Raw genomic sequence first — 72,089 nt, 5'->3', positions numbered from 1 at the left:
CCACCCCACTGAAGGTGGACGTCCTCGAGGGATGGTTAGCAAGGTACCCAGACTGGTCATTCCCGTACAGGGTTGAGTGGAAGGGTTTTCAACAAACCGCAATTTGAAATCGGCCTACTAGTTTCCAAATGTGGTGCAGGAAAAGCTTGGAAAGGAAGTGGGTTTGGGGGAAAAGGCCGGACCGTTTGCACACCCACCAATACACGGGCTCGTGTTGTTGGTGCCGAAGAAGGAGAAAGGAAGGTCCGTCAATGATGCCATATCACAGAACTAAGTTCAGTTCAATATAAGTCATTTGAGGCAGCGGTTGATATTGTTAGGCGTGCGGGCGTTGGGGCTCTGGTGGCCAAGCTCAAGATAGAATTGGCATTCAGACTTCTTCCAATTAATCAAGCATCTTTTTGGTTGATGGGTTGCTATTTCAAGGAAAAATATTACGTATACATGTGCCTCCCTATGGGATGCTCCATTTCATGCGCCTACTTCGAGTCATTCAGTTCATTCCTTCACTGGGCAGTTGCACAGTATATGGGGATAGAATGGATCACCCACTACTTGGACGATTTCCTGCTGGTAGGGGCCCCAAGTTCCACGCAGTGCACGGACCTGATGAAGGGCATGACTGACCTCATGGAAACATTTGGGGTGCCCCTCGCTAGTGACAAAACAGAGGGACCATGCAAACATCTGACTTTTTTGGGGATCGAGATAGACTCTGTCGCTAAACTTTGCCGGTTGCCGTAGGGTTGGATAGATTTCTGGCTAATATTAAAAGGGCGTTAGCAGCGTTAGTGTAGCAGTTTAGTTAATGATAGTTAATTGGTTTAGGTTAGTGGCAAGAATCAACCAATGCAGGGTGATCTTGTGGCAGGCGGTATCGGCCCAGGCTGCAGATAGAAAGCGAGGAGGAGTGATGGCCATTGCGGAGGGAGTGATGTCCACAGTTGCATGCCTGAGAAGTCTCCCCCTGATTTGTGGAGGGCCGAACAGCTCAAGTTAATCCTTCTGTCTGGTACCGGGTTGTAGCTGGGCTCCGCTTTGTCTCAGTTTGCCTGGGCCTGCTACCCGCTTTAAATGGGTTAGTTAGTTAGTTAGTTAGTTAGTTAGGATTTCATTGCCGCCTATTGTTGATAAGTCAAATATATGCAAAGTTATTTACATGTAAACATATAAATAAGTTAAATGTTTAAAGTTATAAAGAAAGGCCTTGATGTTTTATAATAAAGCCATACAAGGAGAGCCTCTTGTTAATAAACAACCTAGCCGGCCTTACCTCCAACTGTAGTAGTGTCTTTATTCATATAGTTTAAGATTATTACGTTTGGTTTTTATTATACTCACATGACATTGGTCCTTTAATCACCTATATTTTGTTGAGAGGACTAGATTGCTAAAAAAAAAATATATATAATATGTAAAAATATTTTTTTTCTGATTTATTTTGATTGTATATAAAAAAGTACAATGTAGCTATGTGACAGTGGGTCTGCAGGGCTATAAGGTATGATCGGAAGTCTCTTGTCTAAGAACTAGTCTCATGTGGTTTTGGGATGTCAGTGGGATCATAGTGACAGGGGGTCTTTATGTGGAGATATGACACTCAGAGAGGCTCCCGGGCATAGGAATATTGCACTTTTTGTTGCTATAGGGCTTTAAAAAACTGCATGGTCATTTGAGTGTGATATGAGGTTTATTAGAAAGTGCCAAAATCATACAAGTTCAGTTAGAGAATATCACCACTGAAATGTATAAAAATGGAAAATTAGATGATGTTGAGCTGTTTGGCAGTTATAGGGTTACTTGAGGAAATGATGTGTGTGACTTACTTGATTGCCAGGAATCAATGGTACACAGAGGAGGGAAAAGGAAGCTTTAGAATCAGTGTGAGCAGAACCACAGAATGGAACAGTGCTAGTAACTGAGTAACTGAAGTCCACCATTTTAGGTGTGCTGAGGGAGGGGTGGAGTTTGGTGCACAGCTTAACAGGAAGTAGCTGAGTGAGAGACTGCAGAGTTATGTACTGGAGGAGAGTGTGTGTGTAGAGGGTAAATCTGGGTGGCAGAAGACAGGAGATGTCACTGATGATGTGATGCAGGGTTAATAAATACTGCTGTGGTAAAATGCACTTGTTTTATGATGAACCTATGCAATATGAAAAATAAAAATGGAGGTGAAACTAGTTTGTGGCAATATGGAATGTGAAATAATCAGAACAGCACCACCTACTGGTCAACCTGAATAACACATGTATTGCAATACTAAGAATTAAAGGGATATGGAACCCAAACTGTCATTATCAGATAGAGGAAGCAATTTTAAATCACTTTCTAATTTATTTCTATTTTCAATGTTTCTTTGGGGGCGTATGCTTAGGAGCACTATATGGCAACAGTTTTGCAAGAATTGTATGCATTTGCAAAAGCACTAAATGGCAGCGCTATTTCCATCCATGTAATGCTCCAGATGCCTATCTAGGTATCTCTTAAACACAGAACACAATGGGAACGCAGCAAATTTGATAATAGAAGTAAATTGGAATCTTTTTAAAAATGGTGTGCTCTGTCTGAATCATAAAAGAACATTTTTGGGTTTCATATCCCTTTAAGCTAGTGCTCAGGCAATTGTGTGTGGGCTGGGAAAACTATGAAATCAACATGGCAGCAATCAATTTCATTACCTCATGTGTTTAAATAAAAAATACATAAAGGGCTTTTTGAAAACAAACAGTGAGCCCCCCTCCCTAAAAAAAATCCCATATAATTAATTTAGCAATAGGAAAAATATGTATTTGCAATAGGATGGTTCCCTAACGTCATACAGACGTAATTACTAGCTGAAAAATAAAGTAAATATAAAAGATATAGATATTAAACTGATTTTTAATAATTGAAAATCAGAAAAAGCAACTTTATCTTCTTATGTTAGAGAATCTAAAATTAGATTATTACACAGGAGTTACTTTACTCTAAAAGTAGTTTCTAAATGGAACTTATATTGCGATCTCGCAATATTATGAAAATATGAATATTACAAATGCGAAATCACAGTCACAATATTGTGAAATATAAAAACGCAGAACTGTGATCGCAACATGTGAAATCTGAATACGAAAAATCTTTATCTCATTGTAAAAGTACACGCCTATGGAAACACATACATATTGTAACATTATAAAATACAATCCCCAGATCTTATATTTTTAATAGGAAGTATTTTTGTCTTTATTAAAAAAAGTCGATCGCAGACAAATCTAGTGAATGTATAGTAAAACTGAATTGTCATATGCATGATTTGAAGTGTTACTACACACAGAATTGTTTTTATTTTCGCGAACGCACAGTCTATTTTGTGTAAACACACTTTAAAGATAGCCCCCCGCTGCCTACATTACAGCTCAGTGGCGATGTCGGTGGACTTTTGCAGAAGATGCGATCCCCATTATATCCTATGGGAGACACATTGCCACTCATCAACACAATGAGGTTCATCCCACTTTTTTAGACTATATCAACAGATGTTGATGTTTTGAATATCGGGGCCTCATTCTCAAGCAATTTTTCGGAAAGATACAATATTGGCTATCACAAGTCTTAAAGTAAGAGGTAGAAATTGAAGTTTGCAGGATTGTCTGCAGTTTGCAAACTCCTGACACCTGTCCTTCTGCACCAATACAAAACCTAGTCCCGGAATAACAAAGGACAAAAATAACTATTTGTAGCTACCTTGAAGTTCCTAGATTTCATTGGTTATATTGTGAACACACACAAAAGCCACATTATAGACTAAAGAGTATCACTATAAAGATCCCTTTATGTGGCTAGATTGTGATTTGGGCCTATATTGATCTGAAGGAAGAAAGTCATATCAAATTCACTTTATTTAGAAGAAATTAATTTCCTTCAAACTGCACCCAAAGTAGTGTAAGTTAGGTTTATGGACCAGATGATCAAAAGCATGAAGTCTCTTTAGTAATGATTATTAGGATGGCAAACACTCTTTAACCCTTTGAGTGCTAAGCACTTTCCCACCTGGATGCTAAGATTTTTAAGTTTTTTTTTTTATTTTTTATTTTTTTAACAACATTTTTTTAACTTTTTTTTCAGACCCCCAAGACTTATAGTGTTGGAAAGGCGATTACCTTTCCAACAGTTGGTCTTGGGGGTCTGTAGCTACTTAGATGCCTGAGATACAGGCTTCTAAGCAGCATGCCCCCTGCTCCTATACTTAAAATTGTTAAGTTTAATTAAAGATGTGTGGTGACATCATCACGTTATTGCGCGTGATGTCACCACGCAAAACGGGAACCCCCGGCAATGCCTGTAACTCAACAGGCATGATCGCTGGGGTAGGAGTGGGTGCGAGCCCCCAGATCTCCCTCAAGATGGGAGAGTGCTAGTGACGGTTCTGAGCCGTCATTAGCACCAGAGTGGGAAACTCTGTGATGGCTCAGAGCCGTCATTAGCACTCAAAGGGTTAAAGTCTATTATTTTTGGCTATTGGGAGTGCAGCTTTTTACTTGTTACATATTCATTTGGGGTGATGGGAAAGCCCTGAATACGAGCACACCTCTGGATATACCTATGTAAGAAACATTAAGACCTAGATTACAAGTAGAGTGCAAAATATTAGGACTTCAAGGCGGCAGCCATTATTGGTCGCAATATTTTGAGCTGCTACAGCTTTATATTTTGCTTTATCGCTGTTAGCTCTAGTCATCTAACCTTACATTTTACAGAATATACCACTTACCTCATTGTGCTGCCATCATAACTCTGGAGCAGACCAGTCAGCTTCTGAGGAGGTTGTGCTGGTGCCTCAAACAGTCCGGTAGAGCAAAATAGTCATGAATCAGCTGGTGAGGCGAATGCTATTGAAAGCAGGAAGAGTTACATGGTCCTGGACACTACAGATGTAACCACAATGTCTACAATGGACGACTACTGTCACAAGACTGGGCTACTCTAATTTATATCCAGATTCTACAAAGATCCATGATGACAGTCTACCCCTTAAATGGTGGTGTTGCAGCGGCCTCACATCAAGTGAATTTGAAGGCAACACAAGGTATGGGATATACCATGGACATTTTATCATTAGGACAAACTGCCTTCTCCTTGAATTTGTGTACAGGGGATTCTAATGGAGTCTTGTGAATGCTCCCCATTATCTGTGGCTGCTACATTTGGATAACCTTATACCCCCATTAAAGATGAGGTCACCATCTATTAATTTAGCAGTTTGGGGTTGGGATTATGTACCTACATCTTATACCAATTCCCTAGCTCAGCACCTGGAGTCTAGAGGAAACCTCTCATATGCAATTAAAAAGCGGTAGGTTAAACTGTGATACACATCAAGAGAGGTGGATGGCTTCTTTCCTGGACCTCTGATATATATTTGGTTTAATTTTTTTCAGTCCAACTTTGCTTTCTGTCTTGAATTTTACTCTATCATCCTGTTTGATGGCATGTGTGCCTGAGTATTGGGATATTAAGAGCCTAGACAACGGTTGCAAGCTCCCAATTGTGAATGATACCACCTAGCATGGAGTGATGCTTTTAAGGTTCAAAGAGTTCCATCTGTTTTGTAAAATGATTTACTAATATTTTGTTATCTACAGTATATGAAAATATTTTTATTAGAGTATATTCCAGTTGTTATGCACTAGTTGTTTTACTATGTATTTTGGAATCATAGGATTTTATAGTTATATTACCCTCTATATAACCTAAGACCTTCTTCATATTGGTTATAATTTAAGTCTATAGGAGGCATTTAGTTGTTATGGTATTTAATACTACCCACAGCCTATACTATTCTTTGTACTTTGCACATGGATTTTGGCTTTGATTGTTACCCAACCCATAATAACCGATATCTAGCTTATTAGCTGTTGAAGTCAGTACATGGCTCATATAACTAGCTGCCAATTAATTTCCCCCATTCTATTTATCCTACTAGCAGGTGATAGAGTTCCATACCTAGTTCTAAATTCCTTTTGTCTATACAGTACTTACAGTATATGTTTTAATTCTCTATGTCTCTACTCCTATAAGTGGTCTTTTGTTTTAACTTTTATTCTTTAATTCTAGACTAGGTGGTCCAAAAGTGACCACTAATTTCTATTAGAGGTGTTACTTAATTTTATTTATTTGTTTTGTATATTTTAGGGGTTACTGAATATTTTCTCACATAAAATTTGATGTTAACATTTTATAGTAAATCAATGTCATTTACAACATTTTTTGTGAACGTAATATGTGATATTTATTTTAATGCCACTTGTTTGCTAAATACATGTGAAAGGTTGTTTTATTTTGCACATATCTGTATTGTAACCTAAATAAAAAATATATATATATATAATAGTTCTACTTAGCACTATTTGCACTCAAGTGAAATCAAAAGTGCTCATATTCTTGCACTTGTATTACAAATTGGAAGTAAAATTTTTTGTGTGAGCGTAAGACTCAGGCATGCTAACATATGGAGGTTGGATAGCACGACCACACTAACTCCCTTTTCTCATAGGCTTCTATGGGAAATTCCACAATAGCCTCTTTTGGCTTTTGATTGTGGACTAACTCAAAGGTAAATTAGGAAAACTGCAGATATTGTGTTTTTTACAAATTGAAGGTTTGTGGAACCCTGCAACGAGCAAATCTATCAGTGCCATTATTGCAACATATATACACATATAAACACATAAATACACATGCATACACATAACTATGGTTAACTGTTAGGTTCGACTAAAAAGTTGCACAAAACACATCAAAATGACATTTAAAAGTACAGTTACACTCATAATATCACTGTCTAATAAAAAATAAAAATTGCAATAAATAGTTAGAAGGGCTTAAAAATATGAGGTTTTAGGTGTCAGAAAACAAAGGCTGCAAAGGACTTTGACATAGAGAAATAAAAAGAGAGAAGCGCTCAACTTGGGAACAAACAATAGCATAATAGCTTGTTCTATGGCTAGTTACTACTAAGAAGCAGCCTCTTTTTGCTCAACATGTGCCTTTCACAGAGAAGAACTTTCCTGAAGCATATCAGTCTGATCCTGACTTCACAGTACAGTCCAGCCCCAAAATACCAGGCAGTCCCTCTCTGAACGATAGAAACAGCAAAGCCCCAGACGTACGTTTCGGCCTATTGTGGGCCTCGTCAGTGAGGTGCAGCCATATCCCTCTAGGCACACTAAGCAACGGGTCCACGTCTGCATCCCCGCATCACACTTAGGGAGACTTACCTAAGTGTCATAATTTGCATAAATAAAAAGAGAGAAGCGCTCAACCTGGGAATGAACAATAGCATAATTAGCTTGTTCTATGGCTAGTTACAACCCAAGAAGGAAGCTGTGCTGTCCCCAGAGTCACAGGCAGCTAACCCCAGACAGGCCTGGGTGCAAGGCCCATTTGGCCAAATGCGGTAACTAACCCTTCCATTTTGGCTTTTAATCTTAGCTGAGAGCTTGTAAGTGAGTGCTGGACTTTCTCTGTGTGTTGTATTAATTTGTTTTGTAATATTCCCTATGGGCCTTGCACCCTGGCCTGTCTGGGGTTAACTGCCTGTGACTCTGCAGACAGCACAGCTTCCAGTAAGTGCCAGAGAGCACCGAGGGCTGAACATGTTGTAGGGTCATGGGATGTGTACCCAGTTCAGTCTGAGAGGGCAGTCCCATTCCATGTTTTATATATGTCTAGGGTGATTACATAAGCCTGTTCACCCTTCACTTGTTCCCAGTTTGTTGGATTGAGAGCTTGCATTGTGTGGCTGTTTTAGGGACCCAGGTTTTTGGAAGGGACCTTGACGAGGTACCTGGGCTCGTCAAATTTGGCCAAATGCGGTAACTAACCCTTCAATTTTTGCTTTTAATCTTAGCTGAGAGCTTGTAAGTGAGTGCTGGACTTTCTCTGTGTGTTTTATTAATTTGTTTTGTAATTCTCCCTATGGGCTTTGCACCCAGGCCTGTCTGGGGTTAACTGCCTGTGAATGTGGGGACAGCACAGCTTCCTGTGAGTGCCAGTGAGCACCCAGGACTGTGCATGTTGCAGGGTCATGGGATGTGTACCCAGTCCAGTCTGAGAGTGCAGTCCCCTTCCGTGTTTTGTATGGATATATATATATATATATATATATATATATATAAAGATACAAAAGTAACTCAGGCACCTCCAGTAGAATTAGATAAAACGAAAGCTTTATTGAAATCCAAGTGGTAAAAACAGACGTAAAGCTTAGTCTTTGCTGACACAGCCTTAATTTTTAACATACAGTGAATAAGGACTGTTGGGTTCCTGCTGCAGACATGTTTCGTGACATGCAGTGAACAAGTGCTATCCTAGCACGAAACATGTCTGCAGCAGGAACCCAACAGTCCTTATTCACTGTATGTTAAAAATTAAGGCTGTGTCAGCAAAGACTAAGCTTTACGTCTGTTTTTACCACTTGGATTTCAATAAAGCTTTCGTTTTATCTAATTCTACTGGAGGTGCCTGAGTTACTTTTGTATCTTCCTACATACCTATACTGTGGGACAAGCAGTAACTACTCGGCAGCATATCCAGCAGATTTGGTGACGTCATTCCTCCCCCCCCTTGGAGCTCCGAGAAGTGCCGTGAGAGAGCGTGCAGCGTGTAAGGAGGAGGTGATAGAGCGCGACGCTGCAATTGTTGTGGAATATATATATATATATATATATATATACAGGGAGTGCAGAATTATTAGGCAAATTAGTATTTTGACCACATCATCCTCTTTATGGATGTTGTCTTACTCCAAGCTGTATAGGCTCGAAAGCCTACTACCAATTAAGCATATTAGGTGATGTGCATCTCTGTAATGAGAAGGGGTGTGGTCTAATGACATCAACACCCTATATCAGGTGTGCATAATTATTAGGCAACTTCCTTTCCTTTGGCAAAATGGGTCAAAAGAAGGACTTGACAGGCTCAGAAAAGTCAAAAATAGTGAGATATCTTGCAGAGGGATGCAGCACTTTTAAAAAGCGTGCAGCTGCCAAGATGCCACTTGCCACCAGTTTGGCCATATTTCAGAGCTGCAACATCACTGGAGTGCCCAAAAGCAAAAAGTGTGCAATACTCAGAGACATGGCCAAGGTAAGAAAGGCTGAAAGACGACCACCAAAGAAGAAGACACACAAGCTGAAACGTCAAGACTGGGCCAAGAAATATCTCAAGACTGATTTTTCTAAGGTTTTATGGACTGATGAAATGAGAGTGAGTCTTGATGGGCCAGATGGATGGGCCCGTGGCTGGATTGGTAAAGGGCAGAGAGCTCCAGTCCGACTCAGACGCCAGCAAGGTGGAGGTGGAGTACTGGTTTGGGCTGGTATCATCAAAGATGAGCTTGTGGGGCCTTTTTGGGTTGAGGATGGAGTCAAGCTCAACTCCCAGTCCTACTGCCAGTTTCTGGAAGACACCTTCTTCAAGCAGTGGTACAGGAAGAAGTCTGCATCCTTCAAGAAAAACATGATTTTCATGCAGGACAATGCTCCATCACACGCGTCCAAGTACTCCACAGCGTGGCTGGCAAGAAAGGGTATAAAAGAAGAAAATCTAATGACATGGCCTCCTTGTTCACCTGATCTGAACCCCATTGAGAACCTGTGGTCCATCATCAAATGTGAGATTTACAAGGAGGGAAAACAGTACACCTCTCTGAACAGTGTCTGGGAGGCTGTGGTTGCTGCTGCACGCAATGTTGATGGTGAACAGATCAAAACACTGACAGAATCCATGGATGGCAGGCTTTTGAGTGTCCTTGCAAAGAAAGGTGGCTATTGTTATGAGCTGCTTATTCTATTTTCATTATTTTATATGTTTAACCAAACTTTTCCTTTTCTTTTACTGAACTCTTCTCTGAAACTGCAGATATATTACTTCTGTATTTTCCAGCAATTCACTCCTGCCCTAATAAATGATGTATCTTTAACAACTTGCTTTTAGCCTAAAAAGTATATATCAGTACATCTTAAAGTTATGGCTTCTCCCATACAAAGTTTTCTAAATATCTGAAACTCAAGGTAAAATCCAAGGCTTCTCTGTGCAGTATCAACTTCTCAATCCAATTAGCCAGCTAGCCTCTGGTCACATTCCAAGAAAACATATCTCCCAAATTTTAACATAGAGGACCTGTTTTTTTTTTTCCTTTCCTAGTAACCACTAATCATGTGAGATTTATTGGCCAATCATTATCAGCCAATTAGCTCTCTGCTTTGTAAGGAACTGTAATAGTATAAAAATGCATGTATATGAAAATGTGTTAGTCTTGCGTTGCTGTTTTTTGTGCTGGGACACTGTTGCAACAGTGTAATAAAGATTACCTCTTCTGAGGTGAGCCCTTGTTTGATAAATATCTGGTCTGGACCTCTTTATTACTGCACCTGAGACGAGCTCACTCACGACATTAACTTGGCGACTCTGGTGGGACGTGCTTCAGGTCGACCTTTCCGTGCCTCCCTGGCTGGGAACCAACATCTGCGCGCACCCATCTGATTCAGGTCTATAGCTTACCTGTGGGAGGTTTTGTCTTGTTGGCCAGGGAGTCCCGGGGGGGCGATAAGGGAGTACGTCCTGAGGAACAGACCACAAACAACGGACACAATCTACCCCTTGGACAAGTCTGTGAGTGTCTTCTTGTCTTTTGTGTTCATGTACGTGTAATATATGTTGTGGGTCTTTTACCCTGTTTTTGTTTTATATACTGGATCACTATTAAATTCAGTGGGACATCTGTCTGGCAGTTAAACACCATTAGGGTGCCAGCCCACTATAAAGTAAAGTTTCAGGTGGTAGGGATTTTACAGAGGCAGAAATAGTGATCCAAGACATATTGTGATTTGAGACTATAGTGCTAATCTCTCCCGCTAAGCAGGGACGTTGAGGTAGTGTCCGTCCAGTAACTGCAGGGACTTGATTGACTATAGTGCTAATCTCTCCCGCTAGGCAGGGACGTTGAGGAAGTGTCCGTCCGGTAACTGCAGGGACTTGATTAGGGATTAAAGTGAGGTGTGGATTTTAAGGAGTTAAAGTGCCCCTGTTTTTGGTCTAATTTTTGTAGACTGGGCACTTTGTCATCAAAATTTACATTCACTTTAAGGAACAGTGATATAATAATGGGATCCCGGTTGTCTAAAGTAGACAAAGACTCTCCCCTTGTTAAAGTATATGCAAATTAGGGAAAACTCAGTACTGCTTGGTTATAAAAAAAATAGAATTTATACTTTGTGCACAGAGCTCTGCGTTTCCTATACTCTCAGCCTTGATCCTGAATTAAGGTGGCCGAGATTTGGGTCCTTTGAGCTCCCTAAATTAATTGCCCTCCGCAATCTTCTGGTTGATATATGCCCTGACCAGATGGACTACTATTATCTGTATGAGAATAGTAGGGTTGCTGACGTCAAAACACAAATGAAAATGTGTTTTCTGTATTACTAAAAGTTTCATGTATGTTAACATTGCTTTAGAATAAATGCTGGGAGTGAAATATTTGAGGTATGCGAGTTGATAAGAATTTTCGTGTACAATCGCTGCAAAAGAAAGCTGGCCTTGATGTTTGTTGCAGGCTGGAGCTGTGTGTGTATCAGGGATTCTTAGCTAAGAAATTTGATGACGTAAGGATTTGCTTGTAATTGCTGTAACTTGGTTTTAAAGTCATATGTATGTTCTTAATTTTGTGCGCCAATAATAGCATTTTTTTTTAGTTTTAAGTGATATTTGTTTTATGTATGGGCTGATAAGAGATTTAATGTGTTTCCATCTGTTTGAGGCATATAAAATATGCAAGTGAAGTAACTAAAGACTTTGAAAGTGCGATGGTGTGTGTCATTTTTGTCACGCTCTAGTAAATATGAGAGTTTTTCTTGTATATGATTAATGGGTTAAGTATGTTTGTGGAAAAGAAAATAAGGTAAAAAAAAACTTGTCTTGTTTGCCATTGGAGTTCTGCTTCTTTGCTGTATTATGGACTGTGTGTCATTAGATGTATGTATTTGGGTCTGTTTCTTTTGCAATAAATATTTAAGTATGTGCAGGTTGTGATGCAGTTTTGAGGTGGAGTTTTAATGGTAAATAGGACAATAAGGTTGAATATGTAATATACATGATAAATGGTCAGCCCTTATGGGGACAGTACACTGTAAAATTGTTTTTATATTAATGTATTTTCAATGACTTGTTATACAAGCTGCATAGTATAAAATATAGGAGAAATTGCATTTGCAAGTGTATTTGTATATATATGAAGTAGCTGGTTTTATGCTTCCAAAACACAGTTGATTGCAATGGGTTGAATTTTAGATAATAAGCATATCTCATTGTGTTCGTTATCTTATATTTGTCTGTAAAACCGGAGCTCAGTGCTTAGACAGAGCAATGGAAAATTGTCATTTTGTTACTTAAAGGGCCAGTTCATGAGTTCATGAACAGCAATAACACTGGATTAACAAGTAAAGGAGATAATACATAAAATGTAGTAGTTTGTAAAATATATATATTGTTTTTACATTTTTTTATCTTCTTATTTGCAGTTCAGCTAAATGTCCCTGGAATGCCCTGATAAAAGGGCAGTGCTGCAATGCTCTATTACCCCGCCCCATGGCCAATCAAAGTGCTTTAGTAAATGATATGCTAAAGACAGTAAACCTCCAATGTGCACACACAATCGGCAGCTAACAAAATAAATTAAAATATCACTCCCCACACTTTCTCCGGGAGCATAATAATTGCATAAGACCTGGATGATTTTCTCTATTTTTTTTTCTTTAGTTTGTTTTACAATAGTTTGCGTACATAATCACCTTGTGCAGACCTTTCCTTGTATATATAGATAATATAAAATCTGTGAGACTAGAAGTGAAAAAAAAAAAAAAAAGAGTTACATTTGCTTTCCAGCTGATTGAGGCTTCATGCCGATGTGGATTTGACTTCTGAGCTGAATACATACAGGTCGTGTAAAAGTCTGTTCTAATACAGGAGTGGAATTGCATGTTGCAAACATTTTCTTTTTCTCTTCAAATAAGTTGCAAACTGAGAGATATCACTGACCTGAATGTATTCAAGCTCTAAAAAAAAACTGCTCACTGCTCAACACCGAGTCAGGGGGTGGAGCAAGTGCTATGCACAGAAGGCAGGAAAAAAAATATTTAAAGGGGTATAGGCAAACTGATATAAAATCTGAGATTTCAAAAAAAAAACATTTACAGCGAAAGAAAATAAGGTTTATTGTATGCTCAGCACTAGTATATTTAACTATGTCAAGCAGTTTCAATTAGGACAGGAGCTTGTACAGGGACATTCTTTACACTTTTATGTGCCACACGCAGTACACCTCTTACTCAGTCAGACAAATACACAACATTTTTTTTTAAAGCCAACGTCTCACTGGGTATGAGACATTGCTTCTTGTACCTTCTAATATCACTAGCATCCACTGTACCTCTCTCAACCTAGCAACTTTGTTACCTCTGCCTGATGATAGTACCCCACACTATGACTGTTTATCTGTATCTCTCTTTTCCTCCAAACTAAGGGATAGCCTCTCTGATGTGCCTCTGCCTAGCCTGGATTGGACACTGTTCTGTGATGGAAGTTTGAGGATGGTGAATGTTTCTGCTGTAGTCATGACAGATTCTGTTATATAGGCCGAGCCCCTCCCATCTCACTACAGTGCCCAAGCGGCTGAGCTACATGCACTCACACTTGCTTGTCAGCTCTCAAAGGACAGGTCAGTAAACATTTACACTGATAGTAAATATGCTTTAGGGATTGTATATGCCACTGGTCAATTATGGAAATTAAGGGGTTTTCTAACTTCTGCTGGTACCCAAATTTCCAATGCACCACAAGTTTCTGCATTCCTTGACTCAATCCATTTACCCACTTCCATCTCTGTCATGCATTGCAAAGCACACACCCACTCACAGGAACCCATTTCACTTTGTAATAGTTATGCTGATCAAATTGCTTAGCATGCAGCTTCTCTGCCATTTACACTACATTGTCTCTCTTTACACTTCTCTTCCTGAACAAACTGTTCACCTCTGGACTATTCTTGGTGTTACCTGTGACTTTTGGTATCTGGTCCACTCCAGATGGATGCCCTGCTCTACCTCAACCACACCTCTCTCTTATGCTATCCTTTCTGCATAACCAAACACACTGAGGTACCGCACAACTTGCTGAAACCCTTAACAGACAGTGGTTTGCCCCCCCCCCCATCAAGCTGCAAAATGGGTTGTATTGAATTGTGAGACGTGCTCAATTCAATCCAAGGGGGGAACCTAAAGGCCCACCAGGCGGATGCCCATGGGCATTTGATACTTTTGAATGTTTACAAATTGACTTTTCTGACATACCTCCCTGTAGGGGTTTCAAACATTTACTTGTGATAGTGGACCAACTTACTGGATGGGTCGAGGCCTTTCCTACAAGAACTGTGAAAGTCCAAGAAGCTGCCAAGTGAATGCTAAAAGAACTCATACCCAGGTTTGGCCTCCCAGAGTAATTGAATCTAACAGAGGAACACATTTCACAAGTAATATTATTCAGCAACTGGCATTAGCCTTAGGCTTTACTTGGCATCGTCATACCCCTTGGCATCCAGAAAGATCAGGCCAAGTGGAAAGAAAGAACCAGACCCTAAAACAGACTATTGCAAAAATTTGTTCTCAAGTAAGCCTTAAATGGGTAGATGCTTTGCCCCTAGCACTGTTTGGTACTCACACAAACCATAGGGGGACCCTCAAGCTCACACCATATGAACTATTGTTTGGTAGGCCACCTCCTTTGTATAGTGCCAACACCTTACACCTGCCTGACCTTGCAGTAGGTGATGTATAACTAACTGCTTATCTTTTGCAACTGCAGACATTCTCTCCACAGACATGTCTCTCTCTCTCAGTCTTTGCCATTGGACATGACTGCACATCCCTTCCAGTCAGGTGACTTCATTTTAGTCCAGACCTATCAAAAAAAAACACTGCAGCCTCTCTGGAAAGGTCCCTTCCTGGTTTTGCCGACTACTCCAAAAGCTATCAAAGTTGCTGAGATCGACTCTTGGATCCACTACTCCAGGTGTAAAAGATACAGCCCAGACAAAGAAGCAGCCTGCAACAAGCCAAAGAAAGAAGAAGCTGGGGCAACCAAGGCCTCTGAAGAAGGGGTAACCAAGACCCCTGACGACGATTGGTTAATTCAGACCCTTCTGGGTTTGAAACTCAGACTAACCAGAAATAGTGAAATCTCACTAGCTGAATGAGTGAAACTGAAAGATCTGTCTTTCTAACTCTTATTTTCATTGTCTCACTCCTCTGTTGATATCTTGAGTAACACCCCTCAATATGTCTCCTTTGTTTTGTGTCACACTTTTGACCATGCTCTCTTACTCTATTTCCCAATATGTGTCTTCTGGTCAGTGTGCTTGTCCTAACCCCTTTACTAAATACTCTTGTTCTGGTAACCTTGTATCTGTGGCAGTTTTTCCTCCTACTACTAGCTGCCCTCAACAAGTAATTATACTCAAAGTTTGTATTTAAAGGTCCTAAGGGGTTTGTTATCCAGTCTATTTGCATAGCCCCACTAGTGAATGTGGTTTGAAAATTATGAAGTGGGTAGCTGAGAAATGAAAGTGACCCCTTCTTGCTTGACGTTCTCCTGTAACTACAATTGCCACAACCCCTATTTACCCCCATGATTCTTTCCCCCATAATGATAATTTACCTAATGCCCAATTGTCCACAGAGAACTATTCTTTAGGTGAATGGGGACTAAACTCACATGTTGTCCTACTTCAAACTATAGCCAATCACACCGAGGGCAATTGTTATATTTGTGCTCGCATTCCCACTCATCATAAGGGGGTATTCCTCTTATGGGTATTAATGTTGATTTGTTTACCTTTGATTTGTCTACTTTTATTCCTCCAGGTACACCATTGTTCAACCTATCAGGTAATTTTATCTCTTTGGGAGGCACCTCATATGGTACTATCTGCAGGGAAATTGGCCAAGGTACGGTGCGGTTGGGTGCCTCCCTATGTGAGTATGTAATCTCCAGTAATGGCACTCATTTCCGGCTGGTAAATTCCTCTGGTATGATCCTAACTGTGAATTATAATCTCACTGCACTTTTTTGTTTCCTCCAGGGCCCCAATTGTACTTTTGTTTCCCCATCCCTTGTACAATCTTTCCTCAGCAGACCACCCCCTGGGTTGTATTGATATGTGGACAGACAGCGGTGTCAGCCCTCCCTGGTAACTCTACAGCCATCTGCTTCCTGGGTGTGGTAACCCCAGCCATCTGTGTTGTCCCCACGCTGCCCTTGGGCCCAATTCGCAATAAACGTGAATCTGGAAGCTTGCTGCCGCCCTTGTCCAACAGTATGCTGGAGATTCAACTGGTCGAGCTATCCTCCCGGCCGTTGGTGTCTACCTGAATCATCAGGACATCATCATGTTATCTGTGACACTACAGACCTTCATGAATGAGAGTGCAGGAGTTGTTCAGAGTGTGGCCCAAGAGTTGAAGCAGCTTAGACAACTAGCATTGCAGAATAGGATGGCCCTTGATTACCTCCTGGCTTCCCAAGGAGGGGAGGGGAGGGGGGGTGTAGTCTTGTGAGAAAAGAATGTTGTACCTATGTTACTGATCAATCACTTAATTTGAGTCACCATCTCACAGTTATTAGGTCCCTATCCCAGGATGTCCAAGATGTGATTGATGACAAATTTGGCCTTGGAGGTATTTTTGACCATCTCTTTGATTGGCTACCTAATTTGGGATGGTTACGCTACCTTTTTCTGTATGGCATTGTTATTATAGTATGCCTTATCCTGATGTGTTGATGTATACAATGTGGACCTGGTTTAATCTCTACATGCAAGAATGTTTTCACTGTGTCTCATTCTTCTCCCAAATACTTGTTTCCCTCTATCCATTTTGAATCTCCCCACCATGTTGAGATCTCTCTTGACCCTGATTTCTTCTGAGTTCACCTACTTTTCTCCTACTCTATGTCTCTTTTGACCTCTTGATCTTACAATGTTATTGCCTACCCACCAGCTGTGCCCTAAAATTCCCTGTCTTATCCCTTTGCAGGATGCACTACGTCCCTAGGATCGTCTAGAACTTTCCTACATTGGGAAACTGGCCACGGAGAGACCATGGACCATCATCTACCTTGATGGCCACCCCGGTCGTAGCCTGTATACCCATAACCCACTCCTTTTTCCCTCCCTGGTGGTTTCTATTTCTTCATTGTCTTTCTGTATTGTTTTATTTTGCTTTCATATTGCATTACCTTATACTTACACTCTCTATATTTCCTTCACAGGTGCAGAATTCCTTCACCTCCCAAACATGCCATGATACTGCCTGACAACCCACTATTCGCCATCAACTCTGCAAGAATGATGGGGATTGTTAATTGTTGTTAATAAATATGGGAGGGGATGTTTCTGCACTATGTCATGCCACACACATATGTCATGCCACACACACATTTACAGCATAGGAATGTTTAGGTAGTTGTCTACTCCACCCGATGGCGACTAGCGTCCGGTAATAGCGGAATTGCCTACTACCTAATAACTTCACTCCTACCTTGTTTTTGCTTACCCTCTTGTAGTCCTGTGAACCATCTTGGACGCGAGCACCCATGTACTAATAGCATTGTGATTGTAATTGTCAAACCGCCATGAGTCACATTGAGTTTTTGTGATCGCAGCACTTTGACGTTTGCGATCAAAGGGGGAATGTTATGAGCTGCTTATTCTATTTTCATTATTTTATATGTTTAACCAAACTTTTCCATTTCTTTTACTGAACTCTTCTCTGAAACTGCAGATATATTACTTCTGTATTTTCCAGCAATTCACTCCTGCCCTAATAAATGATGTATCTTTAACAACTTGCTTTTAGCCTAAAAAGTATATATCAGTACATCTTAAAGTTATGGCTTCTCCCATACAAAGTTTTCTAAATATCTGAAACTCAAGGTAAAATCCAAGGCTTCTCTGTGCAGTATCAACTTCTCAATCCAATTAGCCAGCTAGCCTCTGGTCACATTCCAAGAAAACATATCTCCCAAATTTTAACATAGAGGACCTGTTTTTTTTTTTCCTTTCCTAGTAACCACTAATCATGTGTGATTTATTGGCCAATCATTATCAGCCAATTAGCTCTCTGCTTTGTAAGGAACTGTAATAGTATAAAAATGCATGTATATGAAAATGTGTTAGTCTTGCGTTGCTGTTTTTTGTGCTGGGACACTGTTGCAACAGTGTAATAAAGATTACCTCTTCTGAGGTGAGCCTTTGTTTGATAAATATCTGGTCTGGACCTCTTTATTACTGCACCTGAGACGAGCTCACTCACGACACTATATTGGTCACTGATTTGTTTTTGTTTTGTTTTTGGATGTCAGAAATGTATATTTGTGAATGTTGAGATGTTATATTGGTTTCACTGGTAAAAATAAATAATTGAAATGGGTATATATTTGTTTTTTTGTTAAGTTGCCTAATGATTATGCACAGTAATAGTCACCTGCACACACAGATATCCCCCTAAAATAGCTAAAACTAAAAACAAACTAAAAACTACTTCCAAAAATATTCAGCTTTGATATTAATGAGTTTTTTGGGTTCATTGAGAACATGGTTGCTGTTCAATAATAAAATTAATCCTCAAAAATACAACTTGCCTAATAATTCTGCACTCCCTGTATATATATATCTACAGTCTGAGAGTGCAGTCCCCTTCCGTGTTTTGTATGGATATACTGTGTATATATATATATATATATATATATATATATATATATATATATATATATAGTCTATATCCAATAAGGGACTGCACTCACTGGATTTGGTTTAAGAAACCTTCAAATCTTTATTATGGTAACGTTTCGGGGTTCACAGACCCCTTCCTCAGACCAGATAACAGTGCAAGTGAACAAAGTGTGCAATATATAGCCCTAGCCCCACCCATCACAAACATCAAAATTGTGCCAAAAATCCATCACCATGGTAACACATAAACAAGGCCTAATGACCATACCACCAGAAAACAAAATAAAAAATAAATCAAACTGTATATGCAAGTATCTTGCATTACCTCATAGCTGAACACTAATATATACAAATATTGAGTAGTAGATATTAAGTAGTTGCAAAAGTATAACTGTAATCAGTTACTGATCCAGACTAAGGTTAAAGTATATTTAGACAAGCAATGATGGAAAACACACTAATCAAATAATAAAAGTAAACATCATGCAAGAAGAGGAATCTATCTATCAGTTACACTGTGTAAAACCATATTAACCTTCCTGTATCAAGTTGCAGGAATCAATCTTAAGGGAATATTCACATAAGCCATAACATATAAACATTGCAAAACAGATTAGGCATTTAAACCTCTTACATTTGAAATAGGTCAATCAAAAATACATATGAGGTCTGTTAATGCGAGTTCAATGTCCCCCATATTCATCTCAAAGCTTGCTATGACATATCCTATAAAAGTGTTTGAACTATATGTGCTAACCTGACATTCTGGTAGATACCAATATCCAAAACTGTTAAGCCCCCTGGGCGCGCAGAGCAATGTGTTGTATCCCATGTGAGCTGTATATAAAAAGGCCCATGGTTCCCAGTACTAGGGTTCTATGCAAGGTGTCTAGCCAGTATAATAATCCCTAGTATTATGGAGCTTAGATAGATATATACATGGATGCATGTATTTACCTGTATACCAAGTCTGTAGTGCATCAGTACAGTGAACAGGCGCGGCTCAGCCCGGTATAGCATGAGTGAGCTTACAGCACGACCGCGTGGCTAATTAGCATAGACTGTCAGTCACTCAATGGGCGTAGCTAGGTCACGGAGTGACAGCGGGGTCAGTAGTTAGAGTTATGCCGAGCTGCTAATGAACATATCTCATGTGAGCTTCTATGTAATCCCAAAAAGACCAATGCTGGTATAAAAGGCTTATTTTAAATGACAACATATGGCTCCAATATGGTCTAGTGTGGTTTAGGATGTATAACTATATGTGTGCCTAAACATCAAAGCATCTAATGTGAGCTATCGAATACCGCTGTGTACAAGATCATGGGAGGCAGATAGATTTAAGATAGAGCGAACCTGGAGCAAAAAAAATGTACTGCTCAAAACATAAAAAATTAAAAATTAAAAATTAAAAAATCACAAAATTAACATTAAACCGTTAATAAATAAATTATATCTATAGCCAGCCTGGACCAATGTTAGATAAGCCCTAGCAGGCCAAGCAGAAAAAGGGGGGTAGTTAGGTATTGCCATAGTGGGTCCTACATGCTCATAAGAACCACTAGAGTGTAATTTATGTGAGTGTTAAATCATTTACCACAGTTACTATTACGGGGTAACTGTATTTAGGATAGGCATCATAGTAACTGTCTAAAGAATAATATACAGTAGTTCAATGGTCTAGTACCCCTAGAGATCCTAACAAATGTAACATGTATAGAACATACTTGTGCCCGAGAAGGTCACTCGTACAGCAGGATCTCAATACGGATATCATTGACCCCCTGTATACATATGGCAATCAAGTTCAGTTAAAGAGACACAATCAAAAGAGGGCACACTATAGGTAGTAGACATATCAGCTGAGCAAAAAAAATGCAGAAAATATCAAAAAAATATCAAGGCAATATCAAGATGCTCAAATCACAGCCCCTGCGGGTCACCATATCAAAGGTACGGTAAAAGTGCACCCTAACAGGCATATATAATACACTAAGTACTGTCAATACGAATACATTGTTGTACACAAGGGCATATATAACTGTGATAAGTCAAGGCTTCAGAGGAAACAGTGCCAATTGTTAGACATGTTTAATCCTCTGGGGTAGATGGTATATAGTCTATGGATCCATCTAGCCTCCATCTGCAAGAGTGTCCTGCCCCGGTCACCCCCACGCCTGAGGGGGGGACGTGGTCAATTAAGATGAAGCGTAAATCTGTTACCTTGTGGCCTGCTTGCAAGAAATGTCTTGCCACGGTTGGTCCGAGGTCCCATTGTCAATAGCAGTTCGTATCGCTGAGCGATGGTTTGCCATTCTTAAGCGCGCGTTGTATGTTGTTTTGCCAACATAGAAACGTCCACAACAACAGCTCAGTAGGTATACAACATGGCTTGTAGTACAGGTGATGAAGTGCTTTATAGTGAATTTCTGGTTAGTATGGGGGTGTCTGAATACTTTGCATGGGATCATACCGCTGCAAGTTGTGCAGCCCTTGCATCTGTAACAACCCATTTTATTAGTTTTAAGCCATTTCTTGGTGTAACTATGTTGAGGATCTGTTTGCATAAGTATGTTCCTCAGACTTCTACCCCGTCTATAGCCCATGATTGGTGGATCCATATGCCCAAAGGGTAGTGTCCGGTCTGTGCCCAGAATCTCCCACCTGTTGCGAATTGAATCTGCCAATGGTTTCTTTCCTCTGTCAAAAGTGGTTGTAAAGACCATCCTTGGGGTCTCTTTCCTAGTGACTGCTGGAGTGTCTTGTGCCATGTTTGCTTCAATTTCATCTCTCACCTTCTTAATAAGGTTATCCTTATATCCCCTTTGTTGGAATTTCTCAGCCATCTGGTCCAGTTGGAGATCTCCTATTTGTGGTCTCCGTGTTGTTTCGTACAACTCGTATCAGCTGTGATTTTAATTATTGCCTTCCGAGTATGTGGGGGGTGATTGCTTGTGGCTTCACAGCAATGAGTTTCTGTCAGTAGGTTTTAGAAAAAGGGGTCGTGGAATAACCTATCAAGTTTCTTATAAATCCGATAATCAAGAAAATCGATCCTTTCTGGATCATATTTCAACTCAATTTGATTGGGTTCGGTAGTGCATTGAGTTTGGTTACCCATTCAAGTAAGGAGTCCCACTGGGTCCATGCCACAACACAAAAAAGACATCATCAATGTATGCACCCTGGTTGATGACTACACAGCATTGGGAGTGCAGACACACACGGAGGATATATATGTATATAATATGTAGAGAGCACTCTCACTTTCAAAGTTCTTTCGTGCCATGGTGCCAGCAGGTAAAATATACAAGGTAAAGGAAGGCACTCACTGGTCTTTTCATCAAGTGTTTATTATCAAGCGTGACGTTTCGGGGACACACTCCCCTTCCTCAGAGGAAGGGGAGTTTGTCCCCGAAAACGTCACACTTGATAATAAACACTTGATGAAAAGACCAGTGAGTGCCCTTCCTTTACCTTGTATAGATATATATATGTATATATATATATATATATATATATATATATATATATATATATATGTATATATTATATATATATATAGTATATGTATGTACATATGTATTTGTGTATTTATATATGTATTTACTGAATTTACAGACATATATTCAACACATACAAACACATAAGTACGTATGTTTGCATATATAGACGTATCTAAATATACATATATTTATAAAACTGTGTTGGAGTAGCTGAAAACAGAAAAATCATATTTATGCAATAGTTATATTTACAGGGACCATTGTACACTAAATTTTTCTTTGCATAAATGTTTTGTAGATTATTAATTTAATATAAGTGAAAATTAAAAAAGTGGTTTATTTTTGTGAGTATAGAATAGCTAACCTTTAAAAACTATCCTTCCCAAATAAATAGTTTGTTGACTTTTTTTCCTTACAAAGGTAAGCGCAATATCGTTTGGTTGTCACAAATTCACTCTTAATGTGCAAAAATATATTCCTGCAAACACGTACACACTCCGCATATGGTCAAAATCAATATTTTAATTCCACAAATATTTTACAATAAAATCTTATCACATTATCCTATATAATACTAAGGCAGGTATGTTTGTCAGATGCAGTCATGTGCAGTAGAGACAAACATACGCATGGAAAAAAAGACCGAAGGAAAAGAGTGCACTAGGCTAGAGGTAATCTGAATTTCCTAAATAGGAGAATATATATTATTATTAATTTTTTTCCTTACAAGAGGTTTAGCGCAATATCGTTGGTTGTCCAAATTCACTCTTAATGTGCAAAATATATTCCTGCAAACACGTACACACTCCGCACATGGTCAAAATCATATATTTAATTCCACAAATATTTTACAATAAAATCTTATCACATTAGCCTATATAATATAAGGCCAGGTATGTTTGTCAGATGCCACTAGGCTAGGGTAATCGGAATATCCTAAATAGGAGACTATATATTATTAATTTTTACAACAGAAAAAGACCTTTACTTAATTCTAATCTTATGTATGAAAAATTGCCGACAATTACAACAGTTTCAAAATACGCAAATATTTAATATATCAGGAATATGTTTATACAATAAAAGTTGTTGTTATGAAGGTAGCATACGTAACAAAAGACATGAAAAAATATAAGAATCTACTACCACCTTGTAAATCCACCTTTTAAAAATAATACAATATAAAAAAACTTGTATAAAATCGAGTATTAAGACGGTATCAATAAAAAGCCTATTATGACCGGTCAAAAAACGTTATATTTTTTTAAAAAACTTCAGTCTTTATAAAGTAGACAAGGGAGTGTTGTCTAAATCACTGTCACTAGTGTTATAATACTGTCTTTGTGTGATGGTTTAGCACCAGTATAAGTTGCAACTGTATTACTTTCATATATCTGATTAGTGATAACAAAGTTAGCAATTCCTTTTGGTAGACAATATAGCTGATTATGTTCTATGCCAAAGAACTGCAGGAAGAAACGGTTTACCTTGTTATCGGGTGGAGACTGCGTCCTGACTGACACCGCTATGGGTACAGGGTATTTTACTCCTCTTTACTCAGAACTCTCTGCAAATGTCGGCCCCGTCGGTATCAGAGTGTTTTACCTTTACTCTTAACCCGCTTGCCTGGTGTTTGCTATCTGGATGGTAGCTCTTTGAGCTCTGGTTCCACTTTCGATGTTCCACCCGGGATGCCAGCTGAGTCTATGCACTTGCCGCTATGCTTTTTCAAAAGTCGGCTCCTGCTGATGCTGCTGATTGGTCCCTTTGATACCACGTGATGGTGGTGGCCAATAGAATGGCACTTATCCAGCGGATCTTTTGCAGGTAAAAAATAGGTAGTCTCTATATGTCGGGAAATAATCTGCATAGAGATCTTTTCAGACAAAAAACTACCTGGTTTTTTGTAAACTTGTTATCACTTGTTTCCCATCAATATGTTCTCACCGTAAAAACAGCCTTTTCAAGATGGTTTAGTTAAATCTAGGCAATTCTTATATAACACTCCCCTATATTCCTATTGGTGGATACCTATTCCAATTAAAGTTGGATTATTTTTCTCTTTTTTAGTTAAAAATACGGTGGCGAGGGTCATGTGTAAAGGTGGATTTTTTATACTAGTAAAATTCTTAATAAGGTGGATTTTTAATAAAGGTGGATTTTTTTTATAAAAAGGTGCCTTTCATATATTATTTATTTTAAACTTGTGATTTTAAAAATATCTACATATTCTCCAGAAGTATTGGATAAGTTTAATCATATTAATTAAAAGTATATTCTCAAGGTAATGTGAGCAGGTTTAAATCTCTTTCTGAATTTAACCCCATAGCCGTATAGGGGTTTCATTTCATATATTTATCTGCCTCTTTTTTTTAAAAGTTTCTTTTCAAGTCCTCTCCACGCCAATCCTTTCTTACTTTGCAAATTCCACCAGTATTTTAGATCTTTTGTGCTGCTTTCATGTATCTTCTCTAAAATGTTCATATAGTCTTGTTTTTTTTCTTTCCCTTTCTCTATTAGGTTCGGATGTTCCCCTAATCCTTGGTTTTGCTCGTTACCCTAAATATTGTTTCCCACAGACTACATTGCAAATAAATAGATTATACCTTTATCTGTACATCTTATAGTTTCATTAATGGTGTATTCTTTACCTAGTGACGTGCATTCATAGGAGGCAGGTGAGGCAGTGCCTCCCCTGGCCAATGTGGGAATTACAGCCTTTTAATAAAAATAAAATAAAAAAATAGCTATTTATTTTTCCAATTTTTTTTTTCCATCTGAAAAAGGTGACCCCCCCCTACCCCACCCATCCCTCCACCAAATTCAGTATTTTATTGAAATGTATTGTTTTAAAACAAAAACGTAATATTACGTAATACATTCATATTGCGCAAGAAGGTAGAGGCCAGCTATCCTTCCATTGCGCAATATGAATGTATTACTGCGCCTGTGTTATGGGTTGCTTTAGAGACTGCCACCCAGTGGGGAAATACGAGCTAATGCAGCAATCTCTTGTAGCCCATAACTGCTCCCACTGGAGACTTGACTCTTCAAGCCTTCGGGAGCCCTCAGCCTTGCCTGCCCGCCCCTCAGCCAATCAGACATGACTATGTCTGAGTCTCTGGGCTGAGTTGCGGCCGTGAAATTGTTTGCATCTGGTCAGATGTTGGCTGTTGTCCACATGCGTCGACCGGCCGTCCGTCAGTATCATCAGATCAGACTGAGAGAGAAGAAGTGCTGCAGTCCAGTGAGTGCTCAGTGCACTGTCCGATGGCGTGACCGCTGTGTGAGACTGTCAGTCCCAGAGCTCACAGCTCAGTTGTCTCAAGCCAGCCGTTACCCGTCCTCCTCACAGTTCAGTTGTCAGACTCAGCCTCGGGAGGTCAGGAGACTCTAGGACAGGACTCAGGACTCAGCGAGCACTAGCGGTAGGTGCATTATACCTGTGTAATGTGTATTTAGTCCCCAGTGTGGTGATTGTATACACTTCAGTAATGTGCATATAACAGTAGGTAACAGGCTAGCAATGTATAGTAACATTTAATAAATCAACCAGTCAGGCCTAAGCAATATGTAGCAACCCATGGTTTAACATTGGTTTACTGTACTGCTGGGCTGTATTAACATTACACTATATTCTATGCTGTTGACCCAACATCAATACAGCAGTTATCAGGCATTGCACATTAATGATCAGAACTAAACTCAAGTGCCCCAATCATTATCTTACCAACTCCCTGTCTACCTCAGACATTGCTACCATTCCCTTCCCTGCAATACCCCCCCCCCCCTTATTTAGCAACTAACAATTAGTGAAACTGGCATTACTGAACAATGCATTGCCTGAAAAACTCTATACTATACACAAATTGTACACATGATGGCAACATATTTGACTAAGCCAGTGTATTCAAGCAGTATTTATTTAGCTATAACATTGGGCTATAGTATTATTACCAACATTTCCAAGGAGTTGAAAACATTATCATGGTTGCCTTATCCAGCACATTCCCATGTCACTCCATATGGGCTGGAGCTTAGACCATACATGTGCATGGTGGTTTTGATTTGCTTACTGGCTACATAATGGAGTGGCAGAGGGGGAGCAAAACACACAGTGACTGAAGAGAACTTTCAATAGAATGTGCTCATGAGCATGAACAACTTTGTTTTTAAATTAGATTGTAAGCCTGAGCATTGCCCATGTGCAATGCAAGAGACAACATTTGAAATGTGCAGTAACAAAAGATTGTATAAAACAAAATGTCTAGTGCAGTGAGATAAGCAAAAACTCTAGGACATGAAGGGAAATTGTTAAAAGCCAAACTCCCAGCCCACTAGCTGAAAATAGTTTGCTGAAGCTGGTTAGACTTGGTATCACATGGATTTAAATTAAAAGTTTTTAAAAACTAGCTAAAATTCCGTCAATATTTTGATTGCTTTTCCAAGGGAGCTGTTTTAAAATCTAATCCAATTATTTTTTAAACAAAATTTTCCCTGAGTTTATTTTCAAAAAAAATCTGCAGCACACACAGTACTATTAAAAAGCAACAAGATCACCTTAAAATTAATACTGACTGTCAGTGGATCTGGGGATAAATTAAACCTGCTGGAGTTTGTGGATTTAAAGTTTTAGTAACTATAAAGTAATGGGCCCTGTCATGTTGAAACCTAGGCTTCCCCTTTTCTATCTCTTCTGTTGTGGACAAATAGTGACAGCTATAAAACAAATTCAGTAGAGTGTGCAAACAAGGATAACAAGGTGTCTACACAGCCTTGTTTGTACATTCTCTTTTATTGCCTGCTTTATATCTGCCCTGAAGTGTCCCTCAGCAAAAGAGATAGGTTAGGGGAAAAATGTGGGTTTCACCATGATAGTGCCCGTTTAAAACTCATTGTAATTTAAAAAAAAAAACAAGCAAACAATTTTCATTGTTATATTACAGGAAAAAAATGGACTACATAAATAAGGAAAGTATATGGCACAGTTTGTTTACTAACATAATAATAATAATTGTTTAGGACGTGTTTACAGTGCTTTTAAAATGGACATTATACACTCGTTTTTTCTTTGTGTAAATGTTTTTTATATAACTAGTTTTTTCTTTGCAAAAATGTTTTGTAGATGATCTATTTATATAGCCCATAAAGTTTTTAGTTTTTTTTAATGTATAGTTTTGCTTATTTTTAAATAACATTGCTCTGATTTCAGACTCCCAACCAAGCCCCAAAGTTGTAGGAGAATACCAACGTATACCTACCTCCAAGCTTGCTGCTGTTTGTGTTTAAGAGTCTTTTCTCATGCAAAGGAAGGGGGAGGGTCTGCATTTTCACTTGCAGTTGGTGTTCCAGTAACCTATTAAATAGAGCTAATCTGGAAAGCTTCTAAGTAAGTTTTTTAAACGTTTTAATACTTTATTTTTAAATCAGTATCTGTGCATATTATTTCTTTTTAATAGTTGTGCAGTCACTAGAGGCAGGTGAGGCAGGGCTTCACCTCTCATATGGGGCAAAAATATATATTTTTTATTGGCTTTAAAAAAAAAATTAAAAAAAAATATTGCAATTTTTTTTTTCCAGCATTTTTTTTTCCACAGCAACATGTGGTGCAATGGAGAGGCACAAGCAGGTCTGCCTGCTGTTGCCCTCCATTACACAACATGCTGCGCCACCCTACTGGATAAAAGTGGTTAAGATCATTGCATGGCCCATAAGTGCTTATTTGAGGCAGGCCTCTTTGGGGCTGACCCAATCCAGTGAGAGGCATCAGTCAGGGGAATTTAGGGTTGGGGCTGGATGTTAAATCATATAAAACAAAACAAAAAACGGAAAAAAATACTTTAATTTATTTTGTTGCTGCCCTGTGCAGCTGCCAGCTTTGCTCCAGTGAAAAAGAGAGTTCTGTACTTCCCCTCCAAGTGCAGTGGAATGTTCCACTGTCACTTCCCTTACAGAGCAGAAAGAGATGCAGAGAGCAGTGTTTTAACCACATTTTTATTGAAGTGTTGCAACCTTAGAATTTTGCTGAAAGGATTCTGTTTGTGAAAACTGATAAATTTAATGAATGTGGTTTAGTGTTTTTTGTTTGTTTACCTCTTTTACAGCCAGTTTAAGGATCGTTTTTGATATTTTGTTTACTCAAACTTTAACACCCACTACCTTAGCAGCTTGCCTCCTGTACTCCCACACTAGTTTATAGTCTCATCACTCTTACTGACTTATGAACTCTCTGTAGCTCTGCAACTGTGTTTTCTCACAACATATCTCTTACTTTATGCTGTTTTGTATGGATGAGTTGTTATTTGACAAGAGTAAGCTAGGCCAACAGCATGGTAATATAAAATGAAACCAAGCATTTAGAAGGAGTTATAGCAAATATTCCTCCATGGCTCCTGTAGCTATAGTAGTTAATTTAAACCAGGGATTCCTTAGGTGTATGTTGGACAACCCTGATTGTAGACAACAAATAATAATTTTATTAATGCTCCCATTCATATGTGCTGTTCTGTTTCAGATATTTAAAATAGATTGTAGACTATTAGCATTTGAATAGTCACTTAAAATATTACTTAAACATTCAGTGGATGCCTCTCCCATTTCAGTGTTCCCTCTTTCCCCACTTATGTGTCTCTCTTCCTCCCTCTGTCTCCCTCAATCCCCCTTCTGTCTCACTCCCCTCTGTCTGTCTCTCTCTGTCTCCCTCTCCCCACTGTCTCTCTCTCTCTCCCGCTGTCCCTCTATCTCTCTCTCCCCTCTGTCCCTCTCTCTCTCCCCTCTGTCTCTCTCTCTCCCCTATGTCTCTCTCTCCCCTCTGTCTCTATCTCTCTCCCCCTCTGTCTCTCTTCTCCTCTGTTTCTCTCCCCTCTGTCTCTCTCTCCCCTCTGTCTCTCTCTGTCTCTCTCTCCCCTCATGTCCTCTCTGCTCTCCCCTCTGTCTCTCTCCCCCTCTGTCTCTCTCTCTCTCTCTCTCTCTCCCCTCCTGGTCTCTCTCTCCCCCCCTCTGTCTCTCTCTGTCTCTCTCTCTCTCTCCTCTGTCTCTCTCTCCCCTCTGTCTCTCTCCCCCCTCTGTCTCTCTCTCTCTCTCTCTCTCCACCCCCCTCTGTCTCTCTCCCCCCATGTCTCTCTCCTCTCTCTCTCTCTCTCTCTCTCTCCCCTCTGTCTCTCTCTCCCCCCTTCTGTCTCTCTCTATCTCTCCCCTCTCCCCTCTCTCCCCTCTGTCTCTCTCTCTCCCCTCATGTCTCTCTCTCTTATTTACTGAATAATGAAGGAATCTATAAGCACTAATTTGCAGCCTTTAAAGTAAAAAAGTATGTTTTAAACATATGTTAATGGGCCTGGTATTCTAGATCTACATAATCAGAGCAAGCATTTTGTTATCTGGCAAGAGTTTCGTGTTACAATCCTTTAGACTAAAATAAGATGTTTACTAAGTTGACCAGTTTTCCAAGACACTATTTAAAAGGACATGAAACCCATATGTTTTCTTTCATTATTTAGAACAGCATGCAATTCGTAAATAACTTTCAAATTTACATCTTATATCTAATTTTCTTCATTCTTTTGATATCCTTTGTTTAAAATCTTATCTTAATATGCTCAGTAGCTGCTAGATTGGTGGCTGCACATAGATACCCTCATCGCGATTGGCTCACCCATATGCATTGCCTATTTCAACTAAAGGATATCTATAGAATGAAAGTGTATCCTAGCCACTGCCTCACCAGCCTCTGACGTCACCGCACGTTTACCTTATTCATAGATGTATAGTATTTTTATTTTTCCACTATGTGTATAGGCTTTGCAGTTATAACAGGAATAAATCTTTGTAATTTTTTTTCCTTTCAAAACTACTTTTTTTAATTATCTCTCTGTATTTTTAAACTCACTTGGTGCCAATATATTCCCTCATATTGTTTGCTTTTTCTGTATATAATGGTAGGTCTATCAGTGATTTTTGTTGCCCAAAATGAGATCTGATTTAATCAAATGCCAATGTTTATTTATTATTTTTTTCCATTTCTTTGTGTTGGTAACTCGTAAACTAGTTAGAACTGGATTTTTATTTTGTCATCATTTTTCTCTTGTACTTACAGTGTTTTTGTGTTTATTTAGGATCTCTTTACGTTCCATTTCTCTTACTTCAGTGATTGTTTTCTCTTTTTTATTAGTGTCATAATCCCCTTTCTTGAAACCTGTCTTCTAAAACTTTAATTTGTGTGTCAAAATCGAATAGTTTGTGCAATTACGTCTTATTCTTAAACATTGACCTTTTAGGTAAAGTTGTCTAATCCATCTTTTCAGATAACAACTTTTAGCGTGCACATAATTGGCATCGACTGCCTTAAAGTGATTTTTTGTGTTTAACCCACACTATTATCTACATAAATATCTAAATCGAGGAATGTGATTTTTCCCTTTACTAATAAGTATAAATAAAACTGAGTCCCTATATCATTTTTGTTCATATTTTCAAAAGGCCTCTATGAGACTTTCCTCATCTCCTTTCCAATTAAGAATAATGGTCATATATATACTGCTTGAAAAGCAAGAGGTTTGCACCTAAGTCATGCACTATGGATATAAATCCCATCTTCTCAATAAACAGATTGGCATAACTTAGTGCAAAACCTCGTGCCCATTGCAGTACCACTTCATTTGACGGTATTATTGGCCAATAATTAACACATTATTAGTATAAATTAACTTATACCTTCTAGAATAAAATCATTCAGAAGTATCTGCTGTCGGCTTTCACCTTTTAGTGACTCTTTAATTGCCTCCTATAACCTTAATATGGTCTATACTGGTGTACAAAGAGCACACATCACATGATGCTAAGATATAGTTTTCACACCATTGTCTATCTCATCTAATATTTTATTCCAATTTCTTTTACTCTATTGAGAAAATATCATATAAAATTACATGTTACATTTACTGTTTCACATAAGTTACATGTCAAGATAGAAACAAAAAGAAAAAAAACAAAAAGGAAAAGAAAAAAAACAATATAAGAAAACAAATGTCAGTAATGCAAATATATTTCTCAAAGGTTTTATCCTAACAAAGTAAGCAATTATCTGGATTCACATAAGGAACACAGATTATGGTCTTCAACTGTTAAACAATTAAACTGGATACATGTCGAGAAACAAACTTCTAAACTGTTTTCTCCTATTGATTTGAAAATCTCAATAGGTCCTCTGTCCGCTACCATGACTATTTAAGGTCCACACACTGCTTATCATTTGCTTATCATTTTCTGTGTTTGTAAGTTATATTGCTCCCAGATAGTCTGGGCTGTAATGTATGGGTCTCTCGTATCATTTTTATAAGAACCATATTCTTCAAGCTCTATTAACTCAGTGACTCTATTTCTCCATGTGTGTAAGTCTGGGGCTACACTGGATTTCCAGTGTTTGGCTATAATGGATTTCACACCGTTTATCATTATTTGAAATAGGATTCTATGGGCCTTGGACGGTAGTTTCAGAGATTTGTTAAGCAGGAAATACTAGGGGGTCTAGAGGTATCGTTAGTTCAAGGGCAGCCCTCCATATCTGTGATGCAATTTCTCCTATAATTGTTTATTTCCCCGCACCACCACCAACTGTGTCCCCATACCACTACCTACATGACCGCATCTCCAACATCTATCGCTGGCCTGGGGATATAATTTATGGATACGTCTTGAGGTAAGATACCAGTTGTGCAGAATTTTATAGTTCAATTCAGCCATAGATGCCGAGCAAGAGGAAGTTTTTGTGTTTCTAAAAATGTTGGCTGCTGTCTGGGGTAATATGATTATACCTAGTTCCCTCTCCCAAGCTTCAATTGAAGTGGGAAGGTTGCCTGGTGGGGCTGTGTTAAGATGGTTTTGAATTGTGGACAGGGTGTGTTCCTCTGGTGATTACCCTGTGAACAGTTTCTCCAAAGTCGTGAGGGGCCCTCAACATATTATTACTGTGTTTATGGGTCATTATGTAGTGATTTACTCGTCTATAGTTAAACCAAATTTGAGACCATGAGTGGCCTAGTTCTTGCATTTGATTTTGAGTCATCAGGTGTTCATTTACAGTAATTTGGTGAATGTCCAGTTCTATGATACTTACCATCTGGCCCCTCTAGTACCCCCCAGGTCCGCTATTGAAAACTCAGTATTGTGGGTCAATGAAGTTAAAGGGGAGGGGCTATACGTGATATATGGGTTCATCCCGGTCATCAAAGTCCATTGTAGCATGGTCTCTTTGGTTATAGGGTTTGAGATGTTCTTGGTCAATATTTTAAGGTCAGGGTGCCCAGCATAGAGCGGGTAAGTTTATTCAAGGTTTTAAATTTTCTTTCAGTTCTACCCATTCTTTTTTGTGTCTTATGTATCTTCCAGGTCCAGTATTCGTTTGTATAAAAAATGGCTGTTCGGTATGATTTTATGTTTGGGACCCCCAAGCCTCCCTGCTCTCTGGTACGCATCATAGTTATTTTATTAATTCTAGGCTGTTTGCCTCTCCATATGAACGAGTGGAACAACTGTTGTATCTGAGCTATATATTTGGGAGGGAGAGGGATAGGGAGAGTCTGTAAAATATATAACAATCTGGGAAAGGCATTCATTTTGATAGTGTTTATCCTCCCCAGGCCATGACAGGCGCTTAGAGTACCAGGAGGATAGATCCCTGGTTAGGGCCTGGTGGATCGGCATATAATTCAGTTTTAAAAACCAAGTCTATTTCCTCTGCTAATTGAATGCCCAAGGTATTTTATAGAATTAACACACCATTTTAAGAGGGCATAAATGTTTTAATCTCGAAGATCCATCCCCGGGGGGAGGGAGACTCCTAGTATTTCGGATTTAGAGTGGTTGATTAGAAAGTTTGTTAGTTTGTTAAATATGTTCAACTCATCCAATAGGAAAAGGCATGGCCTCGTCTGGTTTAGTAAGGGAAACAGAATGTCGTCGGCAAAAAAGGGATAACTTGTATTCTCCCCCTCCCTATCCCTCACCCCTGGGATATCTTTTATTAAGTCTGATTTTGGTGGCCAGCGTCTCCAGGAAACACACAAACAGTAAGGGGAAAGGGGGGCAACCCTGTTGTGTGCCGTTAGATATTTGAAAAGGCTGTGATAAAATACCATTAAGCGTTATAACAGGCAACTAGGGTGGGCGTAAAATAGGGCGAATATTCCTATGTAACATGATGTTTCCACAAGCCAAAGATTGTAGTGTATCAATTTTAGAAAGGACCAGTTGACACGGTCAAAAGCTTTTCCTGCATCCGTGGAGAGCCACACTGTTGGGATCCCCCACGGACTTGGAATGCCATATGAGATGTAAGTTGCGCACTGTATTATCTTTGGCTTCTCTGTTAGGGATGAAGCCCACCTGATCCTGGTTGTATAATCAAGGGGAGAAACCGAATTCAAGTCTAGTCGCTAGAATTTTCGCATTATATTTTAATGTCAGAATTTAAAAGGGATATTGGTCCGGTAATTGGGAATCTGATCTGCCTGTTTTGCCTGGTTTGTGGGGATGAACGTAATATGTGCCCATAAGGATTCAGGGGAGAAGTATTTTGTCTTTTTCAATGTCTTGGAAATAAGACCTGTAAGTGGGGGGCTAGTAAATTCTTAAATTGGAGTAATAGGCGTTTCCGAAACCGTCAGGTCCTGGAGCTTTTCCTATCGGGAAGGCGGATATAGCTTCCTTTACTTCTTTGAGAGATAATGGGGAGTCTAGTTTGGCCTGTTGTTCGTCAGTGAGAGAGGGGAGGTGTAGTTGCGCAAGATAGGTGGAGATATCTTGTTCAGGGAGGGGGGGATGATCCCTCTCCAGGTTGTAAAGGCTGTCATAATAAGTTCTAATTGTATCTACTATGTCTCTGGATGATGTCCAAGTCTTCCCGTCTCTATCTTTTATTGTCATGATTGTACCGTCTATTGGATCTTTGTTTTGAGGTGTCTAGCTAGAAGTTTTCCCTGTTTATTGTGTCCCTCATAGAATGTCTTCCTAAGAAACAGAGCTGCCCGCTTGGTTTCAGTGCCCCATGAGCAAGTTAAGTTGATCTCTCTTATGTTGTAAAGCTTTCTAGAAGGGACTGATTTCCCCGGGAATCCTTTTATGTATCTCTTGTGTTTTTTTTAGGGTCTTCTAGTAATGTAGATAAAAATTGGGTTCTCTGTTTATTTCTTGCCGCTTTCAGGGCTATAAGTTCCCCCTAACGTACACTTGTGTGCCTCCCATACTGAGTGTGTGTCACATGCTGTCGTGCAATTACGGTCAAAATACCTTCCTCAGGGAGGTTATTAAGCTGTGTAAATTTGAGTGGATCTTTCAGAAGTGTTTCATCCTAATCTCCCAGGTCCTTTTCAGGTCTCTGTGAAGTGGGCCATCTGAGGGTGCAGCTAATTATAGCGTGGTCCTGACCACGTTTATGGGGGAAATATCTGTATGCTGAACTAAATCTAGACTAGTGACATCTATAAGCAAATAATCGATCCTCGAGTAGACTTTGTGGGGGTGAGAATAAAAGGTAAAGTCCTTCGTGGAAGGGTGTGTTAGTCTCCAAGCGTCGTGTAGTGTTAGGTCTGTTAAATATGCCTTAGCCAACCGTAGTGATTTCTGGGGGATAGAGGAAACGCCTCTGGAGCAGTCTATGTCGGGTTCCAATGCTAAATTTAAAATCCCCCCCAACCACCAAACCCCCCTTTTGGCAATCTAATATAGCATTCCTCTTATAGTAAGAAAAAATTGGGGTGTAGGGGTGTTGGGGGCGTATATGTTTGGCCAATGTTATTACCTTATTGTAGAGTGTCCCTACGACTATAATATATCTCCCCTCCTTATCTTTATGTATGTGGGTTGGGTGAAAAGGGATATTTCTCTTTAACCAGGATGGCCACCCCGTTACGTTTGGTATTATTAGATGCTAGGAAAACCTGACCGAATTTGTTAAAGGACATCTTAGGTTCCCTTCCCCGTTTGAAATGGGTCTCCTGAAGTAGAACTATATCGTATTTGAGTCGTCTATATTCTCGGACAGCTAAGGACCTTTTTTGAGGGGGTATTTAATCCCTTGACATTGTGGGAGACTATTTTTATGTGTAGTGTGTCTGATAGCATTATTTATATTTTAAAAAAGAACAAAGCACAAACATTGAAATCCCAAAAGCCAGTGTGTGAGCCACAGTGTAATATTATGGCATCTGACCTGTGAAATATAATTGTTAAACAGATAGCAATTAAAGAGGCAACATTTGCATGAATAAGACCTGTAAGGAGAAAACTTTGCAGTTTGCAAGTATGTATTCATTATATGGAGCGACAGTAGTTGTAGTTGTAGATTCTAAAACCAAAAAAGTGTAAAACATCTTAACCAGATATACAAAAATACATAAGTGTGCGGTGTATACAATAAACTTTAGATACACCATGAACTAGGGGGTCGAGTGGATGTCAGTTAACCCTTCAGAGTTTAGCTATATGATTTTTTAATATATTATATGCTGAACTGGGGGGATTTAAAGTTAGGGGAGTGGCTATGTGAGTAAGAGAAAGAGAACATATATAGAACTGTAATTGAGTAATTAAATTGCCCTGCAGGGCCAATAACTTATAAAATTTTCCCCTCTCCTAAAGAAAATCTTTGCTAAGTATCGGGTATATGCTAAACAAATCCATTAAGATACAAACATATCATTAATAATCTTGTGCAAGTTAGAGTATTAGTCTGCCATACCCCAATGTCCTCAGTTTGCCTACCAGTCCAATAGGAACCGCAGGTCGTAAGTGAGGTTAAGAGTCCGATGACTGTGAAGCTGGACCCTGTCTTAAATCTTTTTGAAGGCACTCTGGTCCAGTTGGGACGTTGTTCTCTAGGTCTGTCTTTGCCTCTTTCCTCTTGTGCTTTTGGAAAATCTAGTACCTTTTCATGGTGGCATTTCAAAAACAATATTTAGCTTTTTGGATAGGGAGTCCAGATCATTGTAGCTTTTGTATATTATTTGGGAACCGTTATGATTAATCATGAGGCTGAATGGGAAACCCCAACGGTATCTAATGTTTTAGCTCTTGTAGCTTTTTGGTTATAAATCTCACCTCCCGCCTTCTTTGGATCGTCCTGAGGGCATAAATCTTGAAAGATCTGCAGAGAGTGGTTGTGAAAGGAGATAGTTTGCCTGGATCTGGCCGGCCTGCCATATCTCCTCTCTTGTTGTAAATTTCAGCAGTTTCAGGTATGACATCCCTAGGGGGGGGCCGGCGGTTTAGAAGGGGGCCTAATGCTCTGTGGATTCTTTCAATGTCGTCGTTTGTGATCATCAGTCGCCCTTGGCAGTAGGTGGTGAAGTGGTCTCTTTACATAAGATTTCAAATTTTCTTGTGGAACTTCCTCCGGGATGCCTCTAATTCTTAAGTTGTTCCTTCGTCCTCTATTATCCAAATCTTCCAACTTATCTTGCATCGCCTGGATAATAGAATCCTTGAATAGACAGTTGTTGGATAATGGTGCTGACTAGGTTGTTCAAGTGATCTTGGCCATCTTCAGGCACCCTCTATTCTTAGACACCCATTCGTTCAAGTCCATTTTTAGATCTCTAATTTCCTCTTTAATGAAGGACTTAAGCGCCTCCAATATCAACTTTGGAAGGCAAATCTGCGATCTGAGATTGTATAGAAACGTAAAGGGTCCTTTTGGAGACGTTGGGCCATATCTGGGGGTGTTTCAGAACAGTTAGCCTCTTGTGATGTATCTTGTGAGGGGACCTCCTGGTGCATGAAAAAGGGTAAGTGACTGATGGGTCCCACCCCCCCCCCCCCCCCAGGGACAGATTTTTGTTCTGTTTTTCTGGTTTGTTTCCTTTTTTGGAAGTCATATTAAAAGGATCTGTGGCCTGGATGCACTGTGCGATTGTCCTCTTTAAGAAGGAAAAAAATACCTCTATTTTGGGGATAGCACGTTTGTTCAGGTCAGGATCAATATGTGGGATATTCAGTGTGGGGTCAATCTCGCTATGTTTGCCCCCCCCCCCTTCTGTTTATATCTGAGTGGTTAGTTGCCAGGGGTAATGCTCCCTTTTTATCTTTGCTGCAGCTGAACGTTTTAAAAACTTTTCTGTTTGCTTTAGTTCTGTAGGTCATTGTTAGTTCGTAAAAGGATTAATAGCAGTTTGGAGGAGTTATGACATATATTTATGGCCAAATCAAGTCCCACAGCCGGTTGACTACTGGTTATGTGTTGTTTCCCCACCTACTGTGCCATTGCGTAGGGTTATAATAGTAAAGGTGGAACGGACTCCACGTGGCTTTAGGTTTTGCCGGTATAATAAAGAGACCGTGTAATCACTGACTTTAACATCAATTTAAAATCGATAAATAAGTTTCCCAGGTCAAACCGGTGTGCTTCTTTTCAACAGGGCTCAATTTATGTTGCCTTAGCCCGTGTCGGTGTGTACTTATGATTGACAGGTTAGGGTTCCGGATCGTTGCCCGGTCGGCCTCTCAGTTGTCCCCGTGCCCCTCCTCACTCACCAGTCGGGTAGTATCCGTTGTTCCGTGACTCCAGTAGGCTGGATGTTATTATTTATGGTCGCCCCTCTGGCTCCGTTATACTGCGATGTAGTGAGTCAAGATGGCGCCTGCGGCGTCTGCTTCTCCTCAAATTATTCTTTGGGACCCCGCTCAATTAATGTCGGGGGGAATGAAAAGTAGACAGTTCTGCTCCAGCGGCTCCTCAGCTTCAATTATGTGACAAATCTATTCCCCCAATTCAGCCAGTTAGTGGGCTCTGAAGGGCTGACAGCAACGGAGCTCTCTCACTCTGCTGCCATGTCCCAGCACGGCGAAACTCCGCCCCCCCGTATATCATCTAATATTTTAATAATTTCAGTAGTATTTTTTAAATATTTTGGCAAAGTTTAAAACATATTTTGTAATTGTAAATCAATGTATTGGGATAAATTTTACAGAGTCTATGCCAGAAATAATTGACCTGCCAGGTGGATATATTGCATCTATATGTATTTTGGGGTAAAAAAATAAAACATGGCCCATCTTAGAATATTTTGGGGTATATATAGTCATATTCCTTTTCTACTATATATCCCCGAACTATTAGCATTTTTCTGATTTTTTTTCTAAATTATTTAGTATGTTTTTAATGGGATTCAATTTAATTTTTGATATGTCACATTATCATCTAACAAGCGGTTAGCTTCTTTAATGTAATAGTCGGTATTCATAACGACTATTCCGCCGCACCTTCTCCGCTGGCTTTATAGTAATTTCAGTGTTCTTTTGTAAATCTCTTAATATATCTCTCTTTTTTTCTGGTCATATTATATTTAACAATTTTATTTATATCTATGTTCTCTAAATCTTGTAAAACAGATTTTTCAAAACGTCCATTTTTTCCCCTGTTGATTAGCTTTTTTTTATCTGTGAGTGCAAGTAGGTCACTAGAATAGAGCATTTAGGGATCTGTTTAAGCGCTACTCTTTTTTGGTGTTTTTTGTTTTGTTTTTTTGTCACAAACATACCTGGCCTTCAGTGACAGAGACGTTTGTGAGGCAAAACAGCTGTTATCCACACATTGGTTGAAGAGACAGACTGTGCGAGGCAGCTGAGGCAAAACAGGTGGCCGTTAGGAGCAGAGAGGGGGAGCAGAAGCTGCCATGGTGGGGGCATGGCTGGCAGGAGTGCCGTGATGGGGCGTGTTTTAGGCTGGAGTGGGCATGGCAAGTCGGGCGATGGTCGGCTGGGAGCACCATGATGGGGGCTTGACCGGATAGGCATGACTGGTGGAAGTGGGTGTGGCCATGAGAGAGTGCAAAGGAGGGGGGAGAGAGAGAGAAAAAGATAGGGGAGAGAGAAAAAGAGAAGGGGCAGATAGAGAGAGCAAAAGAGAGGGGGCGAGAGAGCAAAAGAGAGGGAGGAGAGCAAAAGAGAGGGAGAGAGGGGGGAAAGAGCAAAAGAGGAGGGGGAGAGAGATAGTTAAGAGAGGGGGAGAGAGCGAGCAAAAGAGAGCGAAGAGAGAGAGAGCAAAAGAAGAGGGTATTAAAAGAGGAGAGAGCGCAAAAGAGTGGAGAGAGCAAAAAAGAGGGAGAGAGAGAGCAAGACAGGGGGAAAGAGAGAGCAAAAAAGAAGGGGGGAGAGAGAGCAAAAGAGAGGGGGAGAGAGAGAGCAAAAGAGAGGGGGGGAGAGAGAGCAAAAGAGAGGGGTTAGAGAGAGAGCCAAAGAGAGGGGTTAGAGAGAGAGCAAAAGATAGGGGTTAGAGCGAGAGCAAAAAAAGAGGGGGGGGGAGAGAGCAAGAGAGGGGGAAGAGAGAGAGAGCAAAAGAGAGGGGGAAGAGAGAGAGAGAGCAAAAGAGAGGGGGGAGAGAGAGCAAAGAGAGTGGAGAGAGAGCAAAAGGAGAGGGGGAGAGAGCGCAAAAGAGAAGGGAGAGAGAGGGCAAAAGAGAAGGGGAGAGAGAGAGAGCAAAAGAGATGGGGGAGGAGAGAGCACAAAAGGAGGTGGGAGAGAGAGAAAGAGAACAAAAGAGAGGGGGGAGAGAGAGGCAAAAGAAAGGGGGAGAGAGAGAGCAAGGGGTGGGACCGCTGTACTGCAAAAAATGGCCCGTGTACACTGGCTTTAGGACTAGTATTATATAAATAGGAACCAATGTCTCTATATAATGTGCTCTTATGCTTTCTTTCCTTGAAAAGGTATAATGTGGGAGATACTAGTTCTCTAGTTCAATTTTTGTTTTTTGTCACAAACATACCTGGCCTTCAGTGACAAAGACGTTTGTGAGGCAAAACAGCTGTGATCCACACATTGGTTGAAGAGACAGACTGTGCGAGGCAGCTGAGGCAAAACAGGTGGCCGTTAGGAGCAGAGAGGGTGAGCGGAAGCTGCCATGGCGGGGGGCATGGCTGGCAGGAGTGCCGTGATGGGGCGTGTTTAGGCTGGAGTGGGCATGGCAATCGGGCATGGTCAGGTGGGAGCACCATTATGGGGTCTTGACTGGTTAGGCATGACTGGTGGAAGTGGGTGTGGCCATGAGAGAGTGCAAAGGAGGGGGAGAGAGAGAGCAAAAGATAGGGGAGAGAGAAAAAGAGAGGGGGCAAATAGAGAGAGCAAAAGAGAGGGGCGAGAGCAAAAGAGAGGGAGGAGAGCAAAAGAGAGGGGGAGAGGGGGGAGAGAGCAAAAGAGAGGAGGGAGAGAGATAGTTAAGAGAGGGGGAGAGAGCGAGCAATAGAGAGCGGAGAGAGAGCAAAAGAGAGGGGATTAAAAGATAGAGAGAGAGCTCAAAAGAGAGGAGGGGAGAGAGAGAGAGAGCAAAAAGAGGGGGAGAGAGAGCAAGAGAGGGGGAAGAGAGAGCAAAAGAGAGGGAGAGAGAGCAAAAGAGAAGGGGGGAGAGAGCAAAAGAGAGTGGGAAAGAGAGAGCAAGGGGTGGGACCGCTGTACTGCAAAAAATGGCCTGTGTACACTGGCTTTAGGACTAGTATTATATAAATAGGAACCAATGTCTCTATATAATGTACTCTTATGATTTCTTTCCTTAAAAAGGTATAATGTGGGAGATACTAGTTCTCTAGTTCAATTTTTGTTTTTTGTCACAAATATACCTGGCCTTCAGTAACAGAGACGTTTGTGAGGCAAAACAGCTGTGATCCACACATTGGTTGAAGAGACAGACTGTGCAAGGCAGCTGAGGCAAAACAGCTGGCCGTTAGGAGCAGAGAGGGTGAGCGGAAGCTGCCATGGCGGGGGGGCATGGCTGGCAGGAGTGCCGTGATGGGGTGTGTTTAGGCTGGAGTGGGCATGGCAATCGGGCATGGTCGGCTGGGAGCACCATGATGGGGGCTTGACCGGTTAGGCATGACTGGTGGAAGTGGGTGTGGCCATGAGAGAGTGCAAAGGAAGGGGGGAGAGAGAGCAAAAGATAGCGGAGAGAGAAAAAGAGAGGGGGCAGATAGAGAGAGCAAAAGAGAGGGGGCGAGAGAGCAGGGGCATATTTAGGTTTTGTGCTGCCCTAGGCACTCAAAATTCTGCCGTGATGGGGCATGTTTAGGCTGGAGTGGGGGCTTGACCGGATAGGCATGACTGGTGGAAGTGGGTGTGGCCATGAGAGAGTGCAAAGGATGGGGGGAGAGAGAGAAAAAGATAGGGGAGAGAGAAAAAGAGAGGGGGCAGATAGAGAGAGTAAAAGAGAGGGGGTGAGAGAGCAAAAGAGAGGGAGGAGAGCAAAAGAGAGGGGAGAGGGGGGAGAGAGCAAAAGAGAGGGGGAGAGAGATAGTTAAGAGAGGGGGAGAGAGCGAGCAAAAGAGAGCGGAGAGAGAGAGAGCAAAAGAGAGGGGATTAAAAGAGAGAGCAAATGAGAGGAGGGAGAGAGAGAGAGCAAGAGAGGGGGAAGAGAGAGCTAAAGAGAGGGGAGAGCCAAAGAGAAGGGGGGGGGGAGAGAGAGCAAAAGAGAGGGGAGAGAGAGAGCAAAAGAGAGGGGGGAGGGAGATCAAAAGAGAGGGGTTAGAGAGAGAGCCAAGAGAGGGGTTAAAGAGAGAGCAAAAGAGAGGGTTAGAGAGAGAGAAAAAAAGAGGGGGGAGAGAGAGCAAAAGAGAGGGGAGAGAGAGAGGGCAAGAGAGGGGGAAGAGAGAGCAAAAGAGAGGGGAGAGAGAGCAAAAGAGAGGGGGGAGAGAGCACAAAAGAGAGGGAAGAGAGAGGACAAAAGAGAAGGGGGAGAGAGAGAAAGCAAAAGAGATGGGGAGAGAGAGCGCAAAAGAGAGGGGGAGAGAGAGAGAGAAAGAGAACAAAAGAGAGGGGGGAGAGAGAGCAAAAGAGAGGGGTAGAGAGAGAGCAAGGGGTGGGACCGCTGTACTGCAAAAAAATGGCCCGTGTACACTGGCTTTGGGACTAGTATTATATAAATAGGAACCAATGTCTCTATATAATGTGCTCTTATGCTTTCTTTCCTTGAAAAGGTATAATGTGGGAGATACTAGTTCTCTAGTTCAATTTTCAAGATTGTATCTATATACGAGTTGATGAAATAACTTTTATCCTTTTAGCGGCTGTGTTTTTTATTCCTTCTTTTGTGTGATCACGTCTTTACTCACGTGATCTCACTACCGCCAAGCTGGCAAATCGGCTTGTCCAGGTATACGAGTATCCTGCAGTGCACTGCTTCACTAGGGTATTAGTTCAGTCTCAGCTTTACTGGTGGAGTGTTTCGGTGGGGGTTTGTTTCTCTTCACCGGTGCCTATTTATATAATTACATGTGATAAGATATTATTGTAAAATATTTGTGTAATTAAATATATGATTTTAAACATATGCGGAGTGTGTACGTGTTTGCAGGAATATATATTGCACATTAAGAGTGAATTTGAAAAAGCAACGATATTGATCCATTTATATAGCCCATCTAGTAGTGCTTATTTTTTTTAAGAACATTGTGCTGATTTTCAGACTCCTAACCAAGCCCCACAGTGCCGGATGTATACATGTGTTTACAGACTCCTGCAGGCTCCTGTTTATGTTATCTGTCTTTTCATATGCAGGGAAGGGGGTAGGTGGAGAGAGTCTGTTCTTTTCATTTATCCAGCCGCTTTCAGTGGGTGTCCCAGCCTAACAATATCAACAGTGCTAAACTGGGAGCTTCTAAATTTGTTTTAAAAGGTTTAACACTGGATTTTTAGATCAGTATCTGTGCATATTCTTCTTATAGTAGTGTCTATTACATGCAGTTCTATGAAAATTGGTATATTCTGTCCCTTTAAGTGTTTAACTGTGTATGTACCATAAATATTGTACCTTCCTATGACCTAGATTTGGAGTTTGGCGTTAGCCGTGAAAACCAGCGTTAGAGGCTCCTAACGCTGGTTTTAGGCTACCGCCGGTATTTGGAGTCACTCAAAATAGGGTCTAACGCTCACTTTTCAGCCGCGACTTTTCCATACCACAGATCCCCTTACGTCAATTGCGTATCCTATCTTTTCAATGGGATCTTTCTAACTCCGGTATTTCGAGTCGTTTCTGAAGTGAGCGTTAGACATCTAATGACAAAACTCCAGCCGCAGGAAAAAAGTCAGTAGTTAAGAGCTTTCTGGGCTAACGCCGGTTTATAAAGCTCTTAACTACTGTACTCTAAAGTACACTAACACCCATAAACTACCTATGTACCCCTAAACCGAGACCCCCCCACATCACCGACACTCGAATAAAAATTTTTAACCCCTAATCTGCCGACCGCCACCTACGTTATCCTTATGTACCCCTAATCTGCTGCCCCTAACACCGCCGACCCCTGTATTATATTTATTAACCCCCTAATCTGCCGCCCCAGCTATAGCTGACCCCTGCATATTATTATTAACCCCTAATCTGCCGCTCCGTAAACCGCCGCTACTTACATTTTCCCTATGTACCCCTAATCTGCTGCCCTAACATCGCCGACCCCTATATTATATTTATTAACCCCAAATCTGCCCCCCACAACGTCGCCTCCACCTGCCTACACTTATTAACCCCTAATCTGCCGACCGGACCGCACCGCTACTATAATAAAGTTATTAACCCCTAATCCGCCTCACTAACCCTATAATAAATAGTATTAACCCCTAATCTGCCCTCCCTAACATCGCCGACACCTAACTTCAATTATTAACCCCTAATCTGCCGACCCAATCTCGCCGCTATTCTAATAAATGTATTAACCCCTAAAGCTAAGTCTAACCCTAACACTAACACACCCCTAAATTAAATATAATTTAAATCTAACGAAATTAATTATCTCTTATTAAATAAATTATTCCTATTTAAAGCTAAATACTTACCTGTAAAATAAATCCTAATATAGCTACAATATAAATTATAATTATATTATAGCTATTTTAGGATTAATATTTATTTTACAGGTAACTTTGTATTTATTTTAACCAGGTACAATAGCTATTAAATAGTTAAGAACTATTTAATAGCTAAAATAGTTAAAATAATTACAAATTTACCTGTAAAAGAAATCCTAACCTAAGTTACAATTAAACCTAACACTATGCTATCAATTAATTAATTAAATAAACTACCTACAATTACCTACAATTAACCTAACACTACACTATCAATAAATTAATTAAATACAATTCCTACAAATAAATACAATTAAATAAACTTGCTAAAGTACAAAAAATAAAAAAGAACTAAGTTACAAACAATAAAAAAATATTTACAAACATAAGAAAAATATTACAACAATTTTAAACTAATTACACCTACTCTAAGCCCCCTAATAAAATAACAAAGCCCCCCAAAATAAAAAAATGCCCTACCCTATTCTAAATAACTAAAGTTCAAAGCTCTTTTACCTTACCAGCCCTGAACAGGGCCCTTTGCGGGGCATGCCCCAAGAAGTTCAGCTCTTTTGACTGTAAAAGAAAAAATACAATACCCAAGCCCCCCAACATTACAACCCACCACCCACATACCCCTAATCTAACCCAAACCCCCCTTAAATAAACCTAACACTAAGCCCCTGAAGATCTTCCTACCTTATCTTCACCTCACCGGGTTCAACGATCTGTCCAGAAGAGCTCCTCCGATGTCCTGATCCAAGCCCAAGCGGGGGGGCTGAAGAGGTCCATGATCTGGATGAAGTCTTCATCCAAGCGGGAGCTGAAGAGGTCCATGATCCGGATGAAGTCTTCTATCAACAGCATCTTCAATCTTCTTTCTTCCGGATCCATCTTGCAGACCTCCGACGCGGAACATCCTGCTGGCCCGACGGACTAACGACGAATGACGGTTCCTTTAAGGGACGTCATCCAAGATGGCTTCCCTCGAATTCCGATTGGCTGATAGGATTCTATCAGCCAATCGGAATTAAGGTAGGAATATTCTGATTGGCTGATGGAATCAGCCAATCAGAATCAAGTTCAATCCGATTGGCTGATCCAATCAGCCAATCAGATTGAGCTTGCATTCTATTGGCTGATCGGAACAGCCAATAGATTGCGAGCTCAATCTGATTGGCTGATTGAATCAGCCAATCGGATTGAACTTGAATCTGATAGGTTAATTGTAGGTAATTGTAGGTAGTTTATTTAATTAATTTATTGATAGCATAGTGTTAGGTTTAATTGTAACTTAGGTTAGGATTTCTTTTACAGGTAAATTTGTAATTATTTTAACTATTTTAGCTATTAAATAGTTCTTAACTATTTAATAGCTATTGTACCTGGTTAAAATAAATACAAAGTTACCTGTAAAATAAATATTAATCCTAAAATAGCTATAATATAATTATAATTTATATTGTAGGTATATTAGGATTTATTTTACAGGTAAGTATTTAGCTTTAAATAGGAATAATTTATTTAATAAGAGATAATTAATTTCATTAGATTTAAATTATATTTAATTTAGGGGTGTGTTAGTGTTAGGGTTAGACTTAGCTTTAGGGGTTAATACATTTATTAGAATAGCGGCGAGATTGGGTCGGCAGATTAGGGGTTAATAATTGAAGTTAGGTGTCGGCGATGTTAGGGAGGGCAGATTAGGGGTTAATACTATTTATTATAGGGTTAGTGAGGCGGATTAGGGGTTAATAACTTTATTATAGTAGCGGTGCAGTCCGGTCGGCAGATTAAGGGTTAATAAGTGTAGGCAGGTGGAGGCGACGTTGTGGGGGGCAGATTAGGGGTTAATAAATATAATATAGGGGTCGGCGATGTTAGGGCAGCAGATTAGGGGTACATAGGGATAATGTAAGTAGCGGCGGTTTACGGAGCGGCAGATTAGGGGTTAATAATAATATGCAGGGGTCAGCGATAGCTGGGGCGGCAGATTAGGGGTTAATAAGTGTAAGGCTAGGGGTGTTTAGACTCGGGGTACATGTTAGGGTGTTAGGTGCAGACATAGAAGTGTTTCCCCATAGCAAACAATGGGGCTGCGTTAAGAGCTGAACGCGGCTTTTTGGCAGGTGTTAGGTTTTTTTTCAGCTCAAACAGCCCCATTGTTTCCTATGGGGGAATCGTGCACAAGCACGTTTTTGAGGCTGGCCGCTTGCGTAAGCAACTCTGGTATCGAGAGTTGAAGCTGCGTTAAAAATGCTCTACGCTCCTTTTTTGGAGCCAAACGCAGCCTTTTTGTGGACTCTCAATACCAGAGTTATTTTTATGGTGCGGCCAGAAAAAAGCCGGCGTTAATTTTTCGGGTCGTTACCGACAAAACTCCAAATCTAGCCGTATGTTTTTTCCCATAGGGGAATATGTTCTAAGTATTTTTAAAAATATATTCCCAGATGTATATCTGTTAATATATCTTTAACTATACCTATACAGGGGTCGAGTTGAGCGGGAGCACATGGAACGGAGTTCCTGCACTATTTTTGCAGGCGGAACTAAGTTCCCGCTGGACAGAGAACAGAAACACCTCAATAAACAATGCTGCTGCTGGTGGGAGGAGCTGGAGCACAGTCTGGTTAGAGAGATAGTGAGATCCTCTTGTAATGGACAGTAACACTTCCTACAATGCAATAAATGCAGCATTTCAGCAGTCCTGCTGTGTGATCACCCTGCACTGTGTGTAACAACACATGATGCTTACATTTCTGTGTGGCTTGCTCTGGTGTTATTTAACTCCCCTCAGCAGAAATCGGACTATTGCACCTTAAGTGGGTGAGGCTCTATGACAGAGGAGGATTCTCAGGCCCAAAGTCAACCATTAAACACTTCACTGGATTTAAAGGGCCAGTAAACCTATAAAATAATGTTATATAATTCTGCACTATGTGCAGAATTATATAACATTATATTAGCGCTAGCTTTATTCAACGTAATAGTGCCTGTGAATTTATATTAAAAAAGACTGCTTTTCAGACCTGCTCTCTGTGCTCTACTGAGCGGGTCTGTTTTTATCACAGAGCGCATCTGGCCAGCTGTCTAGTCACAGCCGGGCCCAACCGCGCCATTACACTAAGTGCATCTCGCTCCTACTCTGTCTGAAAAGCAGTCTTTTTTAATATAAATTCTCAGGCACTATTTGGTTGACTAAAGCTAGCGCTAATATAATGTGCAGAATTATATAACATTATTTTATAGGTTTACTGGCCCTTTAATTTGCTTTCATTAACCAAAGTGTATAGATTATATATATATATATATATATATATATATATATATATATATATAGATAGATAGATAGATAGATAGATAGATAGATAGATATAGATAGATACAGTGTGTGTGTTTAAGTGTGTGTATGTTTAAAACAATATTAATTGTGAGGGGGTAGAAGTCTTGGTGAGTTCCCACACTTTTTTTGTAGGACTTGACCCCTGTACCTATATATAATGATCTATATATATAGGTATACATATTTATTATAACAAAAAAATCATCAGATTATGTAGAAATGTGTATTTAAGAACAAACATATTCTGCTATGTGAAGAGCATTGGAGTGTAAAATATTCATATTTTATATTGAATTAGCGCACTTGGTAAAGAGTGGTTGGGTTTGCACTACTTGGGGCCCGATCCGATATGCAGTGTCGCCCGCAAAAGCCGGCGACGCCAAATTTTGCGCTGGTTTGTTTTCACATATACGCGTAACATAGAAGTTACGCTCGTATATTTCTGCCTTCGGCCGTAGTTTTTTGGCCCATAGACAGGTATATATATAGCTGATTACTTTGGGGCAATGCCCCGCAAAAGGCCCTTTTAAGGGCTGGTAACAGAGCTGATTACTTTGGGGCAATACAGTGTAGGGACACTTTAGTATTTTAGGGGTTAATACATTTATTATAGGTGGCGGCGGTGTAGGGGGATCAGATTAGGGGTTAATCATTTTAATATAGGTGGTGGCGGTGTAGGGGGATTAGATTAGGGGGTAATGTAGTTAAAATAGGTGGCGGCGGGGTAGGTGGCTCACATTACGGGGTAATAATTTTAATATAGGTGGCGGCGGTGTCGGGGGCTCACATTAGGGGGTAATAATTTTAATATAGGTGGTGGCGGTGTAGGGGATTAGATTAGGGGTTAATATATTTAATAGAGGTGGCGGCGGTGTAAGGGGGTCAGATTAGGGGGTAGTACATATAATGTAGCTGGCGGCGGGGTAGGGGGCTCACATTAGGGGGTAATATAGTTAAAATATGTGGCGGCGGTGTAGGGGGATCATATTAGGGGGTAATATAGTTAATGTAGCTGGCGGCGGGGTCCAGGAGCGGCGGTTTAGGGGTTAATATATTTATTGTTAGGAGTGAGAGGGGGGATTGGGGATAGAGGTGTATACGTGTCGGGCTATTTTTCGGAGGCGTGTTAGACAGTTACGGGAGATTTAATATTTTAGTCAGTTTTTTTAGGCGGCAGCAGTTTCTAAAGTGCCGTAAGTCACTGGCGACTCAAGAAATTTGTACTTACGCAGATTTCTGGACATCGCTAGTTTGTCAGACTTACGGCACTTTAGCATCTGACGGCGCAGTATATGAGATAGCTCGAGTTGCGAGCTGAAACTACGGGCGGCGCAGGTTTCCACGCTTGTGCCGAAACCTGCGCCATATATCAGATCGCGCCCCATTTTTTACATTTTTCACACTCCGTTGAAGACTATTGAGGACTAAGTTAGCTCAGAAACTATATTCTAACTTCGGCTTTTTGTGTACGTCAGGTTAGCGTGTAAGCGAAAACTTTTCACTTTCAACTTGTAATACATTTGCAATCCAATGCGCACAAAAAGCTTACACGAGCAGGAGCACAAACTACCGCTCCACTTTTAATCTAGCTCTATGTCTGTTAACTAAAAGCATTCCAATTAAAGAGAGGTCTAAGCAGCTGTTTACAAGAAACAATTTGTACTGATGTTTTAACTAAATATTTTCAATGCATACATAAATATCTGTAAATTGGTCTTTTTGGCTATCAATATCACATGGAAACAATGGCCTAGATTACGAGTTTTGCGTCAGGAGCTATGCGGTGCTAATGAGCAGTTTTGTCTCACTGCTCACTTACCTGCAGCGCTGGTATTACGAGTTTTCAGAAACCCAGCGTTAAAAGACAAGAAGTGAGCGTTGAGCAAAATTTTGCTCCTTACCACACTCCAATACCAGCGCTGCTTAAGTCAGGGGTGAGCTGGTCGTACGTGCTCGTGCCCGATTTCCCCATAGGAATCAACGGGGAGAGTCAGCTGAGAAAAAGTCTAACACCTGCAAAAAAGCAGCGTAAAACTCAGTAACGCAGCCCCATTGATTCCTGTGGGGAAATAAAAGTTATGTCTACACCTAACACCCTAACATGAACCCCGAGTCTAAACACCCGTAATCTTACACTTATTAACCCCTAATCTGTCGACACCTACATTATACTTATTAACCCCTAATCTGCCGCTACGGACATGACCGCCAGCTACATTATATGTATTAACCGCTAATCTGCTGCCCCCAACATCGCCGACACCTACATACTATTTATTAACCCCTAATCTGCCGCCCCAACGTCGCCGCCACTATAATAAACATATTAACCCCTAAACTGCCGCACTCCCGCCTCGCAGACATTAGTTAAATATTATTAACCCCTAATCTGCTGTCCCTAACATCAACGCCACCTACCTACATTTATTAACCCCTAATCTGCTGCCCCCAACGTCGCCGCCACTATATTAAAGTTATTAACCCTTAAATCTAACCCTAACCCTAACACCCCCTAACTTAAATATAATTTAAATAAATCTAAAGAAAATTACTATCATTAACTACATTATTCCTATTTAAAACTAAATACTTGCCTATAAAATAAACCCTAAGCTAGCTACAATATAACTAATAGTTACATTGTATCTAGCTTATGTTTTATTTTTATTTTACAGGCAAGTTTGTATTTATTTTAACTAGGTAGAATAGTTATTAAATAGTTATTAACTATTTAATAACTACCTAGCTAAAATAAATACAAAAGTACCTGTAAAATAAAACCTAACCTAAGTTTTTGTAAAAAAATACAAACGACCCCCCCAACAGTAAAACCCACCACCCACACAACCAACCCTCAAATAAAATACTATCTAAAAAAACCTAAGCTCCCCATTGCCCTGAAAAGGGCATTTGGATGGGCATTGCCCTTAAAAGGGTAGTTAGCTCTTTTGCAGGCCCAAACCCTAACCTAAAAATAAAACCCACCCAATACAACCTTAAAAAAAAATAACACTAACCCCCTGAAGATTGACTTACCGGGAGAAGTCTTCATCCAAGCCAGGCCAAAGTCCTCAACGAAGCCGGGAAAAGTCTTCATCGAAGCCGGACGAAGTGGTCCTCCAGACGGGCAGAAGTCTTCATCCAGACGACATCTTCTATCTTCATCCATCCGGCGCGGAGCGGGTCCATCTTTAAGACATCTGACGCGGAGCATCCTCTTCATCCGACGACTAAAGACGAATGAAGGTACCTTTAAGTGATGTCATCCAAGATGGCGTCCCTTAGATTCCGATTGGCTGATAGAATTCTATCAGCCAATCGGAATCAAGGTAGAAAAAATCCTATTGGCTGATGCAATCAGCCCATAGGATTGAAGTTCAATCCTATTGGCTGATCCAATCAGCCAATAGGATTGAGCTCGCATTCTATTGGCTGATTGGAACAGCCAATAGAATGCGAGCTCAATCCTATTGGCTGAGTGGATCAGCCAATAGGATTGAACTTCAATCCTTTTTATTTTTAGGTTAGGGTTTGGGCCTGCAAAGGAGCTAATTGCCCTTTCAAGGGCAATGCCCATCCGAATGCCCATTTCAGGGCAATGGGGATCTTAGGTTTTTTTTACATAGTATTTTATTTGGGGGGTTGGTTGTGTGGGTGGTGGGTTTTACTGTTGAGGGGTTGTTTGTAATTTTTTTACAGGTAAAAGAGCTGATTACTTTGGGGCAATGCCCCGCAAAAGGACCTTTTAAGGGCTATTGGTAGTTTAGTTCAGGCTAGGGTTTTTTTTTATTTTGGGGGGGCTTATTTTATTTTCATAGGGCTATTAGATTAGGTGTAATTAGTTTAAATATCTGTAATTTGTTTATTATTTTTTGTACTTTAGCTAATTTAAATTAATTTAGGTAATTGTATTTAATTTAGTTAATTTATTTAATTATAGTGTAGTGTTAGGTGTTAGTGTAACTTAGGTTAGGTTTTATTTTACAGGTACTTTTGGATTTATTTTAGCTAGGTAGTTATTAAATAGTTAATAACTATTTAATAACTATTCTACCTAGTTAAAATAAATACAAACTTGCCTGTAAAATAAAAATAAACCCTAAAATAGATACAATGTAACTATTAGTTATGTTGTAGCTATCTTAGGGTTTATTTTATAGGTAAGTATTTAGGTTGAAATAGGAATAATGTAGTTAATTATAGTAATTTTATTTAGATTTATTTGAATTATATTTAAGTTAGGGGGTGTTAGGGTTAGGGTTAGATTTAGATTTAAGGGTTAATAACTTTAATATAATAATTAGGGGTTAATACATTTAGTATAGTATTATACTATTATAGTGGAGGTGACGTTGAGGCAGCAGATTAGGGGTTAATACATGTAGGTAGGTGTTAGGGACGGCAGATTAGGGGTTAATAATATTTAACTAATGTTTGCGAGGTGGGAGTGTGGCGGTTTAGGGGTTAATATGTTTATTATAGTGGTGGCGACGTTGGGGGTGGCAGAATAGGGGTTAATAAATATAATGTAGGTGGCGGCGGTGTCCGGAGCGACAGATTAGGGGTTAAACATTTTATTATAGTGTTTGTGATGCGGGAGGGCCTCGGTTTAGGGGTTTAGGTAGTTTATGGGTGTTAGTGTACTTTTTAGCACTTTAGTTATGAGTTTTATATTACGGCATTGTACCATAAAACTCTTAACTACTGACTTTTAAATGCGTTAGGACTCTTGGAGGTAGAGGGTGTACCGCTCACTTTTTGGCCTCCCAGGACAGACTCGTAATATCAGCGCTATGAAAGTCCCATAGAAAAAAGACTTTACGAAGTTTACGTAAGTCGTTTTGTGGTAAGGCCAAAGAAGTGTGCGGTGACCCTAAACCTTCTAGACTCGTAATAGCAGCGGACGTAAAAAAGCAGCGTTAGGACCTCTTAACGCTGCTTTTTTACCCTAACGCACAACTCGTAATCTAGCCGAATATATTTTACCTATTTTAATAACACATGTGCGCCTGTACACTTCCCTTTTTTGCTGTCAGTAACATACACAGGTCAGTAAATTTGCCTCTTGAACATTTGCTGCCCCAGGACAGACCATAGGCGTGGGCACAGGGTGTGTCGGGTGTGCCCAGACACACCCTAATGCAGCCGACAGTAGCAGACTAAGCTGAATGACACAACAGTGGGGTTTTTTCCCAATACTCTGTCGTCACCTAGGGGCACTTGAACCTTTTAATACTTTTAAGCCCCTCTCCATTCGATCTCCCAGAAGAAAAAGAGAGAGTGTAGACAGGGGTCACTGGTGTCAGCTGCCATCATGCTTTAATTTGAGCATGGCATTATGGTAGTGTCCATGTCATGCACGGTTTTTAGCATTAATAGCAAAAGGAGGCATTGTCTTAGTGCCCCTGGCAGTTACTGTCTCCCTGCACTGCAGCAGACAGCCTGTGTGGGCTGGGTTGGGTGCCACTGGGTTAAAATGTATACTAATTGTTTGTGTCTGGTCAATATTAGCAAATGTTGGTATTTTGTGCAATATTTGTTGAGTTTGTATCTTTCCTTAAAACTTTATTTTATTTGGTTTTATTTTCATTATAATGGATTAAAACAATCGTCCTTTCTTTTCACGGATTTTGTCACCTAAAAAAGACAACATATAGTGAAGAACCTATAGTATACGGCTAAATATCCAGATTTCCTTTTCTTCCTCAAAGTGATGCAGATGCACAGCAGAAAGAGAGGAGGGGAAATCAGATTTAAGTAGAACTTCATACTAAGTGATAAAAAGAGTAATTTATCCCCTCAAATGATTCTACACATCTTGAGGAACAATCAATATGTGTTGTATTTCTGCAGTCATAAATGATTGTCTGTGTTATTTTTTCCCAGAGAGTTTCTATGAAGTCTAGCAGAACCATGTGAGGATCTGAGAAGACAGTTATATTAGTGCCCCTGTGCCAGCTGTCAGCCTCTGAGGTACTGCACCTAGGAGGATACTATTCTGTCTTAGAGGTGAGACTCAAACTGGGTTTGCAAGGTGACGGCTTACTAGGATTTCTTACATACTTTTTGCTCTGTTGCCCCAGTAGTAGCTCTGCTCTCTCTCAGCTCTACTTCCTCTGCTTGTTGACATACTTTCACCCCATGACACTGGGTTCCACATCCAAATGTTTCCAGTGCTAAACTTCCTTCAGAATGGATGAATGGCTTCTCCTCTAGTTAAACGTTGTACATTTGCAAATATATCATATTCAAAATTAATGGATGGATGCATTTGATTTTTAAGTAGACACATTTGTACAACTTGTATTAACAAAATAGCTAGTAAAATCTATCACTGTTGCAGGGACATATGTGCATATACTGTGTGCCCTGTGCACTTACATTCCAATATTCCAATATTGCTCCTGCTCAATGAGCCAGCAGTGCCTCGTATAGTCCCTGACATGATATGAGCAGATCCAGTGTTAAAATATATATGCTGTGTTTATATTTATGTCAGAGGCTGAATGGGATTTCCCTGTCAGTTTATATGTTAAAAAACTGGTTCTCCGTGCTAAAGTGAGACCACAATCATTTAGAGAATAATGTTCGTCACTCATCTAAGATATTTATTTACCTGTTTACCTGTACATTTTCTTTTGCAATTACATGATTATATTATTATATGAGTGTAATCAAGAAACTCTGATATACTCCTATCTCTCAAGTCAAAATATTGACTATTGAGCAGTAAAATAGATGAGAGATTCCACCTATGTTGTAAAAATTGCTGTGTGGTTATCATACCTTTCATACAAAGAGTTAGGAAATCATTGAAGATATAACAAGGCAGGCATTTATTTATTTATTTGTATATTTTATGGGAACTTAGAGACATTAAACACTATGGGGCATATTTATCAAGCTCCGTATGGAGCTTGAAGCCCTGTGTTTATGGCGAGCCTTCAGACCGCTGCTCCATAACCTGTCCGCCTGCTCTGAGACGTCGGACAGATATTGCCGGAAATCAACCCGATCCAATACAATTGGGTTGATTGACACCCCCTGCTGACGGCCGATTGGCTGCAAATCTGCAGGGGGCGGCGTTGCACCAGCAGTTCACCAGAACTGCTGGTGCAATGATAAATGCCGAGAGCGTATGCTGTCAGCATTTATCGATGTGTGGCGGACATGATCCACAATATCGAACCATGTCCGCTCGCACATTAATAAATAGGTCCCTAAATAAATCAATGCTTGAATGATGTAGTCAGAGCAAAGATTAGCCTGAGAATTTGTACATGTATTTTTAAAGATGATATTAGTTGTTAAAATGTTGAACAAATAAGGGTTAAAGTGAAGTTCATAAGACAGTCAGTGCCGCCATATTGTAACTTAGGTTTACATTAAGGCCAATAAGGAATGGTTATAAATGGAATACTAGAGTGTTCAACCAATAACTGTGTGGAAAATAGTTATGCCTGAACTTCCATGTTTAACATGAATTGGAAAGCCGACAATAACAAAATAAATAATGAAAGTATATTGTAAAGTTGTTTTACTAGATGTAATTAAACAATTTATATTAATATCTTGAGGTTTTTAATGCCCCTTTAAAGTTGAGTAAACCAATTTCAATTCTTTTAATTTTTAAGCTTTTAGTTAAATTGATTTTTCTTGTTCTGTGTGGAGTTGTTTGTGATACAAAGGGTGTTGCATTTCTTCCTGTCAAGTTACCTATAGAAGGACGAAATAGAGATGTACTCAGTGACTTTGTAGAGTAAAAGGTCATAAGAGTAATATATTGTCAGTTAGCGCAACACTATAAAGTTTATGAGTGCTAGTGAGCCGGTTGCAAACACTTACCTGTGTAAATTAAGAAAAATTCTTTATAGCAATAGTTATATTAAGTTGCTTTTATTACCTTTTACTATTGTGTTACCTTACCAACAGGTATTTGTCAATACTAGTATGTGGCAGAAATAATAAAGCAGAGTCATTGAACCAGTATTTACGTGTAGTGTCATAGGAGCGCCTAAAGGTGGATTCCTGCTGCTAAAAAAGTTCTTCCCTCAAAGAGAACTAAATGGTGGATAAGAAGAAAAAATGGGGTTTATTTAGCAGCGCTAAAAAAAGCTAGGAAATGATGATACCAATCTAATTTATGTTTTATACAATCTAGTTTATTTAAAAATTCTTATAACACATAAAAACAACAGCAAATGCTTTTCCTAATTAATAAAGGGACGTGTCCCTTATACAACACTTATAAAAACAGACTAGAACCATATAATCCTAGAATTCCAGGTATAAAGGAATTAATTCTATAGATAACATATGGCAAGCAACAAATTTCTAAGATAAATGGTGAATTGAATATTTAAAAGGCACAAATGAACCAGTATGTCATGTTCTGAGACTGGTGAAGTGTTCTGCACTCAAAACATGAAGGTGATAACTTGTGTATATGATTGTTTTTAAGGAACATTCTAGTAAGAAAATAAAAATGTGAAATGATGATCTGTGCAGTCCCAAATCCATTTATTAAGGCCATCTCCCAGTAATCTCCTCCAAGAAAAAGGTTACAGTTTTCACTATTAAAAGATGATAGTAATTTTTCACAAATCCCAAAATTTAGGTTGGCATTGAATATCAGGACTGTGATCTTTCTCAGTCAAGCTCAAAGAATACAAGGCAGCTGATTTCCAGCAACAAGTAGATTTATTTAAATAAAATAGCTAAGATAAATAAAACTAAACAATTATATAGTGCTAATATAAATCACCACATGTACAATTCTGAAGAGATCTGTTGCAAATCCAAATACTTCTCATGTATCACAGATGATACTTGTTCAGGAATTGCTGGTGTCCTAGTGGGTGGCACTTGAAAGGCTTCAGTGCTGCCAAAAATATGTGGTGACATGACAAAGAGGCAGTTCTAGTGTAGTTGCATGAGAGCTTGATAGGAGGAGGTTATTGAAACCCCTCGATCTTAGCTCCCTTAGCAGCTACAGACAATCAAGTAGTGATGGTATTAAAAAGCACCAAGCCCCCCAAAGCTAAAACAAAAGTTTTAAATTTAACATTAGGGACACATTATAAAAATCTCAAATTTATTCTGTCACAGTGATCACATTACCATAGACCACTTCTTTGTGCATAACTGGACTTCCTTACTCATGAGGCCTCCAGTGATTGACCGCTGAGCCTGATATCAGCATTCATTGCAGTATGCTAGTATCTAGGCTACACATTTACAGTGATTGTATACACAGTAACTGTGATTTTGACAGTTACTGTACTGCTGCCGGATAGTCTCACATGCAGTCTTCCAGCAGCAGCATTAGAGACATGCTGTTTACAGCATGTATCTTATGAATGGAGGCACCACACTGATAGCCATGGGATGACAGGGACACCCTGTCCCTGCCGTTGCTAGCCTGGGGTGTCCTTGATTACAGTATTCTGCAGTAGCTCACTCCTGAGGCATGCAGAAATAGTGTGGTTGCACCAACAGAGGAGAGACAGGTATGCTAACAGCCCAGGACACAGCCGCCATACAGGGTATGACACTGGTCCTTAAGAGCTAAACAAACAGTGCCATACCCAGCGGTGGGAAAAAGGCTTAGCAGTTAAGGGGATGGATTTGATAAGTAGAGTAAAGAATAGAGATCTGGTTATTAGTTCACTTGCTATACCTCTAATTAAAATGTGGGTAACTGACTTGGATCAGTTGTAAATATGCAAGTCAGTAAAGGACGAGTTAAGATCACAAAGTCACTTTTTGTTTAATTAGAATTCCTACAGAAACACACCTATGGAATTAAATAATGATGCTGAATAACATTTCATAGTCTTCTGTCTTGCTGTGCTTTATATACATTGCAGCTACAAAGGGAAAATTTGTTCCACTTAAAACTACTTTAACCATTTGCTAATCAACTAAATTTGAAGAAAACTTAAATTTACTAATTAAGAGAACCTGACAGTGTGGCCAACTCACATTCATATTATCTGATAAAACTAACTTATTCGGATATAGGCAACTCCTTCATACTTTAGTGAATCCTCTAAGTTAAATTACTTCTTTTCACAGGAGTTTCTTTAGTTCTTGATGAATCAAGCAGGTCTGGGTAAAAAACAAATGTGTCTAGCTGATATTATTTGAGAAACATGTTTCCTCTATTTTACTCTGTATTCAATTATTATGACTACCGTTTAACATTATTCCAATACATTTATAATGTATAATAATAATAATAATATTAATATGATTAATTCATTTTTGCATGTATAAAAGTGTGCATTACCTTGCCAGTCTTCCTTTCTCAGGGAGAAGTGTCTAGTTGTAGTCTCAGTCAGCTGGAATAAGCTAGGAATACATATATATATCAATGCTTTTAAGAAAGAAAACATTAAGAAGAGATACAAGAATAAAGGAAGAAGAATTAGGCAAAAGAAGTGGAGAGGGAAGAAAGACAGTCTTATCCAGCACTGAACTACAGTATATCCCTAAAGTCAATATCACACTCAAAGGGTTAAACCTGTGAATCAGTAAAAACCATAGCTAGTGATTTCCTATATTAATCGATATTTTAATGCTACATTCAAAACAATTCATAATCTAGCAGCATGTGCACAATATATCACTAAAACAAGGGGCCCCTTGACTACCAAATTCATTGATTCAGGAGAAAGAAGTAAGTCCCGTGTTAAATGACAGTTATATAAGATGGGGATCCCCTTAAAAATCATTGGATAGGATATCACAATAATTTCTGTTTCCAGACTCCAAGTCCCAGCTTTGGATTTTCCTCAGACCACAACTCCTTGGGGCTTCAACGCTTCAACAAGTGAACTTTCATCTGTTTAGTGCTAGTGATGATTACTCTGGATTCCATTACTCTTACCAAGTGTTAGCAGGTGCCGTGACCATCAATTGTTATCCACTGTGATTGTGACCGCTGCTGATGTAGTGCATTAATGTGCATAAGTGTATACCATTGCACTAGACACCAAGATACACGTGTTAGTGAAGAACAGGAAACTGAGGCTACAATTCACACAGGCTCACTAAAATTGGACAATTGAAGATATGAAAAATGTTGCCTGGTCTGATGAGTCTCGATTTCAGATGCAACATTCAGATGGTAGGGTCAGAATTTGGCGTCAACAACATGAAAGCAGGGATCCATCCTGCCTTGTATCAACGGTTCAGGGTGGTGGTGGGGGTGTAATGGTGTGGGGGATATTTTCTTGGCACACTTTGGGCCACTTAGTACCAATTGAGCATCATTTAAATGCCAAAGCCTACCTGAGCATTGTTGCTGACCATGTCCATCCATTTATGACTACAGTGTACCCATCTTCTGAAGGCTACTTCCAGCAGGAAAATGCACCATGTCACAAAGCTCAATCCAATAGAGCACCTTTGGGATGTGGTGGAATGGGAGATTTGCATCATGGATGTGCAGCCGACAAATCTGCAGCAACTGTGTGATGCTATCATGTCAATATGTACCAAAATGTCTGAGGAATGTTTCCAAAACCTTGTTGAATCTATGCCACGAAGAATTAAGGATGTTCTGAAGGCAAAAGTGGGTCCAACCTGGTACTAGCAAGGTGTACCTAATAAAGTGGACGGTGAGTATATATATATATATATATATATATATACTGTGTATATATATATATATATATATATATATACAGTATATATATATGTATATATATATATATATATATAAATATTTTCCCTGTATATGTTTGTAAACATCACTCTAGAGGCTATAAAAAGTAGTGCATAGTCTCTTATTGGTTAATTTAATATTTTACAAAGGCCAGTAGTAAAGGGGATAGTTTTATATACTTTAAGTAATTTTTTTTAGATTTCTTTAAAAAGAAAAAAAATGGCGTTATATAGGTATATTTTCTATTGTCCTAATTAGAAGGGAGCTCCACTGCACACAATGACATCAATTCACAAGTCAATATGAAATATGGGTCCACCACAATCTAGCAGATATCAGCTCACAAAAAGTCTTTTTGATTTCTGGCTGAATTTGGAGCCACGTTTCTTGAGTGGTAAAAAAAATGCTATGTTTTATAGTTTGTAAAAAAACAGCTGCAGCCACAAAAGAATATTCGAAAGAAAAGCTCCAGAAAAGTACTTTTTCGAATGTTACTGTTTCCAAATTATAATCTGGGAGTTTACCCTAAACTGACAGATACATTAACCTATTCACCCCTGTTAGTATACGCTCTGCTTTGCCGTATACCAGACTCTTCAAGTTATCTCCAAACGCAGTGTTCAAGAAACTGTAACCGGCCGGTTCAGTCCTGTGTATATTTAAGCTGAGATCTGCTATTTATTTATATGCTTTTTGTTACCTCATATCATTGAGGTCATACATTGTAAGTGTTTTTAATTCCTCTTATATTATTTTATCTAAATAAATAAAATTACACTATTTTTTGTGTCCTCTTTTCTCTTTTTACATTCTCCATACCACCCTGGGTCCGGAGCCAACAAGAGAACAGGTCAAAGATCCAGGAGCATACTTAAAGACCCAGGAACCGATGATATTGTGAACATCAGAGGTCACGTGATCTTACAACATCAAGTACACCTTACCTGAAGGCAAAAGGGCTGCTAAAGACACAGATATCACCACCTCAACCTTACCTCATATGATTGGGGTATGAGTCTGTAAGTAGATTCACAAAAGGGGAAGAGCCGTGGGATTCTTACTAGCCTTTGTGTGTCTCTTTTTTCTCTGCATACCTTTAGGAACTCTACATGGACATATTTTAATGCTACCATTTACATTATCTTATTTCATAACTAATATTTTAGAAATACCTTGGTCAGTTTCCAGTGTACCCCTCTGAACTTTTAGGGATATTTTCTTTATTATGACCAATATCGTTTGTGATTCCATTAGTTGACCTAACTTTATTTATAGTTTTATATCCACTGTCTATTCAGTTTCCTTGGTTTGTTTTTTATTTTAACCACTGTATAACATCTGTATTTTTATGCTTTATCCCACCTAGCGCTTAATACATACCAGAATCTTTGTATTATATTTTCTATTTTTAGGAATTTTTAGGGACTGAGTGGAAAAGTTAGTCCCCCCCCCCCCCCTCTCTATACATACATACATATAGTTTGACCCTAGTGACAATTGTGCTTCACCTATTAGTTTTGCGCCACTAATCAGAAGCTAACTTCTCTGCTAGTCAGAGGAGTTCTCTACTTTGTTCTCATATATATGTGTATATATATATATATATATATATATATATATATATATATATATATATATATATATATATATATGTTTAACTGTGTATTTACTGTAAATATTTCACATTCCAATGTTCTGTACATAGCAGAATATGTTCTAAGTATTGTTAAATAGATATTCCTGTGCATGTATAAATATATATTTGTTTTAAAAAACATCAGATATTTGTAAAAATATTTAATTATGAATAAATAGAATATATTGCGTTATGTTAAGAACATCGGAATATGAAATATTCATAATTTCATGTTGTGTTGGCGCAATTGCGAAAATGCGATCATTTTAGCGTGATAGTCGGGTGTTACATTTTTGTCCACTTTTTTCTCGTTTGACTTTTATGGAGGAATATGTTAATGCACACAATGTTGATGTTGATTTTTGCACTTATCGTATTATCGCTTGCGCAAAATACGTTTGTTTTTTACTTTTGTTTTTAGAAAAAGATGTTAAGAATAAAATGTTATCATCATTTTTGTATAATACATGTAAGACGTTTTCCATAACAAGATTTGACTGATATTGAGCCGAATACCAGTCACCATCTGATTACTATTAACCCCTTAAGGACCAGGCATTTTAGACAAAAACTTCCCCAAAAGACCAGAGCATTTTTAGCATTTTTGCTATCACTACATTCAAAAAGAAATAGAGCCTTTTTTATATATAAATTTTGTCTACTAGTAGGGTTGCCTACTAAAAAAAATATTTTTTTTAGTAGACAACCCAAAGTATTGATCTAGGCCCATTTTGGTATATTTCATGCCACCATTTCACCGCCAAATGCGTTCAAATAAAAAAAATCGTTAACTTTTCACAATTTTAGGTTTCTCACTGAAGTTATTTATAAACAGCTTGTACAATCATGGCACAAATGGTTGTAAATGCTTCTCTGGGATCCCCTTTGTTCAGAAATAGCAGAGATATATAGCTTTGGCATTGCTTTTTGGCTATTAGAAGGCCACTAAATGTAGGGTTAATTTTAGCTTTAGTGTAGAGATGAGCCTCCCACTGTAATGCTTGTGGAAAAATTCCTCTATCAGACCAACCTCGGCCAGTAGTCTTGTTATCCCGGCATCAAGCCGGAAAGATAGGGAATATCCCAGAGCAGAAAAAGTTAGTAAGATGAGGAAGGCAGCACTCACCACAGGCAGGGCAGTCCTCAGTGACAACAGCAGAGCGGTCCAAGGGCAAACCAGTAGAATGGTCAGGCAAGCAGGATTTGGCAACAGAAAAGAAGTCCAAGGGCACACCACTAGAATGGTCAGGCAGGCAGGGTTCGGCAACAAAGAGGCAATCTAGAATAACAGGGGTTAATGAGTAGAGCAGCCAGACAGGCATGGTTCAGCAACAGTATATCAATCCAGGAGTTAGGGGTTAAGAGGCAGAGTAGTCAGGCAGGCAGTGTTCAGCAACAATAATCATTATCAATCAAGCAATTATAGGGGTTAAGAGGCAGAGTAGTCAGACAGGCAGAGTTTCAGCAGCAATAGTCAATACAGCAATTATAGGGGTTTAAGAGGCAGAGTAGTCAGACAGGCAGTGTTCAGCAGCAATAATCAATCCAGCAAATATTGTACGATCAATCACACCCAGGAGCACACAAAGTAACACCTATACTTGGGCAGTGATAGATCGCACTAGAGACATTTAAATAGGTGCAGGATTGGCGCCACAGCGTGAGACCGGCATCAGAGAGGGAGAGGAGCGTGCAGCGATGACATCAGCGCCACACGCATCCAGACCCGACACAGTCCTAGGCAACGAGCAAGGATGGAGACGAAGCACCCCTAGCAACGGCTCGAGTGGCGTGGCGTGACACCCACCTGACACATCCCACTCCCTGATCCCTCCCTGTCCCCCCTCAAACAGCTCTATTCCCTCCCCCACATTACATTGGTCACCACCATTTTAAGTACTGGCAGAAAGTCTGCCAGTATGAAAATAAAAGCCTTTTTTTCATAATTTTTTTAAAAATATATTTGCTGCAGTGTAGGTTCCCCCCTAACCCCCCAACCTCCCTGATCCCCCCCCCAAAAAAGCTCTCTAACCCTCCCCCCTCTACCTAATTGCCGCCAATCTTAGGTACTGGCAGCTGTCTGCCAGTACCCAATTTGCTGCAAATTAGGCATTAAAAAAAAAAAAATAGCCATTTTTTCTGTAGTGTAGCTGCCCCCCTCAATACCCTACCCCCTCCCTCTCCCAGATCGACTTCCCCCCCTATTATTCCCATCACTAACCAATATAACCAGGATCCCCCCTCTCCCCCTCCCCACTCCCTCCTTCCCCCTCCCTGCCACTTTCAGTAGGCTGTTTTTTTTTCTCAATAGCCGTGCGCAAGTCCCGCGCAACTCCCACCCACCTCCTGCCTCCCTCCAGCGATGGGCCGCCCACCCGCCTCCCTCCTTAGCCTCCCAACCACCAACGATCTGCACCACTGCTGTGCGATGCAGAGAGGGCCAGAGTGGCCCTCTCTGCATTGACAACTCTGCAAATCTATTTCTGCAGTGCCCCACTCGTGGGGCATGCAGAAATAGTGCAATCTCGCAATTTTGAGCAAGATCACGGCAGAGAGAAGCCCAGGGCATAAAAACCAGCACAGGGTACGAAACTGGTCTTTAAGGGGTTAAAGGGATACTAAACCCACATTTTTTTCTTTCATGATTCAGATAGAGCATGGAATTTTAAGCAATTTTCTAATTTACTCCTATTATCAAATTTTCTTCATTCTGTTGCTATCTTTATTTATAAAAGAAGGCATCTAAGCTAAGGAGTCAGACAATTTTTGGTTCAGTACCCTGGACAGCACTTGTTTAATGGTGGCTGACATTTAGCAACCAATCAGCAAGAACAACCCAGGTTGTGAACCAAAAATAGGCCATCTTCTAAACTTACATTCTTGCTTTTCAAATACAGATAGCAAAACAATGAAGAAAATTTGATAATAGGAGTAAATTAGAAAGTTGCTTAAAATTGCATGTTCTATCTGAATCATAAAAGAAAACATTTGGGTTCAGTGTCCCTTTAATACAATTAGTAAACAACCTATGAGATGTGGACTTTGGAATTTAAAAAGACATGAACGAAGGACATCTTTGACAAAGCCAAGTGCCTATTGGTGAAATATACGTCAGATACGTAAGAGTGTGATGTCCCAGAAAGGGCGGGGACTTACCTTCTGAGCCGCAATACCGAAAGGGAGAGACATTATTAGAAACGGTCTGTGTTTGCAGAGGCTTTTGCTTTGGTTTGCTCTCTTAAATAAAGCCAGGTAATTGTACACATTTGTTAATTAATGATTTTATTCAAGATCACAAGGGCTTTATATTTTGGCAAAGTTTGTACTGCTGCCTTTCACTGTATTGGTGGTAAAAATCTCCTTTTAACATCCTGTGTACCCTGCATCTTGGGCTACTGTAACTATGTTCTGCTATTGGTAATTAGCTTTCTTTTATCCGAGTTGTGTCTCTTAGTTAGAATACTAATATAATCCTTCCGAGTCGATTTACAGTTCAGTTTCAGTTTAAGTGAGGTGTATAATAAGTGATCTGTTTTGTTTTATTGACATGAAATTGACATGAAAATATAAATATTTCACATTTAAATTTTCTTCACATAGCAGAATATGTTCTATTTATTCATAAATACATATTTCTACATATATCTGATGGTATTTTGGTACAATATATATCTATACTTAACTGTACTTTGTAATTTATTTTTTATGTGTTTCGCGAAACAGTTATCTAGAGCTCTGAGGACACGGTAATCATTCTAGGATAAATTGTGATTGTGCTCACACGTTCGCGTTTACTTTCAACTGTAATACAAGTGATAAACCCGGTGCTCTCATGCTCATAGGAGCGGGTTCAGGGGTTTGGAGCTCGTGTGTGGAGATGTAGGAAATAAGGCTGTGTTGTGCACTAAAAGGGGCCAGCGAGATGGACTTCTTAATGGAACTAACCCTTTTAGGCATAGCTGAAGAAACCGACAGTCAATGCAAGTTTACTGTGCAGGACACTGAAGTATTGGATACTGGGAGCAGGATAGGTGAGCAGGTGCACCCACTCCAGAGCTGGAGTCAGAGGTAATGCCCATGATAGGACAAGGAACAGGAATGCCCACTCTAAGGTTGAGACTGGAGTGCCCATTTGAGGCTGAAGACAGGAATGCCCACTTGAGGCCGAAGACTGGAATGCCCACTGCATAGTTTGAGTACAATAGCTGGATACTGGCATGCGGCTGATACCCTCTGCAGGGCTTGGAAGCAGGAACTGGAGACTGGTACTTGGTAGATACCCTCTGCAGAGCTTGGGTACTGGAACTGGATACAGGAACTTGACATGGGGGATGTGATGGTTTAGGGGTTAATAGAGTAGTGAGGTATTTTGCGGTGGGGGTTGTGGCGGTTTAGGGGTTAATATAGTAGAGGAGCCTTTGAAGTGGCTATGTGGTGGGTTATGGGTTAATAGTGTAGTGGGAACTTTGTGGTGGGCTATGCGGTGGGTTATGGGTTAATAGTGTAGTGAGGACTTTGTGGTGGGCTATGCAGTGGGTTAGGGGTTAATAGTGTAGTGGGGACTTTGTGGCGGGCTATGTGGCGGTTTAGGGGTTATTAGAGAAGGGGGCTTATGGCGATTCCGGTTAGTGCACAGGTAAGGGTGTTAGGTTTTTTTCCACTTTTCTCTCTCTATTGAAGTCTATAGAAGAGCACGTTAACTGGGTCATGATATTCTAACTTCTGCTATTTGCACATTGGGTTAGCGCGCAAGTGAAGAATATTTACTTTCAACTTGTAATACGTGTGCTACCCACCCATGAAAAGCAGAAAATGAGTAGAGTTAGTGTGCGTGCAGGAGCGATAATTAATGTTTCACTTGTAATCTAATCCATTGTCAGTAACAATTTTTATTAATTAACAACACTTTGTACTTACCTCACAATTGGCTGGATTGTGAGTGCTATTATTATAGCACAGGTGCGATAAGCAGCATGATTTGACCACGCTATTATTAGCGCAAAACTTGATATTAGTCATTGATAAAATTCCCTTTACGAGCGACAGGTTAGTTTATACTTTCAATGGATACCATGCGCAATAAATAGCGCTCATATTACAAGCTGAAAGTTATAGATTGCGTGCCAGTGAAAGCGCTTAAAAAATTAGCATGCCCCAAGACCTAAAGTAAAGTGTAAGGCTAAAAAAAAAAGTAGCACAAAACACAACATGAACACATTTACACAAATTACACTCATGCATACACTAGCTAATAAAAATATTCATATAAATGTTAAAATCAAAAAGTTATAAGGGTTGAAAGATATATGGCATATGACAAGGTGGTGGACTAGAAAGGCTTCAAAACTTTATATATGTATATGTTTATGCATGCATATATGTGTATATGTGCATATATACATACATATGCATAGCCACACATCAGGGGCGTATTATGGCCTAGGCCAACAAGGCTAGTGCTTAGGGCGACAAACCTCTCCCAACTAGCGTTTCCTCCCAGCATTTCCCGCCACCTCCACCACTACCTACATTACTAGTTCCTTATGGCCCTGCCTGTGCTCTACTCTGCACAACCACCACAGGCTCAACCACCTCCACAGACTACACCACCTCTACAGGCTACACCATCTCCACAGGCTATAGCACAACGAGAAGGAGCAGATGGAGAATGGATGAGGGCCTTTATGTCTGCTATTACTTCATACTATCTTGGAATTCTCCAGGTGCAGAGGCAGATAGTGGGAGAGACGCAAGAACTGCACCAAGAAGTATGCAGACAAAACCAGCTGTATCTCTGTACCTACCTGGTATTCAGTGACAGCCTTACCCTCTACTGCCCAATTCAAACAACAGTGTCCACTGCAACCTACTTAAGTATTCTGAACTTTGCTTTAGTGTTCTACACTGGGCCTAGGTTCAAACTTGCTGTTTATTGATCTTCCATTTTAACTACCAACTGCTTTTTGCTTATCATTCAGTAAAGCTTTTAAAATACTTTTTTTGTTGTTCAAGGTATCTGTTCTAGCATTCTGAGTTCCACATACCCTAATCTTCTCACAGAATAACTCAGCCCACAAGATGGAACTCACAGGTATAGTCGTAGCTTTAGCACAGCAAGTAAATGCAGGAACTCAATCTGTGCGTACCTTACAAGACAACAGACTGTAATAGCAACTCCAAAGACCCCTGCAGGGTCCTACCCCTCCAGTACCAGTAACCAGTGCACCTGTATCAGAATCTGCTGCAAACAATCCACCTTTACCTGAGAAATTTAATGGGGATCGGTCCCAATGCCGAACTTTTATCACATCTTGTCAGATTTTGTTTTCTCTGCAACCCAGAAGCTACTACTAAGAATTTAAATAAACTGTCATTTCACTTCTTTCTGACACATGTATGGGCTCACCAACTCCTTGTCACTCACAGCCCTATCCTTGAGTCTTGGAATCAATTCTTACAAAGCCTTGAGTCACAATATAAAGACCCCTTATCAAACCTCCACTGCACAAGCTAAGATACGTGCCCTTAAACAGAGTAGAAGAGATGTGGAAGAATATATATTTAAATTTCTTCCCCTTGCCACATTACCTGCTTGGAATAAAGCTGCACAGGTTGGGTCTGTCTGATACTGGCATGAGTAGGTGTCCCTAAAACAATAGAAAACCTTATCTGTCGACTCAGATTGACCGTCCCCTTAGGGAGAGGTTCATAGAAAAGGATGCTGCTGCTTATAGTCTACCTTCACCAACTGTCTTTACTGGAGAACCCATGCAAATAGGAGGTTCCAGGTTCCCGTCTCTGAAGCCAAAAAGCAAAAAAGCCAAATACTCCTAGGGGTAAGCAGCCTCTTCCCCTCCTATCCGTTGGTCAAATGCCTAGATATTCCAAACCTCATTTGTCCCTACCTCTCTCATTGCATTGGGACAAGAACTCTGTTGGTATACCTGGCACCATTGATTCTGGGGCCAGCAGATATTTTATGGACACCCAATTAACCCAAAGACTGTAGTTTCCCAGTGTTAGTAAAGAAAAGCCAATTTACATACCGCCCATTGATGGGTCACTGTTAAAAACTGGTCCAATCAAAAAAGAGAATATTTCCTTATTGGGCCTGGGCACGAAGAGAAAGGGATTTTTAAATTAAGAAAATTCAGCAGTGTTCCCTTTAGTGCTTGACCTCCACTGGTTATGAAAGCATAATCCGTTTATTGACTGGGAAACTAGAACTGTGCACTTTAAGACCCAGTTTTGTCTTCAGCACTGTCTAAAGTCCCACATTAATGCTACCCTCCAACCGGAGACTCCAGTAAAACCTCTTGTTCAAATACCAGAGAAGTATCAAGTTTTCAAGGTGTCTTTGAAAATAAAGGAGCTGATACTCTCCCTCCCCATAGGGAATATGATTGCCCACTTGATCTTCTCCCTGGGGCTCAAATTGCCTTCAGCCACATCTATCCACTATCAGAATCAGAGTTAACAGTGTTAAAAGAATATATTGAAGAGAATCTACAAAAAGGGTTTATAAAACCACCCAAGCCATGCACTTTGTCCATGAATAGATTACAGGGACCTAAATGCCATCACTTTAAAGAATAAATACCAACTACCACTTATTCCAGAACCCATGAATTGACTCAGATCATCAGTTATTTTCAGTAAAATTGATTTAATAGATGTCTACAATCTAGTGAGAATACATAAAGGAGATGAGTGGAAAACTGCCTTTTGTTCCCGTTATGGGCAGTATGAATTCACTGTGATGCCCTTTGGTCTGTGTAATGTTACATTTCAGAGGTCTGCAAATTGAATTGTTCATGATATCCTGGACACTTATGTAGTAGCCTACTTGCATTACATACTCATTTACTCCTCTCCTGTATAATAACACTACAATCATGTAAGGACTGTGCTATCTCCTTTACAAGCTAATCATTTATATACTAAACTAGAGAAATGTATGTTTATCACTCACTCAGTAAAATTCCTAAGCTTCATCTTAGCACCTGGAGAAATTTGTATGGATTCCAAGAAAATTAAAGCTATAATAAACTGGCCCACTCAAGACAGTAAGAAAGCCATTAAACGCTTTTTGAGCTTCGCAAACTTGTACAGAATGTTTATGAGACTTCTCTTGTGTTATCCAGCTTATTACAGCCCTCAGCGAGAAGACTGTCAAAATTTCCCTGATCTGATAAAGCACAACAACCTTTTAATAACTTAAAGTAATTTTTCACCTCCTCACCCCTCCTAATTTTACCTGAACCAAGAAAGCCCTTCAATGTTGAAGAAGATGCTTCTGAGAATGCCATTGGAGAAGTATTATCTCAAAGAGCTGGTGACAAGGATTACCTTCATCCTGTAGCCTTTTTGTGTCCTGTTCTCACCCCAGCAGAAAGAAACTATGATGTGGGGATAGTGAACTACTCGCCAAAAAAACAGCTTTTGAAGAGTGGAGACATATACTGGAGGGAGCTGATCAGCCCTTTACTATTTTCATAGACCACAGAAATTTAGAATACTTACACTTAGGTCGCAGACTCAAAGCCAGGCAGGCTCAATGGGCACTTTTCTTTTGCTGCTTCTATTTCCCCATGGCATATAGTCCAGGAACAAAGAATGGCAAAGCGGATGCTCTATCCCAAATTGTAGAAATTGACAGAAAAGAATCATATTCTACTACTTTCCTCCAACCTGGACATTTCCTAGCTAACAAAGCTTCTTTATGGGACACTATCAGTCAGAAGACTCAAAACCTAAAAGATCACCTCCAGTTGTAGTGCCATCCTATGTAGTCCCTAAGGTCCTGCACTATTTTCATGACACCCTTCTGGAAGTAAATGGAGGAATACACAAAACTCAAGAGTTAATTAGTCAATAATTCTGGTGGCCTGGCATGCAAAAGGATATTAAATCTTATGTACATGTCTTGTCATATGTGCATAGTCAACAAAGACTCATATCAACCCCCTTACGGTTTATTACAACCCCCTGCTCAAGGCTATTCTTCTGTTTTAGTAGTTGTAGATCGCTTTTCTAAAATGGACTATTTTGTTGCCACCAAGGGTGTACCTGATGATCATCACACAGCTACCATCTTCCTGCTAGAGATTTTCTGGATGCATGGCTTACCGGAGACCATAGTGTCTGATAAAAGTCCCAAATTGTGGTCCAAATTTTGGACAGCTTTTTGCAAAGGACTGCACATCCAGCAGACCTTATCTACCTCTTTCCATCCCCAAACAGATGGCTAAACTGAACGCACAAATCAAACATTATAAGAGGACTGGGCTTAATACCTTGCTTTTGCTGAATTTGCTTACAATAATCAAGTTCATAGAACTACATCCATTACTCCTTTCCTGTGTTCATAAGGATATCATATAATTATGTTACCTGGCTCACCACTTCAAAGCTCAGTTCCTGCTGCTGATTAATGTCTATAGAAGGCTCACAATAATGATTATTGGAGGCCCAACAACAATATAAACATTTTGCTGACAAGAAGAGACATCCTAATCCTACTTATCAACTTGCAGACAAAGTATATTTATTCACTGTCCATCTTCGACTTACTCTTGCTTCCAAGAAATTAGGTCCCTGCTTCATTGGACATTTCACCATTGAGAAACAAATATCTTCAGTTGCAATTTGTTTTCAGTTGCAATCATCCTACCGCATTTATCCAGTTGTAAATGTTTACCTTCTCAAACCTGCAGTACCAGACCCCTTTTCATCTCGCAAGCTACCTATTCCAGGGCCTGACATGGTAGATGGGTCTGAAGAATATGAGGTTGAAGAAATTCTGAATGCCAGACTTTGCAGAGGGAGACTGAAATACCTCATTCATTGGAAGGGATATGGTCCTGATGAGAGAAGTTGGGTTCCAGTATTTGAAGTGCCTGCTAATGCATGTATCAGAAACTTTAAAAAGCAGCATCCCAAGCATCCTGCTTTTAGTTGTCTCCAGAGGTTGTGTCTAAGGAGGTGGCACTGTAAGGTACTTACCACCCGCTCCCGGTCACTGCAAATGCTGATGCTGCCTCCTTTGGTCTCGGTGTCCCTCCACATGGGCTTCTGCTCCTACTGCTGCAACTTCCCTTAGGTGCACACAGCCGCACAATGCTAGATTTAAAGGGACCCAGTCCTAATTACTGCAACTCCCACCTGGAGAACTCAGGTGTGGTAGTTCGTATAAAAGCTAACGTAGCCCATCACTCTGGGATGAGTTATTGCCTTACCTACCTTGTTTCTAGTTCCTAAAAACTAGCATACTTACCTGATACCTGTGTATGCTCACCTTTTAACAGAGTCCAAATATACTTACCTGACATCTGTGTATGCTCACCTTGTTCCAGAAACGAAGCATACTTATCTGTTACCTGCCTATGCTCAACTTTTTTTAAGCGACCACGCATACTTACCTGATGCCTGTGTATGCTCACCTTGTTCCAGAGTCTAAGCATACTCACCTTGCACCTGCTTATGCTCACCTGGTTCATTAAAGCCAAGCAGACTTGCCTGATATCTGTGTATACTCACTTTGTTCCTGAAGCTGTTCCTGCTGTACCTATCTGATATTCCATGACAGTCTCACTAACAGTACCCACTAGGTATCCTGTGCCCGCTGAGAAACCTGTGTCTACTAAACCAGTGACAGCCTTCCAACAACCAGCTGTGCCTGGAGACATTGTACTTTAGAATTCTATATGTTCCATGCATTATGGATTAGTAATAAAATTGCCTTACTGTCATGCAAGAATAGTATGCCATTAAACTTAGTTCTTATTTGATTACATTCCTCCTAAGAGGCAATTAATACTTATATACAAAGCTATAATTTGTGCATTGACATGCATTTGCTAAATGTATTCACATAAATATAATTTTATCTGACATTAATAGGATAAATTATTTGCAGTTATTTTAATATGTTAATAATTAATGCTCCACAACCATAATGTACCTTTAAACATATATTCATATCTCAAGTATTCTTAAAAAAAAAAAAAAAAACATTATCTGAATATAAACATTAGACATTAATCTGGTGTTGTCATCTTCCTTATTTACAGTATATGTGTTCTGAAAAAGATTTGACATTAAACTTATGTTGTCATCTTTTTTAAATGTCTTAATTAAAAAAAGTTGACAGCATTGTTTTTGTATTGTAATATTTATATATACATGTCTTAATAAATTAAAGTGATAGTAAACCGTAACTAATCCAATGACATATATTTAATTTTTGACATTACAAAAGTATATGTGTACCTTTTTATTGTTTGTAATCAATCTGT

This window comes from Bombina bombina, chromosome 1, assembly GCF_027579735.1.
Source record: "Bombina bombina isolate aBomBom1 chromosome 1, aBomBom1.pri, whole genome shotgun sequence".
Taxonomy (NCBI): Eukaryota; Metazoa; Chordata; class Amphibia; order Anura; family Bombinatoridae; genus Bombina; species Bombina bombina.
This window is presented reverse-complemented; position numbering follows the sequence as displayed.